At 40.6% G+C, this 57648-nt stretch overlaps 4 protein-coding genes across 4 annotated transcripts; 3 read left to right on the top strand and 1 right to left on the bottom strand.

The window, feature by feature from the left end:
- The first annotated feature begins 2547 nt into the window (after window positions 1–2547).
- LOC133885355 (uncharacterized) lies at window positions 2548–4877 on the top strand. Its single transcript, XM_062325056.1, has 4 exons — window positions 2548–2796; window positions 3516–3605; window positions 3684–3887; window positions 4591–4877. The coding sequence occupies exons 1-4, from the start codon at window positions 2613–2615 to the stop codon at window positions 4677–4679; spliced, it is 567 nt and encodes a 188-aa protein (XP_062181040.1). The 5' UTR covers window positions 2548–2612; the 3' UTR covers window positions 4680–4877.
- A 13435-nt stretch (window positions 4878–18312) lies between these two features.
- Window positions 18313–23234, bottom strand: LOC133885691 (cytochrome b-c1 complex subunit 9, mitochondrial-like). Its single transcript, XM_062325427.1, has 3 exons — window positions 23049–23234; window positions 22876–22923; window positions 18313–18643 (listed from the first exon to the last, which is right to left on the bottom strand). Exons 1-3 carry the CDS (start codon window positions 23139–23141, stop codon window positions 18593–18595), a joined length of 192 nt encoding a protein of 63 aa, XP_062181411.1. The 5' UTR covers window positions 23142–23234; the 3' UTR covers window positions 18313–18592.
- Window positions 23235–28601: 5367 nt separating this feature from the next.
- On the top strand, window positions 28602–44009 carry LOC133885192 (uncharacterized). The gene is made up of 13 exons (XM_062324866.1): window positions 28602–28957; window positions 31706–31880; window positions 32116–32199; window positions 38427–38668; window positions 38756–38999; window positions 39109–39188; window positions 39308–39392; window positions 39983–40114; window positions 40236–40349; window positions 40520–40564; window positions 42673–42757; window positions 43378–43428; window positions 43521–44009. Exons 1-13 carry the CDS (start codon window positions 28749–28751, stop codon window positions 43607–43609), a joined length of 1635 nt encoding a protein of 544 aa, XP_062180850.1. The 5' UTR covers window positions 28602–28748; the 3' UTR covers window positions 43610–44009.
- A 9419-nt stretch (window positions 44010–53428) lies between these two features.
- LOC133885728 (WRKY transcription factor 71-like) lies at window positions 53429–54745 on the top strand. Its single transcript, XM_062325465.1, has 3 exons — window positions 53429–53715; window positions 53826–53963; window positions 54317–54745. Exons 1-3 carry the CDS (start codon window positions 53504–53506, stop codon window positions 54543–54545), a joined length of 579 nt encoding a protein of 192 aa, XP_062181449.1. The 5' UTR covers window positions 53429–53503; the 3' UTR covers window positions 54546–54745.
- The last annotated feature ends 2903 nt before the right edge of the window (window positions 54746–57648 follow it).

Raw genomic sequence — 57648 nt, 5'->3', positions numbered from 1 at the left:
TAACATTTTTCCTCGTCCAATTCCACCTCGGCAGCCTGCAAGCAGAAAAAAACAGTTTTAAAATTCTAGAGGAGCTGCCAAAAGTAATGTAAATAAAATATAAGCTCTAAACTACCAGTAGATATATGTATCAAATTCTAATTATCAAACCAGTATGAATTCAAACAAAAGTGATTGTTCAATCTGGATGATTCTACCAATTCATCAATAAAAAAAAGCTATTGTTTAATTTCAATCATTTCCCTCATAGCCAACAGAGAATTATATCAGCTAATATTAGATCAGACAGCCGAAAAACGTTTACTTCTATATTAGATTAGACAAGCATGAACTAAGGTAGTAGTAAAATGAAAAAATAAGAACAAATTCTGGCATTACTACCAAATATAATTACTTTTTTACTCACCAATTGGAACAGCCTATAACATTTATTTGTTGCTACAAGCATTATGGCATGCCATTTCTAGTCCCAGATTTCAACTTCCAGCAGGATAAACAAATCATGATTATCACTCACAAGAGAATCTTCAAAACAGCACCGCTGTGCAGATAGCTATCACAGAAGATGTACTATAGAGATATTTTTATTTTGAAATATTTAATCAACGGTAAGTCTCACCTAAAATCCTTAAAACTAAAAATAGACTAGCAAAAACAAACACAATAATCCAAAAAATAGTAGGAATATTGTAGCACATATCTGTAAAATTTGGATCATACATATTATACCACAATTTTTTAATGAAAAAATAATCAATATTCCATTAAGCAAACTGAAAACAAAACAAGCAAAAAGAAAATTGTCCAATACAACATGAAGAACTATACTATCCTTTAATAGTTCATGGATTTCATATTGCATACACATATGAAAGCTAGACATTAAAAATCTAGAAGTTGCATTCATATTGCATACCATGACAGATAATAATTGCTTATATCATATTATGCATGTGTCTCAACACTAAACAATACATGACTAAGTAATTAAAATTCATGCTTTGTTAACACTTCTACTACTCTTTAACCCTTATTCGCAATAGATTCAAAACGGATGCATATATTTGTAATTTTTGGATTGAAAACTATAAACAAAATCAGGATGGAATCCGACTTTCCTTTTTTTTCCTAGGAATCTTACAAGGATGGGATGGAAACGGACTTTTCTTATTTGGCCTAGGAATCTTACGTAGGCCACGATGGGCTTCACAGGATTCAGGATTTCCAAGTTCAGACGAACCCAAATAGGCTGGCCTTAGAATCAAAATCAGATTCAGCCCAATTCGTGTGATCCAAGCAGACCCTAAGACTAATCCTTCTTGGGCCAAGTCCATATACCAGAAAAACCAACCTACAAATTTGCGAATTTTTTTAACCTTTTTAAAATTAATATTTTAATAATAGCCTGCCGAGACTTATATTTTCAAAAACTGGCCCCTTTTGTCACGTCACAGGCTTTAGAGTCTGGCGCGACTTAGAGCTGCCACGTCGGCACGCCCACGTGGCACGAAGCGGGCCGCCCGCCGACGTGGCACTGCAGTCACGCTCGGTTCTTTAGCGTGATCAAGTGGTGAGTCACGCCAAAGTCCGTGACGTGACAAAATGAACCAATTTCTGAAAATATAAGTCCCCACGAGTTATTATTAAAATATTAATTTTAAAAAGGCTAAAAAATATTCCAAATTTGCTAGCCAACCTACACCTGAATTGCCCCGATCGATTCATCGACCGGTGGACTTCATTCAGCAACTTCAACGGGGAAAGTACAACATCCAAGCAACATGGATAGGGATGCAAGTTGAACAAAAACTCAAAATATGAACTAAAGATTCACTCCCACCAAACTAAACTAAGAAGAAAAGAAAAATAGTGATCTATAATTACTCATTAAGTACCCACTTACATCCATAAATATGAGCCAAACCCCTACCTACCTTAGACCTTTACAGCTATATATAGCTAAAGGTGATTCCTGCGAGGAAGCCACAAAGAGGGGATGAACTATGGGAGTGTGCGCATGACTAGATGGGAGGCGATAAAGTTGGTTGAGGCTTAGAATCGAAGGGGGTAGTTGTGACCAAGGTTTCAAAATTTGATTCAAGACCGATTACCGAATCCCAGTGATTTCTTCGATATTCGCAGTTTTCGATAATAATTCGGTGAAAATCGGTCAAATTTCGTCAATTTTTTTTTTGAATTTTGAATTTGAATTTAACCGAAAACTGATCGATTTCTGAATGCGAACTGCAGCGAATTGGTCGGTAACCATGAATATCGAGCGATTACCAACGCATTTTGAAACCTGGTTGTGACACCTTTCTCCGGAGGGTGACACGGAAAATACAATGTCAGTCATCAGTTGGTACGATTTTTTGACAGATCCAATTTTATTTTCGTTTCCAGCCTTATCATTTCTGAGAAAGATGGTTTAAAAATGATACAGCAGTGACCCAAAAAAATTTCAGCCGCTGCCGACCACACGAAATTTTGAGGCACACAATGACCAAAGAAGATGCCGAAAAAAATATAAAAAGGCCCGAGCCACACAAAATAGAGGCCCATAAAGCCCACGCGAACAGAGGAAGCAGAGCATATCTTGGAACAAGGCAGCAATGGCGACGAGGTGCCTCGCTTCGTTCCCCCTCCTCTCCGCCTCCAGCTCCGGGAAGGCCTGCGCGGCGGCCAGGGCGCAGCCTTCCCCCTTCTCCGCCGCAGCACACCGCCGTGTACGGACCCGCCTTTCGGTCGCCACCGGCGGGGAGCAGCAGCTCGTCACGGCGCAGGAGCCGGCCCAGGGTGAGTTCTTGGTTCTTGCTTGCGGTGGGGAAAAATTCCATTTGATTGATTATGCAAAAGGTTAGCCTCTTTGTCTGCACGAATAGTATTGCTTAGGTGGTTCATGGAGTGTTCCGGAGTTGGTTAGTGGTTGGATTGGTGAATTCGGGGCTGCTGCTATTTTGGCCCCCGAGTAGAATTTGTCTGCAGGTTCTCTGGGAGTGCGACAAGTCAAGACTCAAGATCGATCTGGGAAATTTTGACGTGGTGTAAACTAAAAGTCTAAAAGTGAGAAATTGTGGTCCGTGGTTTGAGAAACTGTTTTGCAGCTCAAAATTGGGCTTGCTCTGCCTGAGAAACATGTTGCAGCATATAGTAGTGTAGTGAGCTCAATAGTAGCACTATGCACTATTTAGTACCAAACTCAAAGTTGCATGTATGTTTTTAGTGGCTGCTCATGTTTTCCTATAGAGAGGGCAAGCAATTTACTAGAGAACTACCTTAGTGTACCTTTCAGTTGTTCAGGCCTTTTTATTGGTCTTTATAGAGCGGATTTCTTTCTTTCTTGCATGTTATAGCATTACATGTTGTAGCCATGGTCGATCCCTCTGTACAAGGCAAACTATTAATAGCTTAATTTGAATACTTTTCTATAACAAAAACCAAGTCTATTTTATATGATTTCCATTGATTAGCTTCTGTCTGAATTCTGAACAAAATCATTGTCTGATTTGGGGCAGAACCTGATTATGGGGTTGTTAGCATTCACCATGTTGGAATTCTCTGTGAAAATCTTGAAAGGTCAATGGCGTTCTACAAGGACCTCCTTGGTGAGTTAGCTGTCAGTTATATATGCTCTATATCTGCACTTGCTGCTTGTAAAGTAAACTGATGCATTGAGCAATCAGGTCTTAAGGTGAATCCAGCTAGGCCAACTGACAAGCTGCCGTACAGAGGTGCTTGGCTCTGGGTTGGTTCTGAGATGATCCACTTGATGGAGCTGCCAAATCCTGATCCGCTGACAGGACGCCCAGAGCATGGTGGACGTGATCGTCACACTTGTATAGCAATCAAAGATGTGTTGAAGCTGAAAGAAATCTTTGATGAAGCTGGTATTTCTGAATCCTTACTTTCCTGGCCTGCTGCTTATACAATACACTGACTGCAATGGATAACTATCTTTTTTTTTTCTATATATGTTATTTGATATGATCTTTGTTGTGTTGATTGCTTCTGATTGTACTGCTCTGAAAAAACTTCTCGTACTGTTAATGAAATTAAACTATAAAGATTATGCTATGACTGTGCTAAAACGTATAAAGAAGAGCCCATTGATGCTTTCATGCAACTGGCATGCTAAATAAGAATCATGCTTGTGAAAATTTATAGATGTCTTGAAAAAATTGCCCATGGTTTTAGGTAACCATTGTGCAACAACATTGTTTGTTGTCCAAAAGTAGTTCTAACCATGTAGCCAATTCCAGTGATATTTATTGGATAATCTATCAAACGCATGGTCAACAGGTTCCTTAAGATCTCTGTTAGTTGCATCCACATGGCTTGAGCGTCCGTGTCTCCATTTTATGACCTGAGAGTATGAGTCTCTTATATTAGAACTTTGTCACTTTTAGTTTTTAGCAGACATTACCTCTTTGCTGATTATGCCTCTATTATGGTTTGATCATATTGTGGTTTGTACTACTCGATTAAGTTAGGTTATCTGTAGAAACTGACTGGCAGTTAGCATATCAGTATCACCATTCATCTACTGACCATCTGAAAATATTATGGTCTTGCTACTCAACTTGTGTGCAGGAATCAGCTACACACTTAGCAAATCTGGGCGGCCAGCGATCTTTGCAAGAGATCCAGATGGAAACGCGTTGGAGTTCACTCAAGTGTAGTAATTGAAAGATGCCTTTTCAGCTAGAACATCTCATAGCCTTACACGTGCCTGAGTACACTATACCTAGAGGTCCTAGACCTTGCTGCTGGTCTTGCTTGTAGCTACCAAGACGTGGCAGGAGAACACTGCTTGTACATATCACATATCAATCAAGTATTTTAAGTGGAAGGTTTCATGGTAATAAGTTGTGTCTCCAGATGCAAGCATTCTAAATGTCCCAAAATTGGTTTGAGGGTATCGATATCTCAGACCTGAATCATGCAACCATTTACCAAATTGTACGACTATTGTTCTCAACATCTGGTGTTTGATATCTATTGTCACCTTGTATGAGTCCCTTTCTATTTGCTTGTTGCATCTGTTAACTAATCGCCAAGCTATGTCAGTGGGGTATAGCGAAAATGATCCTATTAAGCTATGATTACGATTTTGATAATTAATAACAATATAATCATTATGACTAACATGTTTGTTAAGAATATATGGTAGTAGATTTTATGGATACAATATATAAAGAAGTTATCGTAGTCGGGACAAAATTTGATTGAATTGAAGAAGATCTAGAGAAAATGATCTCATTGGATGGTCCGGCGCTGGACAAGTTTATACACGTCGTAGTATTATGCTAGTGGAGTTCAATAAAGATTGCACTCACCAGAAGGTCTGGCGTTTGAGTCGAACACACCAAAGAATATACGTCGGACTATTTCTTACAGAGATGGTTCCAAGTGTTGAAGATCGAAGATCAATACACCAAATGGTTCGGTGCTCAGAAGTTCAACATACCGGAGCATTTCTTGCAGAGAAAAAGAGAAGTGGTGGTCAGGCTCAAGTATACACGCTGGAAGGTCTGGCGACGAAGTGAACATCACACCGGAACATCCGGTGTTCACAAATGAGTCTGAGTGAGTTCCGACAGCTAGTTTCTTCTGCTGTACTTACCGGATGATCTAGTGTTAGTATTTCTGTTAACACTGGATCATCCGGTGTTCACAGTTTCTGTGAGTCGTTGGAGCAATGGCTAGTTAGCGGGTTTGAGACTATAAATACCCACCCACTAAGTCATTTGAAAGTGCTGGAATCTAGAGAACCTTATACACACTTGAAAAATCGTCCAAGCCATCGAAGTGATAAAAGTGTTTATTCAAGGCGATTAAGCACACCATTAGAGAGTGATTAGTGCGAAGAGTTGCTAGACGTTGCAACCTAGAGAGTAGATTAAGGAGTGATGCAATCGTGTATCGAGAGGAACGTCGACGTCTTGGAGTCTTGGTGACTTGTCAGTTACTTGTTGAACCCCCCCCCCCCGACATGGTGTGGAGCGGCGACAAGAATATTGTGCAGGGATGCGGAGGTTCTTGTCTTATGACTAAAGCTCCAAAGTGAAAACAACGTACAAATGACCGAAATAAAGGTTAGTGGTGAGACCTCGTCTTGGTGGCTTGGTTACTCATAGTGCTTAAGGCCCTACCTTGGTGGCTTGATAGCTCAAGAGCCGTGACCAGAAGAGTCTTGATGGCTTGGTAACGTGGATTAGGGGTGGCTTGTGTGTCATCGATACTACAGGATAAAAATCATTTATGCCGAGTTTCTCTCTCTACTATATTTACGCTTCCGTATTTATATTCTTACAATTTATCTTATTAGAATAGGTTGTAATCCTCTTGAACGGTAGAGTAGACACACTAGATAAACTTAGAATATATTTAGATATAAATTGATATAGGTTTATCTTGTGAAATTTTTGGAGTCATTAGTTTCTAAGTGTCCTAATTCACCATTCCTCTTAGGACGTCACCGTTCCTCACAATTGGTATCAGAGTCTCGTGCTCTTGATAAGTTCAACCTTTTAGAGTTGTGACGTTCGAGGTTAGGATTGATACACATAGCGCTCCACATTTTGACGACACCAATTTTTCTCGATGGAAAATTCTATGACTTGTTATTTGCAAACTAAAGGTTTAGATGTTTGTAGAGTCACCGAGGAAAGGATGAAGCAACTCCTTGTAAGCAAAGAAAGATAATTAGATGCATTGACAAAGAGTATCATTTTATCTTCCTTATATATTGATGTATTTAATCATGTTTATTCTCTCACCAATACACATGATATTTAAAATAGTCATTGAAATACACGAAGGCACAAAGAATATACGCAATAAGAAACATCATGTGCTTGTTGCTAAGCTCAATGATATCAAACAACTACCCCATAAAAATGCTAATTATATGAATTCTTATTTTAATATTCTTGTTAATGAGATCAATAGGCTAGATTTGACACAAATTGGAAATGATCAGGTGGTGAGAAGAATACTTCAAGTTCTTCTTTCAAAAGAATACTTCAAGTTCTTCTTTCAAAGTACAAGCTAATTGTTTCCATCATCTATAACAACCACGACATAAACAAGATGACTCCAAGCTAAGTTCTCAGTAAGATCATCGTTCATGAGATGATCATGAATATGGGGGTTGATGCTTCTACCTCATCTGATATCAAGAATCTTGCTCTTACAAGCAAGCAAGCTCAATGCCAACACATGAAGGTAAGAATGAGGAGATAAGAGCAAGAGTCAAACAAGTGAAGATGATGATGAAGAAGAACTAGAGAGCAACGAAGAGGATGATCAAAGCACATCAAGTGATGAAGAGATTGACCCCCAAAATGGCTAAGTTCATATCACAAGTGAAAAAGAACATCAAGAGGATCCATAACAAAATTGATCATCCAATTTCCTTAAAAGACTTAGTCAAAATAATTAATCATATCAAGAAAAAGAGGAAGACCAAAAATGAGAGGGAGACAAGAGGAAGAAGCAAAACATTTGCAAGCATACGAAGATGGTTGAGTGAAGATGAAGATTTAAGCTCAAGTGATGAGAACCTCACCATCCATTCCTTCAAGAGAAGCTCTTCATCAAGGTCATCATCACACAAGTCGTCACGCAAGCCATCACACAAGTGTCTTATGGCCAAAGGTATGAAAATCAATGTAAGTGATCGTGAATCCGATGAGGATTCACCCTCTTAATAAGAACTTCTTGATTTGATCAATGAGCAACAAATGATTTTAAATAAACAAGCTAAATAACTTAAGAAATTCAATGACCTTAATGACATTCATATTACCTTTGTTTCTAATTATGAATAATTATTAAGCAAATTCAAATTGCTAAACAAGAAGCATGAAGAGCTTAAGACTAAATTTGAGTGCATTAAATCTCGAACTAAGGTTCCTTTGAAACATTCTATTTCTCTCTTCAATTTCAATCATAAGGTAGATGTTTTCACTTCTTGTGATGATTTATTTGATTTATTTAGCTTACCCCTTTGCAATGAGACATGCATTGAGAATGTTATTATAGAAGCATCAAATGAACTCATTGCATAAGAGAATGATGATCTCAAGTAAGAGGTGGAGAAGTTTAAGGAAGACTTTGTAAGATTAAAGGGTAAAAGACATGTCCAACCTCCTGAAGATAACAGTGATAGCATGTTGAATAAGCTTGCAGAGGGATCTACTGTGATATACTTCAAGTGTCATCAAGAAGGCCACAAATTCTTCCAATACAAAGAAGTCAAAAAGGAGACTAAGGAGAAAAAGATGATGATGAACCTTTCCAACAAGACTTCTAACATCTACACCAAGTCTAACTATAAGATCGAGATTAAGAGCAACTGCTACAAGCTCAATAAAAAATAACAATAGCAAAGTTGTTGCACACATTATTGAGAGAAAGGACCGGGGGTGGAACCAATCCATTTGAGTGGCTAAAGAAGTTATCACCAATATGAAGAGCTCCAATCGGTTTGGTTTCCAAAGAAGACTTGAGGTCTACAAATTGGCTTAAGGATTTGGATACTTGACTCACAAGATGAAATGGAGATTCAAGCAAAAAAGCCAAATATACAAGATTGGGAGCATTAATGAAGGTCATAATCATCATATACCCAAATTCTCATTCAAAAGAAAATAAGGCAAAGGTACTAGATGTTAAATCCTCTAAATTGATGAATTCACTTGCCTTGTTTAGGATTGTATGCTCTCAATTCAATTTATTGTAATACCTAGTATATGTTTTTCATATGGTTGGTTGCTTGTGTTTATCTCTTTCTCATGAGTAATCTACATTGTTTATTAGTAGTAGATTTCTTACATGGTGCTAGTTCTACAATTGATATCTTTTATGTGCTATGAACCAATCTATAGGGTACTCTCCCCGTTGTTATCAATAACAAGTGCATATCTCTCACAAGTATTCGACACTTGTATACACATATTTAGGGGGAGTATATCCTATGAATTGTGATCTTGAGACTAACATGTGTTTCAAGTAATATCTTTTGTAGTCTTATGGAGTGAGCAACAAGTCTCCGGAGGTATGCAATGCTTAAAAGCCTTCAATTGATATCATTGTCAACTTATTTGTTTACTTAAGCTACCTCCATATATAATATAGATTGAACTTCCATCTTGACGTATTGTCTAGTTGTGCATATATCTCTCTCTTATCATATGTATGCACACATATAGGAAAAGTTTAAATCATATTATGTGTTTCATGAATTGTGATCTGTGTGTTTTTATTTTAATTAGTACTATATTTTTAAAATTGTATCCTTATAAATGGTATCCCTTCAATTGGTGTCATTTCATTGGATCATGATTTATGAAGCTCTCTCTCATATACTATAACACTCTTTCTTGAGTTCAACATATGTTTGTAGCTTCTTTTGAGAATACTGATAAAGGGAGAGAAGTTTGATGACTAAAACAAGAGGCATGGCTAGTGGAGAATAAGAAAGATGCTAAGGTTGACAAAAGAGGGCTATTTTACATTTGGTATCAAAAGCATGTAATGGAGAAGCTCTTGTGTGGATCGATCAAGGGAGATAGTAAAATAGAGAAAGGGTGAGCCATAACAAAATAGGGATTAAGTGGTAAGAATATGCATCCAAGCAATATGGTAAGACTTTGTACTTTTTACAATTATTATTATTTATTACTTATCACTTGATTTGGTTGTGCTGTCATCAATCACAAAAAATGGGAGATTACAACAAAAAATGACCATATTAGACTATGATTGTGATTTTAGTGATTAATGATAATATAGTTATTGAGACTAATGTGTTTGTCAAGAGTGATTAGTACTAATATGTCTAGAGAGAGTTATTGCTATGTGTTTCTATCTAGATAGTGGATTAATGAGTGATCCTACCATGTACCTAGAGGTATGCAGACACATTGGAGTCTTGTTGACTCACCGACATCTTTTGTCTTGGTGGCTTATGCTTGTTGACCCTCTGACTTGGTGCGAAGTGGCAGCAAAAAGTTTCTACAGGGACACAGAGACTCTTGATTTGGTGGCTTAAGCTCCGAAGTGAAGACAGCGACAAGTGATCAGAAGAGAGGCTTGATATGAGTCTTGCCTTTATGGCTTAGTGGCTCAAGTGTCATGACCGGAAGAGCCTTGACGAGCGTGAGTATATCCTTAGTGAAGCTCCAACATAGACTAAGGGTGATATTCATATCGATGATATCACAGGATAAAAATTATTTGTGCCGAGTTTACTCTCTCTACCTTATTTACGTTTCCGCATTTACGTACTTGCAATATACCTTTATAGAGTAGATTGCAAAACTTTTGAATGGTAGAGTAGACACATTAGATAAATACAGAGTATATTTAGATAGAAAATTGATATATATTTATCTTGTAAAATTTTTGAAACCATTAATTTTTAAATATTCTAATTCACTTCCTCTTATGATGTCATCGTTCCTCGTAGAGGGAAAGAGAACTCTGAGAGAGAAAAAGAAGTGTGATGAAAGCACATTCCAGTGTACCGCTCGAATGATGCTTGCAATTTTGTAAGTATTTCATGTGTTATGAGTTTAATTGGGACATAACAAGAGAGCAGTTTCAGTGGCGGATACAGATGAGCTAGATAGGAGGATTTTCTACCTCTCCCCTTACCTCTTTCTCATCTTTTTCTTCCTCTCTCTTTTCTTCTTACTCCCTCACACCTGGCAAAAAAATTTGTTCGGGAGGGAGGAGGCTTCCACTGACTGTGAAGCACCCTTGAGCAGCTCATCTTAAAATAGGGTTGGCTGTCATCTTAACATAAACGTCGTGGCTTGCTCCGACTTTTGCTAATTTAGGTGTCTGCATGGAAAAAATCGAACCAAATATTGTGCATATACTGAATAAAATTTCTGGTTTTATTGAGATTCCGATTTCCTGTATCTTATCCTACAGGGTAAACAAGAACTGCTCTCTTGGATTAGATGAATGATGGATCTCAGAGCAAACCTGGAGTAAGTATTCGGTTTCTTGCAGAATGCCGGTCAAATTCTTATGAAATTCCTACCAGATGCAGCCTAAATAAATTCCTATCAGAAATTGTGCCTTTTGATCAACGATTTTATTTAAATAATATTATTTTATTGGAAAATTGTAAAAATATAATTTAAAATGGAAAAAATGCAGATATAGGTGCCCATAGGCTATCTGATTGCCGACTAGTCCACCTTTGCCGACAGGTTATGTGTCCCGTAGACGATATTAAAGAAAAAATCATAAATTTTTCATATAATCTCGGATGGAGATGAACTTTATATGAAATGAGTAAATTTCGTAAAACTACATATGCTTTGATAAAAATATCGTAAAACTATATATTTAAGCAATAGTTTCACAAAACTATATATTTAGTACCAATTTTATTGCAAAACTACATATCTATAAAATTATCGCAAAACTATAGATTTAAGCAACAATTTCATAAATTTAGCGCTAATTTTATCACAAATCTACAAATTCTAGAGTAGTTATTCCCTGTCCTGTTACCATGATGACCGGGCCCGACTTGCAATCTCATAGCAACTGTCAGCTCATGAAACGGATCATCTGTGAGCTTATGAAACTACAGATACTTTAACAAAATTATCGCAAATCATAAAAATTACTGATTTAAGCAACAATTTCATAAAATATAAATTTAGCTCTGATTTTACCGTAAAATTATAGATTCTATCGCAGATCTGTTAACTTAACGAATAGGCCCCGCTTGCAGTCGTATGAACTCTTGAACAGTTCGTTTCATAAGCTGACAGCTGTTGTGAGATTGCAAGCGGGACCCAGTCGTCATGGTAACGGGCTGGGAATAGCTCATCTAGAATTTATAGTTTTACGATAAAATCATAGCTAAATATATAGTTTTGTGAAATTGTTACCTAAATCTATAGTTTTGCGATAATTTTACCAAAGTATATGTAGTTTTGTGATAAAATTGGCACTAAATTTGTAGTTTTGTGAAACTATTGCTTAAACCTGTAGTTTTGTGATAATTTTATCGAAGTATATATAGTTTTGCAAAATTTACTCTATAAAATTGTACATATCGACGATATCTACATCTACAACTTTATAGTTGAGCACTTTTTCATTTAAATCGGTTTAAATCTCTAAAAAGTGGATAGTAATTTCAGATCTAGTTTTTCAGATCTAAAATTTCTAGCCACTTTTTGGGTATTTAAACAGATTCAAATGAAAAAGTGTTCGTTAAAGTTGAGGAACTATTGATTGAAATGGGTTTGTTAGCAGCACTGTAGATCATGATGTTGGAATTGATCTCGGCCTTATCTCTGGAAAAATTATCACCATACCACTCTCTCTCTCTCCTACTTTTCCGACATACTATTAAACTGTCTCAATGACATATGAGACCTAACCCCACATGTCATAGATACCAATGGTATTTTGGCAAGATGCAAATCTTCATAATAGTATGAGGGCAATTTCCCCTATCTCCTAGCGTGCACCCTAAGTGACTGAGAAATAAAGGGGAGATCGATCCCCATACGTGCTCTGATTGGGAGCACAAACAACTCTTGGTTGCACAACATAAATAGAAAGGGGGTGACGATGCCTGTGCGATGTGTGTACATGCTAGGTTTGACACCTTAATATTCGCAACCCAATCTTGACGTGCGCAGCAGCGGGGTGAAGGCCATCACTGCATCACCATCGTGGTCAGCAACTCCATCACGTCAGCACTGCACCGATGCGTCTACACTGATTACTTCCTCACCGGCGAACATCGTCGACGACCTCGGGCTTCACCAACAAGCACGTCTTCACCGACACTCTACATCGCCTCGTCGTCAATTCACCAAGATGGCGTCACTGAATTTGAGTAACCAATCATGCTTCCACTCTAATGTTTAGTGTTTTATCTTACGAATAGCATCATATCAATTAGATGAGAATTAGGCCTAATACATCAGAGGCGTCTCCACAAGCTGATGCTACATAGGATCATGGGCGTATGGGCCTATGGGGTAACTCTGGTTGTTGCTCCGTAGCCTTTTATCAAAATGGTAGAAAGCAAGACAAGCTTGATGTAATTATTGTAGTGAAGAAATGTCAACGAGGTAGCTTCTTTTTTAGTCTGGTGTTATGTGCAACTTAGTATTTCTTTTCTTTAATCTGTATCAAGATCCATGAATGCAATCTATTCCATGATCAACTAGCACGATTTTATTCGATCATCCAATTCGTTGACATGAGTCTGATACACGGGCAACTAGCGCAATCTATTCCGTAGCGACACACGGGCATTCAGCTAGTGGTACTAATAAACTTTGTCCATAGCAGCCTACCGATATTTATGATGTTGCTCTTCGAAATACCACAGGAGTGCTCAAACGGTTGGATTATTTACAAGCCAGATGTTGGAGAATGGATAGGCTACGATAGCGCAAAATAAAATTTTCTACCGCGTTGAACCAATAAGCCATACAAGTAAGGGATCATGGATGTTACAACATGATACACAATGCAATGGAAGAAGAATTGAAGTAGACCGGTCTAACACCGTGCGCATCGATGTAGAGAAAGTAGCCGAACTCAGCAGGGCGATCATCACTTCCACGTGATCTTCTCCTTGAGTAGATGTAGGGTGATCAACTTCCTAGTCGTGTACGTTTCGACTTCCGACTCAGAACAGAAGTCGAATCAGCTATTGTCAAGTTCAAGTAGTCAAGCTAATCGCCTGGGGTGGAATGCCAGTGAGCTAGCATGAATGGACAAAAATTCATCCCTTTTTACCGTTGTCTAAACTTGCAGCGAAAAATAAACTAACAGATTTTTCACAAATGAAAATCCTAAATATGCTAGAATCAACTAGTGAACAATCACCCTAAATAAGTGTAAAAGTTACAATCTTAGGGTGACAAAGGTTATTCAAAACTAGCAAAATATATGCAAAAAAACTCTAGTTGAAAATCCCAAAAACACCGTTCATCGAATACTTTGGGTTGAATTCAGAACCTCTAGGTTCAGAGTTGATTGTACAATATCTGGAGTTTCGGGTTAAATCTAGAACTTCCGAATTTAGCAGAAAATGAACTTGAAACTGAAATTAATGTGCGCCTAAAGAGTTCTAACTCAAACTAAATAAACTCGTGTGTTCCAAGTGATGATTCCAAGTAGATTCACGGAGAACTTACAGTTAATTTCACACAAGCAAGTGAATCGAGCAGTATGCACAAATATTAAGCAAGAACTTAAGAATACGGAAACAATAGATGAGACACGTAATTTGTTTCCCGAAGTTTAGACACCTCCACTAGAGGTATGTCTCCGTTAAGGGGCTCGGTCACCTTGAGCTGGATCTCTCTCAACTTTTTTTCTCTCTAAGCTTGGTCACTCTTGAGCTTGGCTTACACTCTTGATTTATTCCCTTCCAGAGGTGAAATCGAAGCCTTCACAAACTTCCTGCAGCACACCACAACCTTAGATGCTCGTTAACAATGTCTAGTTGCATAGGAGCTCAAAGCTCCAAGAGTAACAAACGTGACGATGAATTTCTTACCGATGAACCCAAGTGCTCAAGATGGGAGATACGCTCACTTGCACTGAAACTTGTAATCTCTCGACACAACTCACTTTTCTTCTAAAATCACACACTAGATTGGAGTGGGAGAGAGTTCTTTTGGCTCTAGAAGGTTTTTCTTTCGTGCCCAAGCAACAGCAAATAATGGTGGGGGTGAGTGGATATTTATACCTTTCTCCTAAAAACTAGCCATTACACACCTTTTTGTACTGATCCGAAGTATGCGGGTCAACCCAGAGTATCCGGGTTGGCACTTGAACACGTAACCGAGAATCCTGGTTGGAGTACAACTTGAAGGGTCCGAACAACTACCAAAACCCGGAGTCCCTGGGTCAACGCAGAGTATCCGGGTGAAACACTTAAGCCTTAACAGATCACTCAGTTCAGAGCTAAACCCGGAGACTCCGGCCAACCCGGAGTATCTGAGTTAACCCGGAATGTCCGAGTTAAGCATAATTGACCCTCTAAAAATGGCAATAATTTTTGATCCCGATGTCCGATTTTGATGATTTTAGACTCTACGGAAAGCTTATTCAGAGGGTGCACATCCCAACTGAAATCATGATCTCAAACACATATGATCAAACTAGGAACACTCTGAAACATAATTCAGACACTTTCACACTTTTCGCACCGGATGACTAAAGCGAACTCTCACTTTGGGTTGGTTAGAAACTCTTGAGCACTAAGATACGACAAATAGCTCTACATTGCACCTCTCTTAATGGTGCGGCATACATATACTTAATTTCAAAGATAAAACACGTTTAAATTACATTGAGCTTTTGAATACCTTCAAGTACACTCATTTTCTTCAAACTTAGAGGGTTACCAACTTTTATATCGTCGTTAGTCCATTTCTTCTTGATTCTTCATGTGATTGATGCAAATCATCCATAGCTTCCTGTTGCCTTCACCATGGATGGTCCATCGCAGCCGAGTCTTATTTTTCCTTCACCATCTTGCCATAGAATAACCACTTTGTATTCGACATCTTCAAGAAATTTATTTTATCATATATGGAGTTCACTCTTGTTCTTCACTCTCGGCATATATGATTTCAATTCAACTTATGCTTCTTATGGATCCTAACCCCAACTCACTCTCAAGCACAAAGCACATATATTAGTTCATAAAACTCTATTAACAATAGCATACCTTTAGGTACTTAATCTCCACAAGTGACTTAGTATTCACGCTTATCTCTCCTCCATGAATCACTTATGAAACAACCTACTAACAAACTCAACAACATTGTTAGTCCATAGGTATTGTCATTAATTACCAAAACCACACAAAGAGGCTAGATGCACTTTCATAGCATCGCACGCACGGCTAGGGTTTCAGGAGGTCGAGTGGAGGGGCGTGGCTAGAGTTTGGAGTGGTTGAACCGTGCGCGCCCTTACCCCATGCCTCCCCTTATATAGGTCCCACTAATTAGCTTTCACATTGACGTCCCATTAAGACTCTAATCCATCGTGGATCACAAGCCAATCAAACCCACTAACAAATCCAATCTGTATATGTTATTCCAACCTATTAAGCGTGTAACCCGTTAGGTTCATGTATAAACGGCATAACTTAGAAACCTTTTTCCGAACCAAAATCAATAGTGGTCCTTAGCAGAGCATATTGACTCTCGAGTATACATAAAAACCATATCGGTTGAATCTTGATATACACATGCACCAATCTCTTTACCTCACGATGCTAGTCAAGCTCAAGATGAGACATGTGTCATTCTTGTGATAGCTCGACCATTCACTTAATATTGTAGTGGATTACTAAACTCATAATTAGCTCTTTAATCACATTGACATGATCATGCACTATCTAATCCAATCACATTGAGGGGCATAGAGATATTTCTCTCGTTATATAGGAGGGGTAAGTTCCATCTTGATTGCTCACATTTCACGATATGTTTCAGGGCAAATCCAAAAATTACTTTTATAACTATCCAATTACGGAGTAGTGTTTGATAACCCCAAAGTATGCCACTGCATATTCTGGGAATCAACGACGATATCAGGTCTAAGAATCATGCAGGTACACTATTTGATATTACAACTGATGACATATCATATAACAATATCATCAATATCTCAAGATAGGTTTATCTAACAACATATTCTCTAATATGTTTCTACATTAGTAATTTAATATATCTATCTCTATGATCTGTAAAACATGATCATCAATGTTACTCTTTAAATCATTATTGTCTCACGTAATGATATAAGACTACATATAATTTAGAATAACATCACAATAAAATAAAGAGCTTCACAAATAAGTCACATACTTGCTAATAAATATAAATGATTGCCTCTATGGTATATCACCAACACCAAATTCTTTTGGTAATATGACAGCCATAAAAAGAAATATAAGCTTCCAAAATAGAACATCATTTACCAACCCAAAGATCCAGGGGGCTAGAGATTATTGATCTCGCACTCCAAAATAAATGTCTCCTTAGTAAATGGTTGTTTAAGCTAATAAATGAGGATGAGGTGTGGCACAACTTGCTTAGAAACAAATACCTTGGAAGTAAGACACTCACACAAGTGGAAGCAAAGACAAGAGATTCTCACTTTTTATCAGGCCTGATGAAAGTTAAGGATTTACTAAAATGGAGCACATTCCAAATTCAGATGGGACCCAAATAAGGTTTTGGGGAGATACTTAGCTAGGCACTACTCCATTTAGCGAAAAATACCCTTTGCTTTTTTAACATTGTGAGAAATAAATATGCCACAATGGCGAAAGTAATGAGCATTGTCCCACTCCATATTTCCTTCAATCAACCTATAATAGGAGACAAACTAATAGTTTGGTATAGGTTGGTGACAAAATTAGTCAACATTAGCTTATCTCAAGAAAAAGGATGTTATCCAAATGGAATTTGCATGTACATGGTCAATTCATATGATAGATCCATGTATACATCCTTCCCAAGCAAATTCCTGTGTCAATTGAAGATAAAATTCTTCCTTTGGTATTTGGGGAAGAGTTTATCCTCACCAAAGATAATCTAACAAAACGTAATTGAAATGAAAATCTGAAGTGTTATTTTTGCCATCAAAATGAAATCATACAACACCTATTTTTCGATTACCATTTTGCTAGATCCGTTTGGTGCGTTATCAAAATTGCTCTTCGTATAAACACACCGAGTAATATTATCCATATGATAGGTAATTGATTAGTGAGCATAAAGCGTAAGCATAAGAAACAAAACTATTTGTTAGCCTATACCGCGATATCGCAACATATAATCTTTTACAAGAGGATAATCCCATCTTTCATGCAAGTACTGTTCAGAGAATATATTGGCTAAGATATTAAAACTTGCTACAGAAATTAGAGGAGAGGGAAGATGTATGCAAAGCGTGCCAAACGAGGCCATGACTATTACAATTTAATAACAGATTATAGGGTGGATGAATTGAAGCACCATGTAGTTTGTTAATTCATACTATTACTATTCAACCTTTTGAGCTTCATGATGTTATGATGTAATAATAAATCAGGTTGTGTACACTGTCACTTGATGCTGAGGCTAAAAACTCTATTATATTATCTAAAAGAAAAAAAGCAAACCACCTCAAAATAATAATATTCCGTCTCAATTTAAATAATATTGATAATCCATACTCATGCCAAAAAGGAATAATCTGAAGCATTCTATACCAAAAGTAAACCAAAGTTACTAGACCAAAGGATAGATAACAAACCATTTCTCATTGGGATAACAGGTTTTTGACAGTTTTAAGCTGATTCTGGAGGGACCACACATATCAATCCCTGGTTGGATAACAGGTTTTAAGCCATGCACCACCAAATTCATATAAGCATGTTCGAGTAAATGAATTGCAACTCTCAGAAACGAAGTTAGGAGTTTTACATTGTTTATTGTGTCAAAAGGTAATGATAAACCAAAGCTTAAAATGGTGTCTCATTTCACGTAAAGCTAGATCCTGGGAAATCTAAGCTCCAATGTTCTCATTCTTCAGTTGGTCTTTGCCCCAAAACTGATATATCTTCATACCTTTTCTGCAAGTCCATAGAACAAAGAATCATCAGCCGAGCAATTGAAGCATTTTGGGGGAGTATGACACCATTTACAGGTGAACAATGAGGGAGCTTTAGCTATATGCAGTAGTAACCAAATAAAGTTCCTAGAAACGGAGCAACAGCTTCTGTACCTAAACGGGGTTTAAAAATGGGTTACACACAGAAGAGAATGATCTGCATGCACATTTTTGATGCACTGTGCGTATAAACAGAAGCCTGTCAACAATTGGTGGCTGATCATAACGAAAAAACTTTCGAAAGGGTTCCTCAATTGAAATAATTAACATGTTACTAGTTGCACAAAATAGTTAATGCAGATACCAACAGAAGATTGTGCAATAGTGTGCTATGCCCACACATGACAAATCTTCATCCATGAAGTTGTGATCCAGAAATCAGCATAATACATTGTGGGGTTTTTTTCTTCTTGTATCCTCAATTTATATCCTCTGTGGTAAGCATAAAGACAGGAACTGATATTACTCAAATGTTATTCCATCCATAAACCTAAGAAGACCACAATTACCTGGGTTGCTCCATTTTTACTTTTGAGCTTAACTGTTCAATTCTTCATTAAAAACATTATTATCCTAATGTGATTGTTAAGCAAGACTCAAAGCTAAACATACCCATAAATGTTGTTAAGGATAAGTTTTCTTGATAAACGTTGTATCATGGAAGTTCAATGATCCCTGTCAAATATTTTATGTTCCACATTCCAACTGCTTACTCAAGCAAGCAAAAGCAACAAGTTGAGTTGCAAGTCAACATTTATCCAGGTTTGGCATCAATCTTAGCATTGCACACTAAATTGTGCAAATAACAATTTAACTGTCCTCTTCCTTGTCAAAGTCAAGCATTCATGATCCATGCATATGTGTCATGTGATGTGGAAATGCAGTTTGGGTTGGCATGATTCGAAACGTATATTTAGAATAAAACAGAATTGTAACACACATGGCCAAGTCCTCTTGAATTTTGCTATTTCCTGCATACAATCAGGCTTATTTCGGATGGAAGGGGAACCCTCTCGATTCCCATGGATTGGAGCGGAAAATAAACTAACTTCCCTACCAATCCCCAAGAATTCGGAGGGATCCACTTCCATTCAAAATAAGACGAAAGCGCCAAGCAGTCATTCCAGCTGTCTTTGCAGAACATTATTAGAGCACACTTCACACATATAACACAGGATAGAGTTTCAACACAAAAACAAAATAAAGCACAAAGAAAAAAATTCTGTAAATGCCCAACTAATCTTATATGTGTTTTATAGCTTTTGCTCTCTATATGCAAAAAGATGATAAATCACAAAAACGCTACCATGACCTTGAAGCAAATAATTGGCAATGCAGACTGCCTTTCCTGTTATCTTTCTATCCTTTGTTATTGACAACAAACGAAAACTCCTAGATAAGCCACATCATCAGAAAAAATATCACAATTTGATCTTTTTGTAAAATAATCTGAACCATTGATATTACTCTAGACTCTCCTAACAGATTCACCAAACAACTGCCAATTCACCAGTAACTGCTTCTTAGATCTTAATGAAACAACACCTGCAAGCATGGCACACGACCGATGCAGCCTGCACCCATCCTTTCTGTTCTAACTGCATTACCGTGAAATGGCAGGACCATACTGAATTTTCCATGCACAAACCATGCTAACCTCCCACATAAAATAAGCGGCAAGGCTTTGGCAGTGTTCGAGAATGGACATTGCTGGCACGCCACACGGAAGTGAAATCGCGCAGTGCTGTGACCGACCGATGAGAACACAGTAGACGGTGAGAGTCTAGAGAGCCTCGGGTGAAGCAGATTATGAGGCTCTCGTGAGACTAAGCTAGTGTTTGGTTGAAGGAGTGGTGAAATCAGATTACAGGGGAATGAAAGGTGGGATGGGTGACTACATTCTTTGTTTGGTTTCAAAATGTAACTATCAGATACAATAATGCCAATACGCCACTACTAATTTACACAACAATCCAAATCAATCTGATCATGTCCTTGCAGAGGGGAGCTCCTGGACTCGTGAAGGTAAGCCAAGTGGTGTCGCCGCATGGAGCTTGTCGAGAGACCGGATGGTGATGTGCACCTCCTCCTTTCATTCTCCTCCTCAGATCCTTCCGCCGCCGTGCTCATGGTGGGCTCGAGCACTGGATCTTGCTGCCGAGCCCCTGGACCCCCATGTACTACCCGGCCGGATTTGGGAAGCAATTGGAAGGGGAGCACCCGCTGCCATGAAAGCAGAGAGGTCACAGGTCTAGGCTGGAGATTGGAGGTTGAAGAAGACTTTTGGCTATGTGTTGGGCCATGCAAAAAAGAAAAAGAAAAAAAGCCCAAGCACTCCAACACAATTAGCATCCAATTCCCATTCTGAATGAACCATAGTAGAAGCACAGTTGCATGTGCTGTGCCGGTGGGTGGCAGCAGGGCCAGAAGGACATGCACGACGGTCAGGTAACGGCAAGAAGGTGACGTGTGACGGTCGGGTGAGGTGGGTGGGCGCAGGGGCAAGGAGGAGGGGTGAGCGTGCGGCGACACTACTAGTCTGGAGCGAGGAAGACGCGAATGGTATTGTAATGTGATACCGGTCAATTTGGAGTGAGATGGAATATGTATAGCACCGACATCCCATTCCCTAGTAAGCAATAATGGACCAAGTGAACAAAACGCATTTATCAGTATCGCTTACCCTTCGTAATCGGATTACGTTACAAAACAACAAACCAAACACCATCTAAGTCCTATTGCTACCATGATAATCGGTTCTTAGTTTATTTTTTCCTGCATGATGAATAATGTTACAGAAAACAATATAATAGTTCTAGTGCAAAGAAGAGAATTTTAATTCCTTGTAATTTGGGAGGAATTGCTTCTTTTAGATAAAAAGTGATCCACCCATCCAAGTCTATTAATTCGGAGGAATTGTTTAGAATGGCTAGAAGCCATTGTACTGTCATGAAATAGAAGAGACAAACAGTTGGCGTGCTCCCATCATGAAGAATCAGTGGAAATTATTTAACACATTTGACTGGATTGAACATCTTAATAGCCAAAATCATACATAGGATCGATTAACTAGACACTGTTATGACTTAATATCCGCAGATTTTTCACAGTTATTGATATTCTACAGTTTACCTTCCGTCTTATTTATTGACCGCATATGTATGAATAGTGGTGATTCCCAATCACTTACATGTATGATGATGCATCTGAGATAAAGATAACGATATGCATATGTAATTAGCTGACGTCTGTTTTTTTATCACAAGTTTGCAACACATGTTAATTGTTTCGTCAATTCATGTTAGAAGATGCTCTAAGAAGTAAGAACGACAATGGCCTGAAACAACCGACGTTTGTTCTTCAAGAATAAAAATTGCATACCAATATATGGTAAGTGAATTTACAAGGCACTGGTGTATGTGAAGAAACATATGGACCGGCTGGACACTTTGTATTGTTTCATAAGAAAAGGATTTGGATACTAAAACTTTCTAATGGATAATTCAACCAAATTTGATCTTTTCAACATTACTTTCACATATCAGTTTGACGGAACATTGCTTTCACGTCGTTATATGTTTTAATGAACTTTGGGTGCAACATTTGCAACTTTTATAGCATTAGCACGTTAAGTAGCAAAGGAAGTCTGTCTGATCATTCATATGTACTAAAACCTTTGAAAAAACAATTTTACACCCGATACGGATGAAGGTACACCGAATTGCGTTTCATGCATTTTGAAAAAAAACCCACATATTTCTCGAAATAATGTAGAAATAAGATAGGTTAAATCATGTGCCCACATAGCCCCCCAGCAACGCAAGGGAGGGGAACCTGGTTTAAGAAAAGCTACAGTGATAGTTCAATTTTCTTCCCAGCACTGCAGCTGTTGCAGCACAAATCGACACTACTTATCCTAGCACGCAGCATCGCACTCCAAACAGAAAACAAAAGAAAACAGAAGATGCAATGCGGTCAGGCAACCTAATTGTGCACAAACAACGAGAATCACTCCACATATTCTCACATCTGACATTAATACAGGCCACAGTCGCAACACAAACAAGTTTCTGATCATAGCAACGTGGATCTTCTTCTCTACTTGGCGGATAATAAATGCAAGATCTAGCATATGACGAATCAAGAAAAATTAAACAACAACACAAAAGGTAAGGGGGGCAGAGAAAATAGTACCCCGATGTTGTTCATCTCCCAGAGCTTGTGGACACCGTAATCGACCGCCTGCGACGAAACCCAACCAAATCAGAACCCCAAAGACGGCGATGAGTACGAATCAAAGAGAGCACGAGGAGGGAAGGGTGGATCTGGAGATGGGGATCGGGATCGGGGAGGAAGGGAGGGCGCACCCGCTCGCCAGCGAAGGCGCCGGCGACGACGAATGTGACGTAGACGGCGTTGCGGCGCATAACCACGCGGTAGAGAGTGTCGAAGAGGCCCATCGCTGCTGCTGCGGCGGCGGCGCCGGCGGCGTGCGCCCGAGAGAGAGAGAGAGAGAGGAGAGGAGAGACGGCGAGAGTGGGAGAACGGGAGCCTCGATGATGGCCAATGGGGGATCATCGATCCGTCGAGTGAAACTCGGCCCGAAATCGCACGGCCCGGGTGCTTCCGAACGGCCCATCATGGAGTGGGTGCAGCCCACGAGACAGAAGGTAAGTATTTTCTTTTTTCCTTTACCTTTTTCCTTTTTCTTTATTCTAACGGAAGGAAACAGAGGCCTCGTGGGAGTTTTGAGTCTACGGCCGTTGGATCCGGTCGAGGGTGTTGATCTGGCCGTTCACATGTCCCTTGCCCTTGATCTTGCATAGGGACGAAATCGCTGGACATATAGCTGTCCACGAGTCCATGTCGTCGAATCCTCTTCCTACTTGCGCAATTTCAATTCCACTTGTGCTTAAGCAATCCCACGCTACCTCTGCCTGAACTCTAACCCGCCACTCTCGTCTCCTCCTCTTCTTTCTCAACCTCGTGGCACTACTTTCCCGTCTTTCCCACCACACCGCCTTTGCCTTCTCCCGTTGGCAATGTCGCATGCCGCGTCATCCTGCTAGTAACGCTACATGTCATTTCCTCCTATTAGCCTCACCACCACCACCGCTCTTATGCCCTTGCGTAGTGGGTCCGTCACCATGGACTGCTCTCGTGCTGTTCTCTCCTTCGCCGACCACTCCACTGTAGATCGATGTCATCAGCTTGCTCTCTGTCGGACCAAGTCATAGTCATTAATTCACCATTATCTGTATTTTGCGATTTTCTACCTTTTATACACACTCGACAAATTTATATATTTGATTCAACAATGTTTCAAACCTAATTCAATAAATTGATATTAAATGTTCAACCGTTTGCATGTAATATGTTAAAACACGTTTCATATGTACCCAATATTTTTTAAATAATTGAATCAACAATTCATGAAAACTAATTCAACATTTTGGAAAAACCTTTGTGCATGAATTCTTAAAAAAAATATTAGAAATGTTGTTCTAGTATATTCGAATTGTTGAAATAGTACATTAAAATATCATTTTTAAAATATAAATAAAAATCATACTGGACCTCAATTTGTTGTATTAGTTCTAAATAGCATATTGGTTCAAACGGGTTTGAAAACGAATCCACCATTCGAGAGAAAATGAATTCAAAGTTTTAAATTCAAACTAAACTCCCTTACCGACCCATCCCACCACACTCTACTAGTTACCGACACATGTCCATCCTCCTCAAAGCCATTCATTCGTCGTCTGTCGCCACCATGAAATGCAAAATGTGCGATATGGAGTCTCATTTCGCACGAGCAATGTAAATCTTGGAAGAACCGAGACTAGTGAACGACCCTAGCCTATAATGGGTTCCCATATTTTGGGCGAGCCTAGTGGCCCATTTGAAACCATTCATTTTCCATTTCCCATGTAGAAACGATGGAACCCGGAGCCATCAAGTGAGTGCAAGATTTATTGTGCAAGGGATGGATGATTTTAAGAGGCATGCAATTGTTAGCTGCAACATGCCAACATGGTTAGAGGTGCGGGGACTCTAGTAGACAAGGAGATGGCTAAGCACATTGCTAACTGTGGGATCCAAAGCCCAAAATATGGATTATAATTTTCATAGGCCGGATAACTTTCTATCGGAAGATTTCTCAAAGCATTTTCTAAAAGAAGAGGATTTCTTACATTAAGGTGGACTGGATTTTTTTATCAATAAAAAGAAATGTTATTCACAAGAAAGAGTATAAGATTCGATAGAGATAATGAGAATGAGATTTCTGAATCATAGCATTTAGAAGCCTACAACTGCCACATCGAGCATCACAAGTGACCAGGGGCGGACCCACAAGGTGGTCCTGGTAGACCTAGAATTATCCTGATCCAACCTAAAATTTAGCTTGATTCTTAAAAAAACATCGAAAAAAACCCAAATAATATCGAACGGTCAGCGGCCGCACGTCAGAATTGACGTCTCGGCTGCCTCGACGCCTCCTCGACTCCTCGTAGTCCTCGCCTCCTGTGGACGGCTGCGACCTCGGTTTCCCACGCCTGCGCCACTGCGGACGGCTGGACGACGCGGGACGACTGCCGACTGCGGTGCCGCCTAGCCGCTTACGCCAACGCCAGACGCCCAGTCGCCCACGCGAACAGCCAGGGCTAGACGGTAGACGTCTCGGCAGTACGTCTACGCGCCTGCGCCTACTCCTACACGGTCATGCGGCTACGCCTACACCTGTGGGCTGCGGCTAGCGGCTTTGCGATCTGCGCCAGACGTGATGCAACCGAACTGACTGCCAAGCGGCGAGCGTCAGACAGGAGTGAACTTGCACGCCCAGGGTGACTTGTCTAGTCTATTGTCTACATCAGTACATCTTGTCAAGTTGTCATCTTCCCGCAGGCCGCAGTGAGCCAGTGACTAGGTGAGCTAGCGTCTAGCCTGTTTCAATTTTCATGCCATCCATGCTTTCATGTTGTGCATCACAGGCTCACAGCATCAGTGAGCTCTCCGTTCGCCGATTTGTGCCATGGTACCTACTTACCCATGTACGTGTATGATCAGGTTTAGGTGATGACCCTGCACAGATGAAAAGGTAGGGAGATATTGCCTCGCTTTTCCGGAAACATGAATCAAAGACAAAGAAGATTGCGGCTGATTCGGTTGAAAAGTATGTTCAAAGTCAAGAACAAGAACCATCTCGTGTTCCGGCTATGGCTGAAGAGCAATCTCAAGAATAACTACATCATGTTCTGATTCCGGTTTTGGCTGAAGAACGACCTCGAGAATAAGAACCACCACCAATTTGTGATGTTGGTCATCTCAAACATGATCCTGCCTTAAGAGGACCTATTACAAGCTATAATGTCAATGATCAAAATGCAATTTGGAGAGGATATATTCTAAAAGGTCCATGCCAACCTTATGCTTATGATTACCCAACCAGGAACATATACAGTAAAGATCGTCACTTTAGTATTATTTGGTTCCATAAATATTCTTGGCTTGAATATAGTATTGAGAAGGATGCAGCATTTTGCATGGTATGTTATTTGTTTAGCAAGGGAGGCAGTAAATTTGTTAAGGGTGGTTGGAGAAATTAGAACATAGGTAATGATGCACTTGAGAAATATGTGAGAGGTATAGATAGTGCTCACAAAGCTGCGCAAGAGAGATATAATTTATTTGTGCAAGGTAAACCAATTGATGATGTTATTCTGGAGGTGTCACAACATGATCTAAGTCTCTACAAGGTTAGGTTGACTTATTCACTTAGATGTTTGAGGTTTCTTTTGCGTTAAGATTTGCCATGCCGTGGACATGATAAAAGTGAGGAATCTAGCAATAAAAGGAACTTTCTTGAACTTTTGGACTGACTTGCAGGAAATAATGAAGAGGTTAATAAGGTTGTTCTGAAAAATGCTCCAAGAAATTGTATTTTGACCTCTCCTAAGATACAAAAGCAAATTATTAAATGTTGTGCCGGGGAAACCACTAGAATCTTACTCAAATTCGTGGGCAAGGATATAATGGGGCTAGTAACATGAAAGTAGAGATTAATGGGCTGAAAACATTGATCATGAAAGAGTCTCCTTCTGCTTATTACATCCACTTTTTTTGCACATCAACTTTAATTGGTTCTTGTTACTGTTGCCAAGGGAAATATTGGTTGTGCTATTTTCTTTGGACAAGTTTCTCGATTGCTGAATATTATTGGAGTTTCTTGTAAGCGCGCATGACATGCTTTGAGATGTTAGAGCTTAAAAACTTAAGACTGCACTTGAGTTAGGTGAAATAGACAGTGGGAGTGGATTAAATCAAGAGACGGTGATAACTAGGCCTAGTGACACTCGGTGGGGTTTTTATTATAAAACTATTTTGCACATTATTGATATGTATTCTACAATTCGAGAAGTACTTATAACTCTTGGAAAGGATCCCAAACAAAGAGATGATTGGCCGAACATACATGCTATGGTTGATGTTTTGGAGTCATTTGAGTTTGTTTTCAATGCACACTTAATGCTTATCATTCTTGGATACATAAATAAGTTGTCTCAATCTTTGCAAAAGAGGGACCAAGATATTGTTAATGCAATGTCACTTGTGACTTTGGCGAAGGGAAGACTGCAACAAATGAGGTCTCATGGGTGGGAACAATTCTTTGAAGAAAAGGTTAAATTATTTTGCATTAAACATGTCATTGATATTCCTGCATTGGATGGTAGATATGTGCCTCATGCAAGATCCCCACGGTTTTATCCGGTTCAAACAATTGATGATCATTATAGAAGAGAAGTGTATATTGGTGTTATTGATCAAATTCGGCAAAGAGCTTGACAATCGTTTTGATGAGGTAAATATGGAGTTGCTTATTTGCATATCAACCTTGAATCCCTTCAATTCTTTTGATTCTTATGATGCACATAAAGTCCTTAGGCTTGCCAAGTTTTATCCTAAGGACTTTTCAAGTGTGGAATTGATAAGACTTGAACTCCAACTTGATAACTTCATTGATGACATGAGGAAAGATAATAGATTCAAAGGCCTAAATAATCTTGGTGAGCTCTCTGTTAGGCTTGTTGAAACGAATAAGCATGTTATTTATAACTTGGTGTATTTGCTTCTTAAATTGGTATTGATCCTACCGGTGGCGATAGCAGGTGTTGAAAGAGTATTTTCGGTATTGAGTTTAGTGAAGGATAAATTGAGAAATAGAATGGTGATGAGTTATTGAATGATTGTTTAGTCATATATACCGAGCGAGATATCTTCTCCAAGATAATTGAGGATGACATAATCAAGTCTTTCATGACCATACGAAAGCGCAAAGTGAAGAATCTAGAATAGTATCGTAATATGATGTAATCTTTTATTTATGTAAAACCTTATGTCAGGTTGAGACTATTTATATTATGGTTTTATAAATTTGAGATTTATTGTTGAATTTACAATATTATACCGAATTTATATTATTATTTTTTCTAATTTTATACTCTTTTATCAAATTTATGACCTTAAAAATTTAGATACCTACCCTATAAAAAATCGTGATCCGCCACTACAAGTGGCTACGGGTGAGTGAATGTGGCGTCTTTTTTTATGACCCACGTCGAGAGTCTACGATCGCCGAAGATAGAATGTTGCTTACAGGTGAGTATGATCTCTAGAACAATGTTCAAACCTGGTGTCTGATACTGTGACTCACAACAGAATTAGAATTAAGAATTTCTACGTCATTCTTCTTCCTCTAGTCATCGGTAGCAATGGGAAATTACAGATCGTATCACAAAATGCATGCCCTCGGTTGGTGGTACATTTAGCACAAGTAACATTTTGCCTCTTCCCACATTTCAGAATGATTAGTTTATTACTGTAACCTTCCAATAAAAAACCCAGCCGTTCAGATATACGCCCGCGCTCGCAGAAAGTGCTAAAAACAAAAACAAAATCGAAGCGAGAGAAGCAGGGAATAAAAAACAGTTCGAGCTCGCCACAGCGAGAAGCGACTTAAGCGAGAGAGAGAGCGAGAGAGAGAGAGAGAGAAGGGGGTAGGCGCGGGCATGGAGAGCGAGATGGCGGAGGAGCCGCCAGCGCCGGCGCGCGGCAGAGCTGGGGGCGCTCCGCTGGCGGCGGTGGCAGAGGAGGGTGAGGGGGAGGCGCCGGCGGCGGTGGGGTCCAGCAAGACCATGGAGCGCGTGGCGGCCGCGAAGAAGTTCATCGAGGACCACTACCGCGCGCAGATGAAGAACATCCAGGAGCGCAAGGAGAGGTATTGAAATCCCAACCCCCTCCGAATTTCTGCTCAGAGGCATCATACTTCGATTCGTGCGCGAGCGATTTGGCTAGATCTCGCGCGGGGGGCGGGCTGATCGAGGGGTCGAGCTGCAGAGTGGAATGCGAGCAGAGGGATTATGGGAGTTCGTATGCTTGGATTCCTGTGGGTGTGCGGGGGACGCCGGTTTTGAGCTGCGCGTTCAGCTGGATTGGTAGTGCGCGTGCTCTGGGAGCCTTTCATCGTGGTTGCTTGTAGAATGTGGCTGTAAGCTCTACTAACGCTGACTCTGTTGAGCTTTCGAGTGCGACCGAAGGATTAGAAGTAACCTGGCTTGATGCGAGATTAAAGGGGATGTGGTAGTACCTGTTAAGTGTATTGAGCTATTGCTCATTGCTGCAGTTGACCTGAGCCGCTTGTGGCATTGTGGAGTCCAATCTTGAGCTTGATTATTGGCTACTTGCCAGTTTTAGTTCAACGGGTTAAGAGGGCTTGCCGTCGGGATGGACAATTGCCACTAGATGTGGTAGTGCGTGTAGATGTTATATGACTGGAGGAACACAAAGGATTTTTATATATGATAAGTCAAAATCGAATCAGACGAGGCAAATTTACACTTTCGACAAATAACTTTTTGTAAACGAGTTGAGAGGCATCCACGTGTCATGCATGTCAACATGCTTTACAAGTGACTTGGACTTCATTGGCATATTTGCTTTCTGAAAACCTATTACACATTATTCTTTTTTATGTCACTCGTGCTTTAGTAACACATTCTGGAAAACCAGCTCATAGCATGCACACACTTCAGACATATAATTTCGCAAAACTATCACATAAACTACATATTTATGAAATTGCATCACAAAACTAATGATTTAGTGTGTCTATTTATCACAAAACTGCAGATTTAGAGTGCTAATTTGTCGCAAGACTACAGATTTCAGCTACACCCTCACCCACCTTGCCTTTTGACCATGGTTTTTAAGGCGTCGCCTAGGCGACAAGGCACAACTCGGTCGCCTTACGCGTATTCCTTCTTTGGCCTGATTCCGTTGTTTCCCGCCCTTTTCCGTCTCGATTTAGCGGTCTGCAGCTGTCTACCATCCTCCAGCTTGATTTCGCCATCGTTTGTCCATCTCCGGCCGATTCCGTTGTCTCCAGCCTTCTTTGGCTGTGCGAGCCTCGCCAATCTTATCGGTTTTGATCAGGAAAGAGGTTGTAGGAACGTGGAGAAGCAAAGTAGGTTGAGGGGAGCTGAGGAGTTGAGGCGGCACAACTCGATGTGGAAGGGAGCATTGGGGGCGATGGGAAGATGCGAAGAGGCGGTGGCAGAAGGAAATCCTACGATGGCTGGTGGCTTGTGGAGCTGGAGGGGGTGGGTTAAGATGGCTGTAGGCCTTGGGTGGGTTACGATGGGCTGGCTTAGGTTGAGTGGGCTTGCTAGGTTGAATGGGTTGACCCCTAAACTTGCCCATCTCTCCTGTTTTTCCTTTTTTTTCTCTCCTAGTTTTCCTCTGGTCTGGATACTCTGTATGTATATATGGCGTCGCCTCGCCGGCTCGTCGTGCACCTTAAGTGCCTAGGTGGCTGGAAGGGGGTGGGTCGCCATGCCTCCGCCTCGCCTTACTGCCTTAAAAACCATGTGTTTGACACCCATCTAAAATATGTGTTTTTGTGATATATTGGCACACTAAATATGTAATTTTGTGATGTGTTACACTAAATCTGTAGTTTTGCTATGCAACTTCTAAAATATGTAATTTTGCTATACAATTGACACATTAAATCTATAGTTTTGCGATACAATGTCGTAAATCTGTAGTTTTGTGATAGTTTTGCCAACATATTTGTAGTTTTGCGAAATTACTCAAAATAAAATGAAACACAAACCACCACTATTTGGTGTACAACCATATGCATCAAGTGTGATCACCATTCAACCCAATGCTCCATGCAGACACAAACATAACATACATACTTTGCGTCCAACCACACCCTCTCCCAATGATCCCTACGACTACATTTTGGAATGCAAATCACCTTCAATCGAATGGAAACTACTAGCAGGTAGCTCGGCAAGCTATGATCCATGGTTCACACTACACAATGCCAAACACTGATCTGTGCAAGCAATGGCAAGCTATGATCAACTTAATGGATTCTTTGCATGCCAAACATCTCCTCATCCTGGAACAAAATCCATGCTTGCAATGGGTTTACACCAAAGAAACAATTGATAAACGCATAAGCTTTTTTTAAGTATACGGGGAATTTCATTGTAAAGCCAACAGTCTAAGGAGAGGATTCTAAAGTTGTGGGTTCATAGTGGAATCTAGACTCTAAGGGAGTTCCCTAAAAATTTATAATACAAGCTTGAAGAACAATTTTGGACCATTGGTTGGTTATGGGACAGCACCAAATATTTGAGATGATGTGGCGCTCATAAGATTAGGACACTCCAAAGATTGTAGTTTGAAAACACTCTCTTGTTTTCTTTGTCCTGTTCACAACTACAAATTGAAGTTAAACGGACACTCTGGAACTTATTGGGATTAAATTTTGTCTCAAATGGGATATTTCTCTTCCTTGTTATCCTTTTGTGATGCTACTTTTTATTGAGTATGTATCATTTGTCAGGTTTATTGCTTCATTTTGAAAATTTATTTTTCATTATCTATCGCCCGTCACTGTTTACCTCCGTACTTACGAAACTTGGGAATGTTGTACCATTTGTGTTTTTAGGCGCTTGATTTTGGAACAACAGCTAGCTTCTTCACAAGTTCCCAGGGAGGAGCAGATAAACTTAATAAAGGATTTGGAGAGAAAGGAGACTGAATACATGAGACTTAAAAGACATAGAATTTGCGTGGATGACTTTGAATTGCTCACCATCATTGGAAGAGGCGCTTTTGGGGAGGTTTGCACATTCCTATGTCTTGATTTTTTTATGTTATATATTGTTTTCCTATTAAATTCAGCATATTTGCTCAATAAGCAGTTCATAGCCAAATGAGCATGTTTCATACGATATTTTGTTTACTCCTAGATCTATAACATCTACGGAACGCCTGATGTTTACAGTACAACCATTGCCTTCCATGCTTGAGCTTGTATCCCTTCAGTTGATAGCACAAATTTTGCTATTCTAACAGGTTCGACTATGTCGGGAGAAGTCCTCTGGTAACATTTATGCAATGAAAAAGCTAAAGAAGTCTGAAATGGTTGTCAGGGGCCAGGTAAGACAAAGAACACTGTACCACTTATTATGGCTTTTCTTTCCTTTGCTAGTAAGGATATGGTAAAATACAATACTTTTATTTTAATATGCTTTGATGCTAAGAATTGTCAGTGATGTTAAAAGCAATATCATCATCAGAACTATTATAGTCAATGTCATTTTAGAGAACAAAATGATTGTACTTGTTAGGAATAGCAACTTGTATTTCCTGGAAGCTCTAGGCTAGTATATATACACATATACATGTGACTGCAAGAAACTCCTTATAGACCGGGATATTAAACAGTGCAATACACACACACACAACCCCCCCCCCCCCCGCGCCCTCAAACTCATGGGGGATCAACCACACTGAGTTTGAAGAGATAGAACCTGTGCTAAGCTGCACTCTGTGCCTTCGTGAAGAAATCAGCCAACTAAAGCTTGGAAGGAACATACTGAAGAGCAATCACCTCATCCTGTACATGTGTCTGTGTGTAAGAAGCATCAACACCAAGGATTTGTTTGGTTCACGGGACGAGGCGGATGGGATCGCCCCGTCCAAGTTTTGAGTCCTACCGGGTGTTGGTTCGTGGAATTGCTCGGGATCATCCCGTCCAAGATTCCTTCAAAACCTAGACGAGGTGGTCCTTCAAAAAGAACCGGACAAAGCCATCTAGGTCGCTTGCCGAGACGCCCGTGCTATTGCTAGCCTATTGTTTGCACGTGCGTGTTCAAATTTTTCATTTAATTCTCGATTTTATTTGAGAGTACAAGAATAGTCCAAAAATTCTAAACATTTTTATGAGCAAACTAGAGCTTACTAGCAATCTGTTTTAATTGGTTTGATCCATAAAGCCTGAGCCAATATTTAATTAAAATTCTCCAAATAAGCCTACTTTTATAACTTCTAGCAATTTTTAATGCCTCAAATAAATTCCCAAAAATATGAAAAAGTTCAATAATATTTTTCTTGTATGATGTACTAATTTATAAAAATGTTTTCAACCCTAGGTTATTTGGTGAAAAAGTGAGTTTTTTTGTAATGCTCAATTTATATGTGTTTTTATCATTTCATGTGATATTATTATTTTTTAATTCAATTTGAATTAAAACAAATTAAAACATGCACAAATTCATCATACGCACTCTAATCCCATCAACTAAACAGAAAACTGGCTCATTCTATCCACTTTGACCCCACCAACCAAACAGAAAACTGACCTATCTCATCCATTCCAACCAAACAGAAAATTGGATCATCCCATCCAGAAAAACATGGATAAACCCTGTCCTATCCAACCTCGCCTTCCAACCAAAGACACCCTAATATGCTTAGTGAGCTCATGCTTCATCGGATCCCGAGCAATACTGATAGCATATGTACCGTTTGAGTAAAGAGAAGTAGGTGCAGGAGAAGAAACAACAAAATCCTTAAGTAACCACCGTAAGCAACTGAGCTCTGCTTTCAATAGTGCCATGGCCCGTAACTCAGCCTCTGGACTAAAACGAGAAACTGCGGTATGCTTTTTAGTCTTCCATGCAATGAGAGAACCACCAAGGAAAACACAACGGACAGAAATAGACTGATGATCAAAAAGATCGCTAGCCCAAGTAGCATTAGAATAAGCACGAAGCTGTAGAGAGTTGGAGCGTGGAAAGAAAAGACGACGGGAGATAGTCCCACGAAGATAGCGCAAAACACGCAGGAGATGACTATACTGGAGTTGAGTAGGAGCAGAAACAAACTGACTGAGGATGTGCACTGCATGAGATATTAGGACGAGTGACACCAAGGTAAACAAGACTCCTAACTAGATGACATTAGCGAGTGGGGTCCGCAAGAGGCTCACCACCGGTGAACCGAAGGTTAAGATTAAGTTTCGTAGGAGTGACGAGTGACAACAATGCGCTCATCAGTGAGAGAAGTATAATGAAGAAGATCCTGAATATACTTCTCTTAGGACAAAAAGAAGCCCTCGTATGTAGAAGAAATCTCAATCCCAAGAAAATAGCGAAGAGGACTAACATCGGACATAAGAAATTGGTCATTGAGACGAGCCTTCACAAAGGCAATATACTCAAAATCATTTCCTTTAATGATCATAGCATCAACATACAAGAGAAGAAGAGTCTGACCACGAGAGAAAGTGTGAACAAAGAGCGCAAGATCATAAACACTAGTAGAAGAATCAGCGGCAATGATCATAGAAGAAAAATGCTCAAACCAACCTTGAGTGGCTTGCTTAAGGCTATAAAGAGAGCGACAGAGATGACAAGCCATGCCCTCAGAAACAGAACACCTTGGTGGTGGGTGCATGTAGACCTCACGCAACTCACCATGAAGAAATGCATTTTTAACATCAAGCTGGGAGATAGACCAATGATGCACAGAAGCAACAGCAAGAAGATTGCGCACTGTAGTCATGTGGGCTATCGGAGCAAAAGTCTCATTATAGTTGTGACCATGCTCTTGCTGGGAACCACGGGCAACAAGACAAGCCTTATAACACTAAGAGAACTATCAGAGTGGGTCTTAATCTTATAGACCCACTTGCACGTGATAGGATGAACTTATGGGGGACGAGGAACAAAATCCCACGTGCTGGTGCGCTCAAGAGCAACAAGCTCCTTAGCTATCGCATGCTTTCATTCCTAATGAATAACAACCTCACGGTAAGAAGACGACTCAACAGAAACGACACCAGCAAAGCCAAAACGATCAAAAAGTTAAATTGAATGGCGATCACGAAGAGAATAGCGAGAAGAGGAAGGAACTGAATCACCAGAACGAGATGACTCATCAGAGAGCGGCTCAGCAAGATGTGACACAACACGGGAACGACGAGTGTAGTGGAAAGGAAAATGCTCCACTAAACTAGAAGTAGTAGAATCATGAGACGAGTAGACCAATGGCGTGGAAGGCACCGAAGCAGGCATGGCAGGAGAGGGTGCCAACGGTGCCCAGGGAAGTGAAGAAGAAATAGGTGTGGCAGGAAAGGTGAGAAAGGACAGAAGCTCGATCAAGGATGCTGAAGAAGTGGAAGGTGTGGTACGAGGATAGAAGGGACGAGACTAATCAAAAGTAATATTCCTAGAAATACGCATCTGGCGAGCAACAGAGTCCTAATACCTATAACTCTTATGCTCAGCACTGTAGCCAAGAAAGACACACTCAACAGATTGAGCAGTCTATTTGATACGTTCACGAGGAGCGAGAAGAACGTAACAAACACAGCCAAAAAAACGAAGAGATGAGTAGCCAGGAAGGCATGCACATAGACGCTCAAAAGAAATCCCACCCTTGATAGCAGAGGAGGGTTGGATATTGACCAAGTATGTGGTAGTGGAGACCGTCTCAGCCCAAAAATGAGGTGGAACAGAAGAGGCAAGCATTAGCTCACGAGCAGTCTCAAGGAGATGATGATGCTTGTGCTCAGCAACATCATTTTGAGCATGAGTTCTAAGGTAGGAGAACTGAGACAACGTACTCTGTTCAGCAAAAAAAGTAACGAAGATGCCCAAAAAGAAATTCACCAGTAGAATCAGCACGAAAAACACGAAGAGGAGTGTCAAACTGAGTGCGAATCATAATAGTAAAAACCTTATATATAGATAACACCTCACTACGAGAAGACATGAAATAAATCCAGGTGTGGCGAGAGAAATCATCTATAAAGATAATATAGTAGTTATGACCCCCTTTCGAAACGAAGAGAGCCGAACCCCATACATCTGAATGAACAATGTCAAAAGGACGTTGAGACATTGACTCACTATGAGTATAAGGAAGCTGAATCTGTTTACCAAACTTACAACCCTGACAATCTAAGGACGCATTTCCTGAAACAAACCCTAAAAGACCATGACTAATTAATGAAGATAGATGTGACTCACAAACGCGACTAAGATGATGCCACTGTTGGAAGGAGCCAGTAGTCGACGAAGCAGAGAGACCGGCAGCAGCAGCGGAAGGAAGATGAAGCTAGTCAAGCTCCCATAGACGTTGAGAATCGTGGCACCGAGGGCTAGTACCAGCCAGAGCACCCATGCGACGATTCTGAATACAACAAAAGTCAAAATCTAGAATAACACGACAACCATGGTCAGTAAGCTGACCAGCTGACATGAGCTGCATGGTGAGTTGTGGAACATGAGCAATAGAAGGAACACTAAAAGAAGAAGTGCTAAGGGTGTCCTAACCAGCAACAGAAAGAGAACTACCACCAGCGGTGACAACATGAATAGGAGAAACAAGTGGATAAAGCGAAGACAGACTAGAAGAATTAGAAGTCATATGAAAAAAAATGCTTCGGAGTTGAGAATCCAAGGAGAAGTACCTGACTACGTAGAAGATGGTATCTCAATAACAGAAGAGAGAGTGACAAAACCAGCATAACCTGTCGGTGCAGAACCAGAGGTGGCAACCAAGCGACGAAGCAGTGTCACAATCTCCTATTGAGTGCTGGTCAAAGAGGTAGTCGAGGTAGATGCACCTAAGGAACGTCGAAGATACTTCTTCCGGTAACATTTAGCCTCGACATGGCCCTCCTTGCTGTAGTAGGCGCAGCGAGGGCAACCACCACCACCTGAAGAGGGTGCAGGTGACGAAGGAGTCATACTAGGAGCAGATGACAGTGCAGTCGAAGATGTAGGCGCAACAGGTGGACGAGCAGCAAGGACTGAAGGAAGCAGTAGCAGTCTAGAACCATGCATATGAGTCTCCTCAGAGCGTAGCTCCATAAGAGCCTCCACAAGCGTGACATGAGGATGTTGAGCAAGCAGTTGAGCCTGACGTTGCTCAAACTCCGGACGAAGGCGAGTCAGGAACTCGTAGAGGCGTCAAAGGTCATGCTAAGCACCAAGCAACACTGACAAGAGTGGCAACCAGCAACAGAAAGAGAGTCCAACTGACGCCACACATCCGCCATTTGAGCATAGAAAGCTACAATTGTGATATCACCCTGTTGAAGAGACTGCTCCTGGCGAACAGACAGATAGAGAGCATCCCTAGACAGTTCATAGGTCTGACGAAGATGAGTTAACATCTGAAAGGCAGTAGAGAACGCAACAATCTCAGAAGAAAACTTGTGCTCCACACTAGCAATCAGAACAGACGTCGCATGAGCATCATCATCCAGCCACTGAGCACAATCAGACAACCGATCACGGTACAGCTCCAAAGCTTCCTGATAGGCGGAGACAGTCTTCTCATAAGCAGCTGTGGTGATGTCAATAGTTGTCCTATCTTTTTGTCAATAGTCGGCTTGCACAAGCTCCGTTGGAAGCTCCAGGGAAGGCGAACAAGGAACGTATACATAGAACACCCTAAAGACAAAGGCCGCGCATGTGAACGTGTATATGCTGCACGAAGTCCTGATAGTTGGCACCATTAAAGATCATTGAGCACAGAGGAACTGAAACAGTGCTCAACGACATTTTGAAGAGGTGACGAATGATGGCGAGAGCGTAAAGGGGAGCGGCGATTGATGGCAAGAGCGCAAAGGTAGCGGCGAGCAACAACGAGAGCGCAAAAGGGGAGCGACGGTCGATGACAAGAGCGCAAAGATAGCGGCGAGCTGCTGCAATGTTTTTATTTTTTTTTGCCTTTTGCTTTTCAACGAGTCAAAACCAACTCAACTCAGTTGATGAGGAGGAAGTCGACGAGAGGCAGCGGGGAGGTGGGGGAAGAACGTCGACGAGTCGGATGAAAATCGACAGGAGGGGTGGATTGGATCTAGGTCAGACGAGTTGTGTCCTAAAAGAAACCTATCTCTAATACTATGTTAGGAATAGCAACTTGTATTCCCTGGAAGACCTAGACCAATATATATAAACATGTACATGTGACAATATGCTAGAAATCCCTTATAGACCGGGGATATTACACAGTGCAATATATATATCTAATAGTACTATGCCCATATTATAGTTTTTACTGAATTGGTTTGCATGCATTGTAGTGACAAATTACTTTATTACAAGTTCTTAGTGATATAACTATGACAGAAAAATTATGTATTCGACAAAATTACATGCTTATTCTAGAAAACAAAAAATACCTAAGCATTATTTGAGCTAGACTTGTTTTTGTGAATTTGTTTATACGGAACTTGATATGCTATTTCATTAATGTTTTTTATTGATTTTTTTACAACATTTCCACTGTATACTAATGTAGTATTTAGTATGTTTATTTATCAGTTCCTTCCATTGGAACTAATGTTTTCATTATATGTGTATTAGGTGGAGCATGTTAGAGCTGAACGAAATTTGCTGGCTGAGGTTGGTAGCCACTGCATTGTGAAGCTATATTATTCTTTCCAAGATGCTGAGTACCTCTACCTTATCATGGAGTACCTTCCTGGTGGTGACATGATGACCCTCCTCATGAGAGTGGATACTTTGACTGAAAATGTGGCTCGATTCTACATTGCTGAGACTGTTCTTGCCATCGAATCCATTCACAAACATAACTACATTCACAGGTTACATGTTTCCGAATCCGATTCGTATAGCATTCAGTGTGTTTTTTATGTATACTCATTTTTCTGCTTGATTTATTATCCTTGCAGAGATATTAAGCCTGATAACCTACTTTTGGATAAGAATGGTCACATGAAATTGTCAGATTTTGGATTGTGCAAGCCAATTGACTGTTCAAAATTGTCAACCTTGAATGAAGATGAACCAATGACCGATGAAAACCTTAGGGAGTCCATGGACATTGATCGTTCTTTCTCTGATACAGCAAATGGTAGGAGGTGGAGAAGTCCAAATGAACAGCTTCAGCATTGGCAGAAGAACAGGAGAAAATTGGTGAGCATATCTGCTTACTGAGCATCTCACTTGTTACCCTAACTTCTTCTCTTTATCATAAAATTATTAATGAGCATTTTTTTCACATGCAATGTTAATGGCTTTTCAGGCATTTTCAACTGTTGGGACGCCTGATTATATTGCTCCAGAGGTTCTATTAAAGAAGGGGTACGGAGTAGAGTGTGACTGGTATGCTAAGACATTCATATTCTCATGCTTAGTTATCTCTTGTTTTCATCTTCCGAAAAAACTTATCTCTTATTTTGAATAACTGCAATATGATTGTTCATGTCCATATTTCAATGCAGGTGGTCTCTTGGTGCAATCATGTACGAGATGCTTGTTGGGTACCCACCATTTTATTCAGATGATCCAATAACTACATGCCGAAAGGTTTAGTCATTTGGCTGCTGAATAGTTTCTTGATTCTAATTTCGTTGGATGTATTGCCACTTTGCAATAGTTCAGTTAGATTATTTTGTTTGCTGATGCAGCTTAATACAGAGCTTATATTTAAGTGTTGAGTTTTATGTTTTACTGAAAACATTTCTTATATTTGATACTTTTAGTATGTCTGGTATGTTAGAACTTAGACGTTTCATGCCTGGAGCACCCTGATCAAATGTTGCATTGTGCCAAATATAGTTAAGAGGAGTATGCCAAAATGGCACTGGATGGATTTCCCCTAGTTCTGTATAGTTTGCCAAATATTACAAAAATTATTCTTAGATCCTATGTGAGAAGAGGTTTAAAAAACAAATTTCCTTGTTCTTTTGTTCCTAATTACCTTGATGCTGATATAATTTGAAACCCTGAAATACTCATCTTAGATTTCACCTATTTGTATGAGACCCATATATTTTAAACCTCCACTAGGGATATGTAACACGAGCAATGAGCTATGATGTAGTGTGTCCAACTTTTATAGGCCCTTCCATTTTTGTTGTAATTTTTTGCACTGAGTATGTCTTATAACTTTCTAGATTGTGCATTGGAGAAGCTATTTGAAATTTCCAGAAAATCCAAGGTTGTCCCTTGAAGCAACGGATCTCATTTGCCGGTTATTATGTGATGTTGACCACAGGATTGGAAGTGGAGGGGCAGATCAAATAAAGGTAAATTATCTTTCATTATTATTAAGTACAAGTACTTACAGATGTTCATCTTGAATGATACGGCTCTCTGTTTATATTATTTGTAAGGTTGTCTAAATCATTTTCGTTATCTTTTTCTTAGGCTCATCCTTGGTTTCGAGGAGTTGAATGGGGTAAGCTTTATGAAATGGAGGCAGCATTTAAGCCACAAGTTAATGATGAACTTGATACACAGAATTTCATGAAGTTTGAGGAAGTAAGCAAATCCTTCTTCAATAGTTGTCTGCCTGTGCAATTTATAAAACACTTTCAGGCTCCAAGGAATTATTTAACTGTATTTGGTGTGTTGTTCATTCAACTTTGTATGTTTTATTATCGTGCATAAATTATTAATAATCGTTTGCCTCTCTCAACTCCTTTCTGCAGGCAGATCCTGCTCCAGCAAGAACAGGTTCTGGGCCCTCAAGGAAGGTACGCACCATATTCATAAGTCTGAGGTTCAAGAAAGCTAGTGTGAAAGTGCATTCACTATTGGTTCCCATTTCAAGATCATCTTTTACACTAGAATATCGATAATACATTGCTCATGTGTTCCTGTGTGTTTGATTCCATAAAGTTGTTATTCTCTGTATTTACGCTTGACGAGGATAGAAGCCAGGGCAAGTATAAAATTACCTATAGCAGTTTATCCACTATCCTTTTTAATCTATCTCTACTAAACGAGTGATTCATTATGCTGCAATCGATGGACAGTTACTAGTGCTGTGATGAGTAACTGACCATTTGCAAGATTAGCAAACTGTTCATACTTATAAGAGTGATGATGTTGGTACACCCCAAATTTTGTCATAGAATGTTTTGCGACTTTGCATGACGCTTCCCTTGAAGATTGTTGTCGGAGGGTTAACTCCTGTCGCAGGGATCCTGAGGGACCTCTTTTTAGAGATTCGGCAGGGGGATGATTCTGAATATGTCTGCTGGAGAAATAAATAGATGTAAATGCGATGGCAGGTGTGGTGGAATGATCTAATGCAGAAAAGAGTAAATGCGCTGGGGGATTTTTAGACAGGTTCGGGCCGCACTGCGCGTAACACCCTACTCCTGTGTGGATGCTATAAATGCCCTGAGAATGTCTCTCAGGAATGTGCTGGTTACAAGAATATTTGTCTATCCTAGAGCCTCGGGCTCCTTGTTCTTCGGTGGTCACAACTTCTATGCCTGCACGAAGGTGTTCTTCGATCTCCGAGCAAGAACCTGAGAGTTCGAGCGTTCTCTGTTCGCTTGGATTCGTGTTGGATTGCCTCTACCTTGGGCCTGTTTAGCCTCTGTTGGTTCTGTGTGTGCCTGTCTGAGCTTGTCTTTGTCCGCGCCCGCCGGCCGCTTTAAATACCCGCCGGCGGTAGCGTGCCCCGAAAGAGAGGGCACGAGTTCCAATGCGCCATAAATGGAAAGGGCGTCATCATGGCCTCTGCGCGAAGTGACAGGGGTTGAAAACGCGCCCCGCGTGCGGTCTTTAGTCGTCATGATGGCGCTGGCAACGGGCGCCGCGGAGAGGGCCCACCGGGCAGTCACAGAGGGGCCCGGCGTGCCCGACCGGTCTTGTTCTCCTGCCACAGCAGCGCGGCAGACGGAACGCCTCGGGGCTTGCGATGCTATCCCGAGGCGCGCCGGATGGCGCGGGATGGGACCCGTGCATTAAATATTCCCACGCCCTTCTGCCAGAGTATGGTAGGGACTGACACTGAGCGTGGCGGGAGCAGTTGGAGGTGACAGGCCGCGCGCGCTCTTAAATGCGGCATCGTGCCTTTCACTGGCTGACACCTCATCGCTGGACCCCTGTGGGGGCCACTGACGGGGGGTTTCCTGGGTCGTCGGGGAACCGAGTGCTCGGGGGTCACTGTTCACCTCCCCGAGCACTCTCCCGAGAATGCCCTCTCTTGGTCCTCGGGGAACCGAGTGCTCGGGGGCCACTGTTCATGGCCCGAGCACTCTCTCCCGGTCTTGACTGTACGGATCCTCGGGGAACCGAGTGCTCGGGGGCCGCTGCTCACAACTCCGAGCACTCTCTCCCAGAACTACCTTCCTTGGGTCCTCGGGGTACTCGGGTGCCCGGGGGCTACTGCTCGCAGCCCTGAGCACACCCCTCCCGGTACTCGGTTCTCCTGGTCGTCGGGGGACTTAGGTGCTCGGGGGTCACTGTTCACCTCCCGAGCACTCTCTTCCCGGTTACTTGGTCTTCGCAGGTCATCGGGGAACCTGGGTACTCGGGGACCACTGATTGTGGCCCCGAGCGCCCTCTCCTGGGACTTAGTCTTTTTTACCTCGCGGAGATGACCGCCGCGGGAGGGTGTCACGTGACGGATTGCTGGCCTGGCCTCGGGATTCGGGGACCCTTAGTTCCTGATTCACCGACAATAGTTGTTTTTTATATGAATCTAGCTTGCGGGTGGTTCTTTTTTCTTTTTTCATTTGACTTTCATATGTCCATGGATAGGCATCAGTAAGTCATTTCTAACAAACCATGTGCCATATTTATTGTTCACTCCGAAGTTGATCATTGTTTTGGAACGTCGTTGCAGATGATGCTTAATTCTAAAGATCTTAGCTTTGTGGGGTATACATACAAGAACTTTGAAGCTGTGAAAGGTTTGCATCAGTCTGCAGGTTTGTTGTTTCTTTGACCATCATCAGTATCCTCTTCAAATTGTTTGCTAAAAGTACTTTAACTGGCTGATACTCATGGTAGCATATTTTTCAACAATGGCAACTAAAACAGTCTTAATAATACAGTTGTCTGATTGCTGTTGGAGCACATTGTTTTTCTTTTTAACGTTTCCTTTTGTTATCTGTTCACTGATGTTACGGTGGGTCCTTGTTACATTTCTTTTTCAAAAACGTTACTTCTCAAATAGAGAGTGACAGATATGTTCTTCTTTTGTGAACACCAGATAATTCATTGAAAAAAAAAGAACTCTACTACTAAGTCGTAGATGGTGTTTTGACTTTTCTTGCCCCCCATTACCTCTGCTAGAAGTTGGTTTAATCTTGCCCCAGCTAGCTGAATGGTAGAGATTGTGTTCTTACTTAATCTTCTGTTTTTTTAGCTCAGATGTGGTTATTGCTGTAATCAATTTTACTGTATCCTTTCTCTTGATTTTACTTATACTATCTGGAATGAAGCTTCATATTCATATGTTGCCAATGTTGACAGTATGCTGCATTATGTCAAATAGTTTAGTTACGATTTATTAGTTTTCTCACCCGCGAACCATATACGCTTGCAGACCTTCAGAGAAGCTCCTCACTTACAAGGCATTCTGTTGGCTCCACATCTGGTAGAGTATTTCATTTTGTAGCTAGTTCATCAAACCTCATACTCAAATTATTTGATCTGGTCCTTATCTTGTTTGAATTCTTACAATTGCAGATACATCAGGCACGGACTCAACAATGGAATCGAATGGAAGGGACACACACATGCACACTGTTTCATCCGGTGACCCTATGGTGCAATAACCTGCCCTGCTGTTTTCTGAAGTTCCCTGTACTACACCAGCACCGGTGCGCCTCAATGACGTGGCTTCATCTGAAGAGACCTTGCTTTTAGTCAGGTCTTGTGCCCTACTAATCGTTGCCTAGCACCTTGTTGTAGTTGTATAAACTAGAGGTATTTGGCGCAGTATGTTTCAGGTGAGCCGAGATGGGCAAGTCCGGAGGTGTATTTCCTGCTTGGCGCTGGTTGCCCAGGTTGGCATAGTATTAGATTGTTGCCTTCCTTGTGGCAGTTCTTGGCCCGTTAACATATGAACATTGAGGAAAGAAAGATGGTAACCATAGTAGGCTAGCCATTTATGTTGGTTAACTTGTTTGTACTTGCTGATGGTCATCCATTGGAGCTTTTCTATGCGCTGTGATATCCTACCGCGGGAATGCCTAGTTTTGCTTAGCATTTGCTCATATCTTTGGCCCTGATTGGAGCGTGGAGAATATTTCCCATTTCTCCTGAAATTGAACAACTTGTTGCGACTTGCTGTCGAGATTCCAAACAAGATCTTGCGATATTCCAGCTTTGGGTTCATCTTCTATGCCCAGCGTAGTAAGGGATTTCAATTTTGTTTTATAATTTTTTCGTTCACCGACGAAAAGACCGAAATTCATGAAATTTTGTTCATTTTTTTCCTATGTTTTGTGGGTAAGATTTTGTTTATGTCAGTGATTGTTTTTTTGAATTAGATATTTCGTTCTCTTCTGAAATTTGTGAAATTTCGGTGGAATTTTAATCCCCGAGCGTAGTCTGACTATAAGATCATCTGGTATCCTGATTTTTGGAGGCGTGGCAAGGAATTGGATCAATATGAACATGCAACGCGATAGCCAGTTCTTTTGCGGACATTTGCGACCTGTACAGCTGCAGGGTAGCTTGGTGAAGTCCTGGCAGCTTCGCTCGTGTCATGGTCGTGCCCGTCAATCAGGCGGGCAGTTCAGTTCATGGGCAGTTTCGCTGCGGCGGCGGTCGCCGTCAAACCCCGAACGTGGCCGGACCGCAGGGGTCGCCAATGCTGCAACGGCAGATGTTTGACAACCTGGCCTATACGGTTGCACGACCTTCCCAGTCAGCCCACCATGCTCACTTTTTCCGATTGAGCATGAGACCATCTCTAACCATATTTTTTTTATTTCATTTCTTTTCTGATTCCTCTTCTCGTTCTATTCTTTTTATTTTCTCTCATCTCTAACAGTTTTTCTTCAAAAGAATTCATGAAGGTAAATGAGAGATAATTCCGTCTTAAACGGAATGATTTTAATCGTGAAGAAAAACTGTTAGAGCGCTGAAGGGAACGAAAATCTCTTTGTGAAGGGATTCTGGACCCTGACAGGAATCGTTTAGGATGATCCGATAAGAAGATGGAGTTGCATCAGACTCTCCATAGTGGTAACTGTTTAAGGTCTCTGAGATTTGTGGAGAATATGAAGTTGATACAATACAATCGCATGGTTTCAAACATGGTCGATAATTGAGCTCTCACCGTCGCAGCTGGTTTTCCAGAGGAATAAAAAATGCCACATTCTTGGGACCATTTAGATTTAAATTCGAAACTCCGAATTCAAACAGATGGATCGTAATTCAGGCTATGATATTGTCCATTTCGAATGGAAACCTGTCGACAGCCGGTGACATCAAATTGGACAACAACCTGTCTGGGAGAAAATAGGTCCCCAGCTAAACCAATCGGGATTAGAATAGGCCATAATCTTATATTTTGAGGAATCTGGACCTTTCAAAACCCCAAGTGACACCCAGATAGTCAGCAACAGACAAAGGACAGAATGTATATACCGGAATTAGTTATTGCATTAAATTTTCTTTTTTAAAGAGGTTACAGACGGAACTCCTCGTTCGTCAGATACATTAAATCAGGACTTCAGGTAAATTAGGATTTGATCATAACTTGCTACATCATTGTTTGCAGTCAGGACTTCAGGTAAATTAGGATTTGATCATAACTTGCTACATCATTGTTGGCAGAACATTTGCAAGAAAAAAATTGTTCACTCAGTTTACTCTTCAGTTTGGATGCGGAATATTCCCGCATCTAAAATGGAACCTCAAAGATTTACATACGTTCTTCAAATGAAATAAGGTGGTTTCAGAACATGAATATCAAAGATAAATCATAAGGGTTTGTTTCGACAGAGGGATTTAACAACATTTTGCAATATACAATTTGCGTTTAAGAAAGTTTGTCAAGTTAGGAATTTTTTAAATAATTGACCGGTTCAAGTTCACCTTGTCACGTACTTGCATGATTGGCTGTCTAAACACCTATCTCATCTCTTAATTACCTCGATCAAATGGCAGAATTCTCCAAAAGCCGCTGCATTGTCAAATGTCATACTAAATTAGGCACTAATCCTGTCGTGAAGGGAATAAAATCCTGGGCTCCTGGCGAGTCAAACTAGTACTCGTGCCGTCCCATTTTATAAGATGCGCACGTATTTCAAGATTTAAACCATATAATCTTTGATCAACAATTAGCCTCACATAATGTAAATTTTGTTGTACGAAAATAATATCCTTAGATTGACATTTTAAAATACTTTCTAATTTTATGATTTTGTTGCCATAAAGATTATAACATAGAATAAATTAAGAGTTAAAGTTGAGTTTTAGAGATCGTGCGAAGTTAAATCAAGCCTTATATTTTAGAAGGGAGGGAGTATTATGTAGTACACACTTTAGCAGTCTCACACACCCTATCGTCATCCCCGTGTTTAGTTAGAAGTAGGTGTTGGGGATCATCTCCCGCCACCCTCTCACTCGAAGGCAACTACGAAGTTAGCTGGAGGTGCTACGTGATAACTGTCGTGCTGATTGCAGAAGTTCGCCCGTCAGTCGTGGAGATCACGGAGCGAAGTCGGTCGAAGGGTGCGGGAGTCCAAGCACCTTCTGGTCACCGAATCGGCGCAGGCGAAGGCTAACCGACTTCGATTGTCGGGCGAAGCCTCAGTTCGCGTCTCGCATCCTTTGGAGCGAGCGAAGACAAGACCAGGTCTTCGCCGGGGGGCGGCGAAGGCAGCTCGTCATGTGGTCGGGCGAAGAGGGCTTTGGCACCCTTCGAGTGGACGACCAGCTCGACAGTGGGCCCGACTACGGTTGTCCTGATACTGTTGTAATTATAAGATCACGCTAATTTGTACCATATTACCCCCGGATATTCCGGGAATGTAGCAAGTTAGGGGGTAAGATATGTAAACAGGATCCGTGATCGCCGGGTACGAACTATAAATAGAGCCACAGTGTAACCGTGAAAGGTAATTGAAAGCTGTTCCACTTCCAGTACGTGTCATTCTAAGGGACCTTCGACACTTCCACCTTCGAAGGCCCGCCTTGTCTGGGACTTCAATCCCAACAGTAGGGATAGCAATCGAGTATGGCAGGTACAGGTAGTACTCACCCATATCTATACCTGTTGGTTTTTTTTATCTACCCGTGGGTATATCCACAAACACCTACAGGTGAAGAGCCGTCCCCAAATCCGTTACCTATGGGTATAACCGTTTACTTGTGGGGCGGTGTGGCGATATGGCTTGACAGGGCGACGTAGCGATGATGGCGGCAGCGAGACAGGGGCAATGCGATGGCCGGGGCGGGGCGGGGTGACGTGGTGGGGTGGCGCAGGGAGGCATGGGGCGGCAACAACGAGATGGAGAGGGCTAGGGTGGTGCGACGCGGGGCGACGACAGCGAGACGGGGTGAGTCAGGATAGAGTATTTATATGATGTAGAATGTTAAGGTTTGGAGGTGAGATATTTATATAGCGGGTATACAGGTTTTACAGGTATAGATATGTCTTACCTATATTTATACTTGTTTATCCGTTAGATATATTTTTTTTCACAAACATATTCGTAGGTACCATTTTCTATTTATAACTTAAACTATTAGAATATTTATCTATGATTAAATAGATAATTAGAATAAATTGCCGTCCTGGTCAGAAGCGACGGAGACCGGCAGCCACCGTGCTGTCCTCTTCCGGCCAAATCTGCCGGAGAAGGCACGGCAGATCGATGACGCCGAAAACGGACAACGCTGGCTGTCCGATCGATTCGATGGGCGGCCGGGTGAGGAGGCGGCAGCTGGTCGCTGGCGTCAGCGTCGCTTCGTCTCCAGCCGGCCAGCTGGTAATCGAGGCGGCGGCAGTCTTGGGGCTTTTCCAGGAAATTCAGTAGCTGCAGTATTTGTGATGCTAGAGGATGATATTGACTTGTATTCAAATCCTATAAAATTCATGTGCTCCTTGTAGTGCTTAAACAGCCGGCGATCAATGTTGGATTCGATATGCCGAAAGATCGAATTCGAAAATATTAATCCAAGAGAAGTCCAAAATGTTATCTTCGATCGGCGCCAAATGGTAAGAAGAAGATACCACCTCCAATCCGAATCCGTGTGATCATGGAATGATGCAATCAAGATTGAAAATTTTAAACACTAATTAGAAAGTGTTCACATTTGGCGAAGCCTGCTCATGCGCCTAGTTTTGGCCGAAACATTAGGAAATGAAGCATGTAGATAAGCTTCGCTGGATACAATGCTAGGCATGAATTTGGTCCCGTGGTGTACTAGGTACGTTTAATCTCTTCAAGATTAAGTACGGGATGGCCATTCGACTTCCGATTTTAGTACTATCCTACTTTTAAACCTAAGGTCAGAAATGTACTAGCAAAATACAGTGCAGATTAGAAGACTTTATTTGGAATATACATGGATTTTACAGAGATTAACTGTAGCTCCTACTCGTATGCATGCTTCTTCTTCTTCTTCTATTCAGATAAATATTTTCTCTATTTCAAATGTCGAAGCACGGCACACTCATAAAATTCAAAGGCTATAATTAATCTCCAAATAGTAGGGAATAACCCCCTCTCTTCTTTTGTAAAAATAAAATCCCTCTAGAAAGAGCACTAGAAATAATTTTTTAATTTGCTCTCCATTTGTCCTCCACTAGCTAGATCCAAATTCCACCGCAAAATTAAAGCCGATTAGTAGCAAAATAGTTTAAGCAAGTGGGATAAGAACATATTGTTAACGATCTACTAGATGACAAGTAGGTCGCTGTCAAGCAATGCCAACTTCCCAAATAACTGGCCAAATTACAAATGATGAGAGGAAAGGGAGAGATAAAAGATACGGAACATCTAAGATCATCTTTAATCATATTTTTTTTTCATTTTATTCTTTTCTCTCTTTCCATTCCTTTTATTTTCTCTCATCTCCAACAGTTTTCCTTCGAGGAGAATCGTGAAAGAAAAGGAGAGAGAATCTCGTCTCGAAAGAAGGAATGACTTTGGGAATCTATTTGTGACGAAAATCATAAAGGGAAACTGTTGAAGCGCTGAAAGGAACGAAAATCCCTTCACAACAAAAATATAGAGTCTGAAGGAAGCCTTCGGGTTGGTCTAATGATTTGACCGGATACCTCTCGAATTGATGACCCCTGTATATTTTAGAACGGGACAAAACTAGTGTAGATTTGTTCCATAAACATACAAACATACTCTTCCTGTGAACTGTTTCGAAGAGGTGTATATATATTACGTTTTCGGTACACATAAACTAAATTTCTCCGATAATGTAACGAAACAAATACTGCAATATTATGATATATTTCCAGGAAAAATGCAAAAAACACCTCAAAAGCTACTTGGATTTTGATTTTCCCCACAAAAGTTGTTTTGTTGAAAAAAAAAATCCCTAAAGTCTTGGTTTTGTTGCAAAAACACCCCAAAAAATTCAAAAAAATTTAAAAAAATCACAAAAAATTCTAAAAAAATAGAGACAATTCTAAAACCTTTTGTGAAATTTGTTTTAAAAAATAATATCCTTTGTATAATATTTCATGGAGAGTAAGTTTGAAAAAAAAGAAAAACATGCAGCTCATTTATTAATTCGAGTTAAATGCATAGTTAATTATTTACTAATCGAAAAATCATGAAACAATTTTTTTTAGTCTTCTTACATGATTCTCTATCTTGTAAAAATACATAAAATCTTGAAATAGTTATAGTAACATGCATGATTGAGTAAATGTGTTGCAGATAGATTAATTCATAACTAATCCATAACACCCCCAAAATTAGTGAAACCACTTTTATTAGTTTAATTAAACAATTATTTGTGTAGAAAAATAATGGTAGACATGAAAAAGTTAAAATAACATGAGTTAATAAATGAGCTGCATATTTTTCCTTTTTTTCCAAACTTCCTCTCCATGAAATATGATGCAAAGGATATTATTTTTGAAAATAAATTTCACAGAAGTTCTTAGAATTGTCTCTAGTTTTTTTTAGATTTTTTGTGATTTTTTTTTTATTTTTCTGAATTTTTAGGGGTGTTTTTTTGCAACAAAACAACTTTTGGGGGGAAAGTCAAAATCCAAGTGACTTTTGGGAGGTTTGCATTTGCCCCTATATTTCCTACAACCATCCACATGATTGGATTGCCACGCATCAAACGGTTGACTAAACCGTAAAAAGCCATGCCACTAGAACAAACACCCATCTAAACTGAAAAACAAAATCTCCATGTGAATAAACCGGAAGTGTGACCAATTAAACGGAGTATTAACTTATATTGGAATATGGCTCCACCAATGATGAAATAGGAAAATTTACTGAATAAACCGTAATATTTAATGATTCCACTAGAAATAAGTGTTCGACCCATGGTTTTGGGTCGGTAGGGCGTGGGGACGTGTGGCCAGGTGGTGCTCGGCCACGTGTTAAATAACTATTTAAGGCATTGAGCGCCTAATAGAGAGTATGTATATATACTGTATATCTATTCTACAGGTATGCGCAGCGTACCAGCAGAATACGCACATGCTGTGTGTGCACTTGACCAAGCATCCAACTAAACTCTGACGCGCACGCCAATCCCACCTGCTCCCACCCACCTACCCCGTGGGCCCACTGGATGATTAAGCACGTTCCCACCTCGTGAGCAGTGGTTGCTATCAGTTGCAACTATGCGCATAGAAGGGTTATAACTATAAGCATAGAGTGATTGTAACTACCTGCTGTAACTATAGGTATAAAGCGGTTATAATTATATGCATAGCGAGATTGCAACTTACCTGTCCAGGCTAACTGATTGTAACTAATTGTGACCATGTTGCAATCGGCAATGTTGTAACTATATTGTTCAGCATGTTATAACTAGTCCACACTTGATCATGCATGTCGTAACTAGATTGTCTATTATGTTGTAACTATATTGTTCAATATGTTATAACTAAAATATCTACCATGTTGTGACTAGTTCACACTCGATCATGCATGTCATAACTAGATTGTCTACCATGTTTAACTAGAGTGTTCACCATGTTGTAGCTAGAGTACCTACCATGTTGTAGTTAGTACTCACTCGAAATGTATTATCGTAACTAGTGTCTACCATATTGTAGCTATGATGTTGTAACTAGAGTGTCTAATATATTATAATTCAGCTATTTCTGAATCACAACTACAACTCAAGTTGTAACTGCGGTATAGCACAAAGCATAACTAGGTGATTTACATAGATGTAACTTTGTTACGATCCTAAAACTTCATCAAAATATAGCCTTCTTGGATCTCATTTTGTTTTTCATATTTTTTTTCAACAATATGCTTCAAATGGATTGGCAATCTGACCTGTAGTTCAGGAGATATGACATTTTAAAGATTGATACTACTAAAAAGATTCTCTATATGCAAGCTTGTCTGGTGGGTGGGATGGTCGATGACATGGTATAAGCTGGTTTTCTGGCTCTTTTGTTTTGTGCATTCAAGTGCCTGCACCCGGCTTGTGCGCAGTGTGAGTCTGCTATGCGCGTATGCATATTTTAGACTCACTGTATACACATATCTATTTTGTGGGTACACACACTGACTGTGTGAGTTGCACACATGCACCTATTATCAACCAACAACACCCGATGAGCCAACTCCCACCACCCATGCATGGTCAAAGGCTGGTCAAATGAATCCCATCATCCCACTACCCCGCGGGCCCACTGGATGAGAGCGTTCCCACCTCGTGAGCAGCGATTGCAACTAGTTGCAACTACGTGCATAGAGAGGTTACAACTATAAACATAAAAAAAATTGCAGTTACCTGTTGCAACTATAGCCATAGAACGGTTACAACTATATAAATAGCGAGATTGCAATTTACTTGTTCAGGCTGACTAATTTTAATTAATTGTGACCATGTTGCAATCGGCAATGTTGTAACTATATTATTTAACATATTGTAACTAGAGTGTCTACCATATTGTAACTAGTCTACACTCAATAATACATATTATAATTAGATTATCTACCATGTTGTAACTAGATTGTCTATCATGTTATAATTTAGTACTCACTCGACAATGTATTGCCGTAACTAGAGTGTCTACCATGTTGTAACTATGTTGTTATAACTAGAGTGTCTACCATATTATAACTATATTATTCACCATGTTATAACTCGGTTGTTTCTGAATTACAACTAACAATCTAAATTATAACTACAATATAGCACAAATTGCAACTGAGTGACTTACATAGATGTAACTCCGTTACGATCCTAAAACTTCATCAAAATGTAGCCTTCACGGATCTCATTTTGTTAAGCATATTTTTTTCCAACAATATATTTCAAACGGATAAAAAATCAGATATGTGATTTTAGAGATATTGCATTTTAACTATCAGAATCAACAAAAGATTCCCTGCATGCATGTTTTCTCACAGTGCACATGCCGATCTGGGTTGCGATTATGTACTTCTAAACGCATGGCTGTAACCGGTCTACCTAACGAGTTGTAACTCACAGTTTACAGATTGTAATTAGGGATGTGCGCAATGTGAATAGCAACTGCACATATGAACAAAATAGACTCGCTGTACACATATATACACATATACATATATATATATACATATACATATACATATACATATACATATACATATATGTATATGTATATGTATATGTATATGTTATGTATATACATATATATAAGAGAGAGGGGAAACATTTTCTGTACTCTCAGTGTACATACTCCCCCTCTAATATTTGTTTAAAAAGGAGTATGTACATCTTAAAAAGTAGTATATATATTTCAGAAAAATATATACTTTACTTATAAATAAATATACATATATCTGAAAGTAGTATACATTTATCATAAAGTAGTATATACTTCAGTTATAACAGGATCAACACTGGATTTAGCCAAGAGTATGTACTTCAGAGAGTATAGACTAGTTTTCGTATCTTTACTTCTGAGTGTACATACTTCTCCTCTAATAAATATTTAGAAAGGATTATATACATCTTAAAAATTAGTATATACATCTCAGGAAAAATTCACTTATAAAGAAGACGTACCTGTGACATTGACAAGTGGGACTTGCAGCGGCTGACTTAATTTTCCAAGCAAATTTGCACAAAAACTACATGTATTTGTATCAAATCCACTTATCCATCATCTATTGACTCACATTATAGTCTACATTACTATAATATATATATTTTCACGTCCAGTTGTACATATATAAAGTTGAAACGTCTTTCACAAAAAAAAAAAAAGTTGATACGTGGCAAAGTGCAGGTCACAGTCGGCTATATATATATATCACACATTTAGTTGAATTGACATGTGACATATCTCTGAAAGCAAAACAGTGGTCGTCCAAGGAATTGACATGTGACGCATCTCAGAACCTTCGGATCAGCTTTGGGAAGGATCCGAGAAGCTTTGCAGTTCGCAGGCTGGATGCATAAATAGCAAAGCCCTGCACGCCAAAAATATTATTCAGACACAAGGCGGCTAGATAGCTTTATAGCTAGTGGTGCAATTGTAGCTAGTGCATGCAATGGCGGCTTCGCTAGGATTAAACCCTGAAGCTTTCTTCACTCCATACTCCTACTCATCGACCTTCATGCCCGACTACGAACCGAGCTTCCCGGTGGCGGCCTCCGCCGTCGACGCCGCCTTCTCCGCCAAGCTCGACGATCTTCAACAATTTGAGTACTCGCCGGCACCGATCTTCGCCGGCGCCGGGGATGATCGCAACGGGAAGAATATGTACGTATATGTATAGCAAATTAAGTTGCTGCGGTTGGATTTTAGAAATTCTTTTGTGCTAGTTTGTTGCTGCTGCTGCTTACCTGTGTTCTTTGGTGATTTGCGTTTAGGTGTGGGGGTGATGAGAAAAGGGCGAGAGTGAATGGGAGGATTGGGTTCAGAACGAGATCGGAGGTGGAGATCTTGGACGACGGCTTCAAGTGGAGGAAGTACGGGAAGAAGGCAGTCAAGAACAGTCCAAATCCAAGGTACATATATATATATACACATGCATCTGCACATTTCAAGTCACTTCACTCGAGTTCGAGGGATAATAACCAAGTTTGAAAGAGAAAAAGAGAACTGGCTTCCAAACGAAAACAGTTCAATTTCTAGGGAGTTTGAAGAAAAAATATTTTTTTATATAAAAAGAAGAGAATTGTAGAAAAAAAGAACTCGGCCGGCTTCCTTGGTGCTTCTCTAGTATGGATTTTTTTTAAGATTGCGAGTGGTGAGCGAAGACTTGGATGCACATGAAACTTTGGCAGTCCTTTGTTTCTTGTAACTTAAAAAAATAATTGAATCGGCGAACCGATTCTGATGGGCGCATGCATGCGTGCAGGAACTACTACCGCTGCTCGTCGGAGTGCTGCGGCGTGAAGAAGCGCGTGGAGAGGGACCGCGACGACCCTCGCTACGTCATCACCACGTACGACGGCGTCCACAACCACGCCAGCCCCGGCGCCGCCGCCGCCGCCGCCCCTCAGTACGGCGGCAGCGGCTTCTACAGTAGCCCGCCGCACAGCGGCTCGCCGTCGGCCGCCTCCTACTCGGGCTCGTTCCTCTTCTGACATCCGAGCCTTGACCCAGCGACTCACACAGTAGGATGAGAGTGGAAGAACGTTCGGAGAGCTACAGGCCGGATAATTCCGAGACGTGCTTGGAGTTGTAGATTTTTAAAGTGTAATAGAATTAAGCTACAGAAATTCACCTTCTTCCGATGTATCATGGTGATGATGACTGCGTGTTTATTTACTTGCCCTTTAATTCCTTTGTTTCGTTTTGCCGATATGATCTTGGCGTCGAGTTCTTATATACGTGTATATAATATGCAGTTGCTGAATGGATGCTACTTTAATCGCAATTCTCAACGATTAGTACAAACAAATGAAAGGGAAATGTTGAAATCAGTGTCGTGGCACTTGTTTGGTGCGTTTTCGATACCAAGATAAACAATAAATTTGGGCACAAGCACCGGTTTGTATTAGGGAGTTACTCCTGATGATTGTAATTTGAGTCCCACTACTAAAAAAAAGGGCAATAATCCCATTCGGTTCCAAAGGGTTTGTCTAGTCGGTTTCCGAACTGATTGCCCTTCCCCGACTGTGAAAATCAACGGCTATAGTTGTAATTAATAAGTCAAAAACTAAAATGTAAAAATATAGAAAAGATAAGAAAAGAACATAGAAGGTTGGAGAGAGAGATCATCCAAAGAAGTTTCTCCATTGCTATGCCTACGGCTCCTTCTCCTATTAATCCTAACACAACAAATCATCTCAAATCATCCGATTAATCTTTAACATGGTATCAGAACCTGTGAATCATGTGTTATTCCAAGTTGCAGTGTCGGTGTTTGCTGTGATTTAACGGCTGCCGTGCAAGAGGGAGCCATCGTTCTTCCTCTGTTCGTCGGGCGTCGCTACTTCGGGAGTGGTCACCGTCACGGCTTGGGCTCGTGTTCAGCCATGTGCTAGACCAAATCCATCACGCCGATGGGTGCTGTCGTTGTTGCCTGTTGCGTGTTGCTAGCCTCTGTCTCTGTCAGTTACAGTGTGTGCCTGCTGGGGGTGCTGTGTGCTGTGCCTACGTGCCTGTATGCACATGGTTTGAGAGGAGAGCATGATCTGGAGCCTGTTCCTGGATGCACCTTTGATTCCTGCGCGGATCCTCCTCTTCTGATTGTGCACAACGAAGGATCAGTCTGCAATTTTTTGGGTGCTGTTGCTGCTCAATTGACCAAGTTGGTTTGCTCCTTTCTTTTATTGCAGTACTAGTGCTTGCACTTGTTGAGTTTTGTAGTACACCACTCGATTGAGAGCCATGGGGGATACTACTGGAGAGAAGTCCATGGATTCTATTGTTCGATAGACTGCAAAATTTTCAGTAAAATGCTAGAACAGCAGCAAGCCGAAACTTTAAGCAATCTTTGGAGCCTAATCTGATCAAATTATCGGGTCCAGGAGACTACATTAGTTGGGCTCATTATGCCCGATTAATTTTGAGCTCTCATGGGTACGAGAGTTTGTTGGTCACTGATGAGGTCGAAACGAAGAAGGATGCTAATGGAGCCAAGTCAATGATAGAGTGCTTGTGTGGCTGTTGGGTAGCATGGAACCAACAGTGTGTGAACAAGTAGAAACCATGGAGACGGTTGCAGAAGTATGGTCTGCTTTGGAGAAACAATTTTCAGGAAAATCAAACAAGATGCATGCTACTCGAATTATGCATGAGTTGACTCACTTGAAGCAAGGTACAAAGTTTCGGTACAAAGTTTGTGACCGAGTATCCTAGTAAAATGAAGAAATTATACTGGGACTTGTACTATTATCATCCTTTTTAGCCTATTGACAAGAAGGATATGGCTGTTCACCATGCTTGGTTTTAGTCATTTGTGGGCAAAGTCTTTCTAGATGGCTTAAATCAAGAATTTGATCTTCGTCATCAGCTTATTTTCTATAAGCCTGAATGACCTAGTTTGGATGATATCATTTCTAATGTGATGGAAGAAGAAACAAGGCTAGCTCATTCCAGAGTGGACGATCAAAGAAGAGTTGATGCCGGTGCTGCTCTTTCTATACAAACCGGTCGCACATCTAAATTTCAAAGAGATGAAGATAAAAAGAAATTGTTTTGTGATCATTGCAAGCGGGATGGGCACACCATTGAGAAGTGTTTTAAGTTGCATGGCTATCCACCTGGGTGGAAAAGGGAAGATCTTAGCCAGAGGGAGTCCAAGGCGGTAAGTGGAATCAAGCAAATCACACTAAACCAGAAGGGGAGTTTCTAGTGGTAGATGTGCAAGCTCTTGAGGAGTACAAACCCAAGCTCAAACTCTGACAAGGCTTAGCTTCCAACCAAGGTTCCGCTAATGATATTCTAGTTTTCATGACACAACCCAAGGTATGAAATCCCATTCAAATTCATGCATATGCAATCCAATCTAAACAATGGATTATTGATTGTGGAGCTACTAATCATATGATAGGAGCATCTAACTGTTGAGGGTAAATCCCTAACAGTGATTCCAGAGTATGCTGGACAGTGAGTGTGTGGGCAGTGTTTCAGCAAACAGGTGTGTGTGTTTGGTGGATTAAGGGACACAAGGAGTTATACAAGTTCAGGTCTTCCGGAGGATAATAGCCCTACGTCTTGTGTATGTTATGAAGGATCTCAGCGGATTACAGATGATATTTTTTCCTAGTCTCCTGCCTCTACTTTGGAACGAGGCCCTCGTCCCTTTATATAGTAAGGAGGAGGAGTATTTACATGTGGGTCCGAACAGAAAGGCCTCTACTCATCCTAATATCTAAACCAGACCATCATTATGGAGGACCAGACATGCTCACTTGCTCTGGGGGTACCATGCGTCTAGTTGCCGTGCATCTAATGCCACGGGAAGGGATAAGGTCCTTCTGTGCCGACTCCATCCACTTGCCTGGTTGGGCTGCCGATGACATCCCATCCGTCGTGCGCTACCGTGTCGGTCCTACAAAGTTCTATCCCGCAACATTTAATGCTACGGAACGGGACAATCCCCTTTGGTGCTGACCCTGTCCACTTGCCTGGTCGGGTTGCTGACAACGTCCCATCCATCATGGGCCGTCGTGCCGTCCTGCAAAATTATATCCCACAGCATTTAATGCTATGGGACAGGACAGGGCCCTTCAACATCGA

Source organism: Phragmites australis, chromosome 11 (genome assembly GCF_958298935.1).
Source record: "Phragmites australis chromosome 11, lpPhrAust1.1, whole genome shotgun sequence".
Lineage (NCBI taxonomy): Eukaryota > Viridiplantae > Streptophyta > Magnoliopsida > Poales > Poaceae > Phragmites > Phragmites australis.
Note: the sequence above shows the minus strand (reverse complement) of the source record. Positions and strands in the feature narration are given on the sequence as shown.

What these genes read in the sequence shown, in the direction of transcription:
- LOC133885355 (XM_062325056.1), top strand. Translation starts at nt 2,613, where the DNA reads ATGGCGACGAGGTGCCTCGCTTCGTTCCCCCTCCTCTCCGCCTCCAGC. An exon ending in GGCGCAGGAGCCGGCCCAGG is followed by an intron (nt 2,797 to 3,515) that starts GTGAGTTCTTGG and finishes GATTTGGGGCAG; the next exon opens with AACCTGATTATGGGGTTGTT. An exon ending in GTTCTACAAGGACCTCCTTG is followed by an intron (nt 3,606 to 3,683) that starts GTGAGTTAGCTG and finishes TTGAGCAATCAG; the next exon opens with GTCTTAAGGTGAATCCAGCT.
- LOC133885691 (XM_062325427.1), bottom strand. Translation starts at nt 23,141, where the DNA reads ATGGGCCTCTTCGACACTCTCTACCGCGTGGTTATGCGCCGCAACGCC. An exon ending in GCGCCTTCGCTGGCGAGCGG is followed by an intron (nt 22,924 to 23,048) that starts GTGCGCCCTCCC and finishes GTTTCGTCGCAG; the next exon opens with GCGGTCGATTACGGTGTCCA. An exon ending in GGGAGATGAACAACATCGGG is followed by an intron (nt 18,644 to 22,875) that starts GTACTATTTTCT and finishes ATGGACTTGCAG; the next exon opens with AAAAGGTATGAAGATATATC.
- LOC133885192 (XM_062324866.1), top strand. Translation starts at nt 28,749, where the DNA reads ATGGAGAGCGAGATGGCGGAGGAGCCGCCAGCGCCGGCGCGCGGCAGA. An exon ending in GAAGAGGCGCTTTTGGGGAG is followed by an intron (nt 31,881 to 32,115) that starts GTTTGCACATTC and finishes CTATTCTAACAG; the next exon opens with GTTCGACTATGTCGGGAGAA. An exon ending in AAATGGTTGTCAGGGGCCAG is followed by an intron (nt 32,200 to 38,426) that starts GTAAGACAAAGA and finishes TATGTGTATTAG; the next exon opens with GTGGAGCATGTTAGAGCTGA.
- LOC133885728 (XM_062325465.1), top strand. Translation starts at nt 53,504, where the DNA reads ATGGCGGCTTCGCTAGGATTAAACCCTGAAGCTTTCTTCACTCCATAC. An exon ending in GATCGCAACGGGAAGAATAT is followed by an intron (nt 53,716 to 53,825) that starts GTACGTATATGT and finishes ATTTGCGTTTAG; the next exon opens with GTGTGGGGGTGATGAGAAAA. An exon ending in AAGAACAGTCCAAATCCAAG is followed by an intron (nt 53,964 to 54,316) that starts GTACATATATAT and finishes GCATGCGTGCAG; the next exon opens with GAACTACTACCGCTGCTCGT.